Source organism: Budorcas taxicolor, chromosome 1, assembly GCF_023091745.1.
Source record: "Budorcas taxicolor isolate Tak-1 chromosome 1, Takin1.1, whole genome shotgun sequence".
Classification (NCBI taxonomy): domain Eukaryota; kingdom Metazoa; phylum Chordata; class Mammalia; order Artiodactyla; family Bovidae; genus Budorcas; species Budorcas taxicolor.
Window position 1 is genome coordinate 147,868,684 of NC_068910.1, and position 72,089 is coordinate 147,940,772.

The 72,089-nt window shown below is 39.3% G+C and overlaps 1 protein-coding gene across 3 annotated transcripts; it reads right to left on the reverse strand.

Moving 5' to 3' along the window:
- Window positions 1-25,053: 25,053 nt before the first annotated feature.
- On the reverse strand, window positions 25,054-57,470 carry KLHL24 (kelch like family member 24). Of its 3 annotated transcripts, none has more exons than XM_052639094.1 (8): window positions 57,346-57,470; window positions 51,512-51,553; window positions 48,149-49,129; window positions 37,434-37,618; window positions 36,181-36,299; window positions 32,627-32,815; window positions 31,500-31,688; window positions 25,054-25,849 (listed from the first exon to the last, which is right to left on the reverse strand). In XM_052639094.1, exons 3-8 carry the CDS (start codon window positions 49,066-49,068, stop codon window positions 25,649-25,651), a joined length of 1,803 nt encoding a protein of 600 aa, XP_052495054.1. In that variant the 5' UTR covers window positions 49,069-49,129; window positions 51,512-51,553; window positions 57,346-57,470; the 3' UTR covers window positions 25,054-25,648. The 3 variants fall into 3 exon arrangements, with proteins under 3 accessions (XP_052495054.1, XP_052495047.1, XP_052495041.1); XM_052639087.1 differs by having other exon boundaries at window positions 57,269-57,403; XM_052639081.1 differs by lacking the exon at window positions 57,346-57,470 and adding an exon at window positions 56,757-56,797.
- Window positions 57,471-72,089: the final 14,619 nt, after the last annotated feature.

Genomic DNA, 72,089 nt, shown 5'->3' on the forward strand with positions numbered 1-72,089 from the left:
GCATGTCAAACCAGAGATCAAATTGCCAACATCCTCTGGATCATTGAAAAAGCAAGAGAGTTCCAGAAAAACATCTATTTCTGCTTTATTGACTATGCCAAAGCCTTTGTCTGTGTGGATCACAATAAACTGTGGAAAATTCTGAAAGAGATGGGAATACCAGACCACCTGACCCACCTCTTGAGAAACCTGTATGCAGGTCAGGAAGCAACAGTTAGAACTGGACATGGAACAACAGACTGGTTCCAAATAGGAAAAGGAGTGCATCAAGGCTGTATATTGTCACCCTGCTTATTTAACTTCTATGCAGAGTACATCATGAGAAACGCTGGGCTGGAAGAAGCACAAGCTGGAATCAAGAATGCTGGGAGAAATATCAATAACCTCAGATATGCAGATGATACCACCCTTATGGCAGAAAGTGAAGAAGAACTAAAGAGCCTCTTGATGAAAGTCAAAGAGGAGAGTGAAAATGTTGGCTTAAAGCTCAACATTCAGAAAACGAAGATCATGGCATCCAGTCCCATCACTCCATGGGAAATAGATGGGGAAACAGTGGAAACAGTGTCAGACTTTATTTTGGGGGGCTCCAAAATCACTGCAGATGGTGACTGCAGCCATGAAATTAAAAGACGCTTACTCCTTGGAAGGAAAGTTATGACCAACCTAGATAGCATATTAAAAAGCAGAGATATTACTTTGCCAACAAAGGTCCATCCTAGTCACGGCTGTGATTTTTCCAGTGGTCATGTATGGATGTGAGAGTTGGACTGTGAAGAAAGCTGAGCACCGAAGAATTGATGCTTTTGAACTGTGTGGTGCTGGAGAAGACTCTTGAGAGTCCTTGGACTGCAAGGAGATCCAGCCAGTCCATCCTAAAGGAGACCAGTCCTGGGTGTTCCTTGGAAGGACTGATGCTGAGGCTGAAGCCCCAATACTTTGGCCACCTCATGCGAAGAGTTGACTTGTTGGAAAAGCCTTTGATGCTGGGAGGGATTGTGGGCAGGAGGAGAAGGGGACGACAGAGGATGAGATGGCTGGATGGCATCACTGACTCAATGGACATGAGTTTGGGTGAACTCCGGGAGTTGGTGATGGACAGGGAGGCCTGGCGTGCTGCGATTCATGGGGTCGCAAAGAGTCAGACACGACTGAGCAACTGAAGTGAACTGAGCACGTCAAATCTAGTTCTCTGACCAGAGATCAAACTCAGGCCTCCTGCACTGGGAGCATGGAGTCTTAGCCACTGGACTACCAGAGAAGTCCCTATATCAGGTTTCAGAAATCAGTCACTGTCCAGAGCGCTATCCTGTTGACCCAGATGTTAGGAGTATTATTCGGCCTTCACCTCAGCACACCCAAAGGCATATTGTGGGATGTTGTGCCTATAATCAGATCTCATCTTCTTCCAACACCAGTGAACAGGGTGTTTTAGTTGGGAAGAGAAATCTTGTATAGGTTGAGCTTGGCAGTGAGACATACCATGGCATAATAACTTTTATTCTTCAAACATTTCCAAACTCTTATACCTTGTATGGCCATTATGTTTCTCCTATTTTTACAAAATGCCTTATTCATATGTTCAGAGTAAACTCATCCAGGTTTGGTGTCCTCAGCTGAGCAGCAGATAATGTCCGGACAGTCATAAATGTGCCTAGAGAAGAATTGTGCCCATTATAAAAGGAACAAACGTCGGGGAAACTGCCAGGATTTGCTGGGCTGCTTTGTATTCTATTCATTATAAATAACACCAAGTGGAGAATTTGAATGGTCAGAGTTTGTGTGGAGAATGAGCTTGGATCTTCATGGCGCAGAATGAAGGCAGTCTGTTTTAGAGTTTTAAAAATATATACAATAATAACACTGGGAATGATAGCTGGGAGCTTTTTTGCTTTTTTTAAAAAAGCTCTTGATCCTATACTGCTTGTACAATGTTGCTGTTTATATTTTGTGTAAAAGAGTTATTTGTGCAGAAGCGTAAGTCGCAGAGAGAAGCTGTGCCTCTCCTCAGCCCCTGCCTCATCACTGGGTTTCTCTCGTTTAGGTGTGGCAGGCACAGCAGTTTGGCAGATGTACAACCACTACCAACCCTCCTCTCTTGCCTTCTTCTGTTGAAGCCGGAGTTAAACACTCAATTTCCTCCCCTCCCTTGCAGCCAGGAGTGACTGTGTGACTCAGTTCCAGACAAAAGAACTTGGCCAAGTTCAAAGAATATAAAGAGAGACTCCCGCAAAAGGGGGAGAGTTGTAGCTAGTCCTGCCTTGGACTCTCTGTCCCGTTCTTCCTGCCTTGAATTTGGATGTCACGTCTGAAGGTATGGTAGCCATTCTTCAACCTTGGAGTTAGAAGCCAACACCTTAAAAATGGCACAGAAAGAAAGCAGGAGCCTGGGTCTTCTATGATGGTAGCAGGCCTGGATTACCAACTTGCTGTATAAGAAAAATATCACTTGTTTCTTTAAACAACCTGTGGCCAGACTTTTCTGTTGTTTTAGCCAAACACATTGCTATATGATACACATTCGTATATTCCTACATGAGATTTCTTCAACGTGCTGCTTTCCTATTTTCCTCAGCTTCTTGGATAGCTTTCTCACTCTCCAGCCCCAGCTCCTCTTTCTCTGCCTATGCCTGAATGCTGAGATTTCTGTGTTTTCTGTCCTTGGTCTGTTCTCACTTCTTAAATAATTTTCTCCATGGGCACAGCTTCAACTACCTCTTATGTACCAACAAGTTCCAAATCTAGATCATGGACTTAGGCCTCCAACCTGAACCTGGACCATTATTTTCAGTGCATTTACAACCTTTCCCTTTATGACCCTGGAGCAAATTGAGCCTATTCATGATTAAATTCATCCCCCACCCCCTACCCCCCGCCATCCAAGGCTTACTTTTCTCCTTTCTCTTACTATTTTGATCATTTTCACCACCCACTCAGTTACCTGAGATACACACTTTGGAACCATCCACTCCTTGTTTACCCTCACAGGTAATATCCGATTAGTCTTTAGGTGTTACTGAATCCATCTCCTAAATTCTTCTTAGGTCAGCTCTCTCCTTCATTTCTTCCGCCATTGCCCTTGTCTAGGCACCCACCCTCTGCTCATGGACTTCCTCTCCTCCCACTTGCTTGTGCTGCCTTCCTACTCTCCCTATCTACTATGTCTCAACTGCTTGGGTCAGCTTTCTACTACACAGATCTGATCACTTCACTTTACTATTAAAAATACCTCCCAGTGACCCAGCCCCATTACCTAGAGCCAGTGGTTCTCAAATTTAATGTGCATCCACATTACCTAAAGGACTTGTTTGAAGATAGGTTGCTGGGCTCCTGCTCAAGAGTTTCTGACTCAGTAGGTTTGGGGTGGGTCCTAAAATGTGCATTCCTAACAAGTTTGGGGAAGGTGCTGATCAGGAACCACGTTCTGAGCACCACTGGCCTAGGCTAAAATTAAAACTCATTAACATCTGGTTTAAAATCATTTACAACCTACTCTCCCAGTTTCTGGCTGTTGCTTACCACATTCTCTAAGTTTGTTTGTTTTTTGACCACACTGCATTTGGGATCTTAGTTCCCTGAAGGGATACATCCCATTCTGCTTGCAGTGAAAACACAAGAGTCTTGACTACTAGACCACCAGGGAAGTCCCCATAAGTTACTTCTGAAGTCATCTTCCACTATTATGTCGAGGTCTTGATTGTTCTCGGCCTCTCGTCTAGAATGCACATCCCCTTCCCATTCCTGGCAAACTCTCTACTGTTTTCTCAAGGAAAGTCCAGCTCTGGCCTTCCAGTCTGAAGAATTAATTTACTGCTCCCTCCTCTACACTCCTTTGACACTTCATACAAAGGGTATGAAGACTTCATAGTCCTGCTACCTAACCAATGGTCCTCAACCAGTACTAGGGCCACCACGGGAGCCTGTAGAAAAGCAGAGATTCAGGCTCTATCCCAGACCCACTGAATCAGAATCTACAATTTAACAGAATCTCCAGATGACTCCCATGCAACTGAAGTATGAGAAACACTGCCCTGCAGGGCCTTGCCTGAGGTGTTCTGATAGATGCTCCAATGACAGTATTTCCTTTAATTCCTTCAGGAATCCCACAGCTCATTATTATTGTCCATGATTTATAATAGAGGAAGTGGAGGCTGGTAGTAGCAGAGCTGGGATTCAAACCCTGGGCCATCTGGCTTCAAAAATCTGCGCTGGCTCTACTTACAATACCCATTGTGCCTGTTACAGGTCTTCACATGTAGTATTGTAATTACCTATCCATAAGTCTGCCTCCCTGTCCACATAAGGAGATGCTGAGCAGGGTAAAATCCTATTGCTTCTAGACTCAGGGAAGAAAATTGCACTGGAAACAAGGAAGAACCTTTGTTCTTTCTCACTCTCAAGTACAGTTCTAATAGCAACTTGGGGTAGGATGAGGTTCTTGAAAGAAAGAATTTATATAGTTTTTAAAAAATATAGTGGCTTTATTAGATATAATTCATATATCTGTAATTAACTCATTTTAAAGTGTACAATTCAATGGTTTGTAGTATATTCACAGAATTATGCAACCACCACCCCAAAACAAACCACATGCCAATTGGCAGTCACTCTCCATTTCCTGAGACCCTCCATCTCTAGGCAACAACCAATCGACCCCTGTCTCTGTAGATTTGCCTATTCTGAATGTTTCATATGAATGGAATTTTACAATAAGTGGCCTTTTGTTATTGGCTTCTTTCACTTAGCATAATGTTTTTGAAATTCAGCCATGTTGTAGCATGAATCAGTTCTCTGTCCCTTTTTATTGACGAATAAAATTCTACTTTTTATTTATCCATTCATTGGTTGATAGACATTTGAGTTGCTTCCACCTTTGGGCTATTACAAATTATACTGTTATAAGCACTGATGTTTAAGTTTTGATGTGGATGTATGTTTTTATTTCTCTTGGGTACTCACCAGAAGCTGGGTTATATGGTAACTCTATGTTTGACTTTTTGCAGAACAACTAGACTGTTTTCCAAAGCAGCTGTACTGCTTTAAATACTCAGCAGCTGTGTATGAGAATTCCATTTTTCCTACATGCTTGTCATCATTTGTTATGTCTTTTTTTAAAAATCCAATTTATCTAAACTAAAAGCCCCCCCAAACCCAAAAGCCTGTCTTTTTTTATTCCATAATAGCTAATGATATTGAGCACCTTTGCTTATTGGCTGTTTGTATATCTTCTTTGAAGAAATATCTACTCAGATCTTTTGCCTATTTTGAAATTGGGTTTTTTACTTTATTTTATTGAGTGGTAAGTTCTTTATATGTTGTGGGTTGAATTGTGTCTCTTTCAAAGTGTATGTTGGTATCCTAGCCCTCAATACCTCCGAATATGACTTTATTTGGAGATAGGGTCTTTACATATGTAACCAAAATAAAATGGAGTTTTATGGTGGAGGTTAATCTAATACTGTGGGTATCCTTATAAAAAGGGGGAAACTTGGACACAGAGAGACATGCACACAAGTAGAACATTATGTGAAGATAAAGGCAGAGAACAGGGTGATGTAGCAGAGGGTAAGAAATGCCACAGACTGACGGAAAATACCAAGGCACTAGGTGAGTGGCACAGAATATTATCGTCTTGAGAGTCCCTAGAAGAAACCAACCCCACCAATACCTTGATCTCAGACTTCTTTCCTCTAAAACTTGAGACAATAAATTTGTGTTGTTTAAGCTTCCCAGTCTGTGATACCTTCTTATGGCAGTCTTAGGAGACTGCTACACTATACAAACACTAGATACAAGTCCCTTATCAGACAATATGATTTACAAACATTTCCTCCCATTCTGTGGATTGCCTTTTCAATTTCTTGATGGTATCCTTTGAACACAGAAGTTTTAAACTTTCATGAAGTTCAATTTAGTTTTGACTCCTTTGCAGTTGTTGGTTTTCGAGGCCAGCCTTTTAGATTTATTCTGATCCTTAGAGGGTCTTCTTAGCTGTTTTTTCCCCCTGATTCTCACTGGTAATCTAGCTGGCCTGTCATGTCATCTGTTGATATCTTGACACTACCAGCATCCTCTTAACTGTTTACCTTCATTGTTTTCTAAAGCTCCCTTAGGCTTGAACATCCCCATACTCTGTTAGAAATTAAAAACAAAACAAAACAAAAAAAAACCAGTCAGCTTTACAAGTCAGGTGCTTGGCCTGATTTTTTGATGTAGACGTTCTGCCATAGACATAGGGACTGGTTGGAGGAAGGATGCTTCTGCCTCTCAGCGATATTCACCTGGAAATTAGCGATATTCACGAAGACAGAGCTGTGGGGGCTGAGATATGCTGGTGGCCTCTCTCTCACACGGAGGCCTCTTTGCCTGGGAGCAGGTGAGCCCCATCTTCTTTTTAAAAAAATAATTTTATTTATTTACGGTTGCCCTGGGTCTTCAGTGCCTCACCGGCTTTTCTCTAGTTGCTGGCCAGCGGGGGCTACTCTCTAGTTGCTATGTGCCAACTTCTGATCATGGTGGCCTCTCTTGTTGTGGATCATGGGCTTTAGGGCGCATGGGCTTCAGTAGTTGCAGTACACTGACTCAGTAGTTGTGGTTTCCAGGCTTCAGAGCACAGGCTCAACTGTTGCAGCACATGGGCTTAGCTGCTCTGCGGCATGTGGGATCCTCCTGGCCCAGGGATCGAATCTGTGTCTCCTGCATTGGCAGGCGAATTCTTAGCCCAAGCCCCATCTTCTTGATCACATCCACTTGGAGTGTAGCTTCTGTAATATTGAGTTGCGGGGGAAGGGAGAGGTAGAGAATGTATAGTGGTTTAAGTGCTACAGACTCTTCTTACAAAAGAACAAAGTTTTAGCAAATTTTCTTGAATAAGCTTTTTCACTTATTATATGCCCTTAGAATATTTTCTAGAGACTTTAAATGTTTTTTAAATCATTTTCACCAGTTACAATTGTTTTGCTGAGGTGGGGGGGGGGGGGTCCATGGAATTCTTCACAACACTATTCTGAAAGTAATTTATATGCTTTTGATAAAAATGGGACCATTGCAGATGTGGAGATAGGTGTACAGGTGCAGGTTAGGGATAGTAGTAGTGGGGTAAATCAGGAACAGAAGACTGGGTAACAATCCATCAGGACTTCCACTTAGCATAGCAAGAAAGAAGAAATAAGTATGAACCAAGCCAGGGATCATTAAAAACTTTGGAGGCTTTATGGCTTCTCTAGTCCTCTATTTTTCAATTAGTCTCTTCTGCTCCCCATAGTGATTATCAGTTAAATAAATATTCATCACCTACTCTGTGCCAGGCACTTTGCCAGGTCCTAGGGATAGAGTTAGGTTAACAAGACAGACTTAGTCCTTGCCTTCAATAAGTGAAAAATAAATCCATTTGGGGAACCAGCAAAGGCATCAGAGAAGAGGTAGAATTTGATCTGGACTCAGAAGTAAGGAGAAAGTTACTACTGAACCTATATTTAGACAGAAACCCAAAACCTAATAATAAGGTCAGGGAAAGTCACTGTTATGTAAGATACCAGGAAATCATTAAAAATATTATTTAGCACATACAGATAAGATTTTTTTAGTTCTACGCAAATTCAAAATAGGCCATTTGTCATTGGCACACTACCTTCTAGCCACTTTCTCTTTTTCACTTTCCAGCGACCTCAGTCTTTCCAAAACTGCCTACTAAGGCAGCTTACCCCAGCTGATCCTTTCCTCTAAGCTGGATTTTTGGCTAGATTCTTAAACCTCACCAAACAAGAGGTGGTTCTTGATTTTAAACAGTCAATTATCTGGGAGAGGGAGGTAAAGAGTCAAGTAAACAGAAAAGTACTCTCACGGATACATGTAAAAGAAGTAATGGGGGCACGTAAGAGCTCATCTGGGATTATTACCAAACCAAATTTGGGTCTGCTTGCCTGTGTGCAGTAAAGCCACAGACTTACTGGCACTGGCTGGTGGTGCAGGAAAGTGCAGCGTTTATTACAAGGCCAAGCAAGGAGTCCAGGACACACTAGCGCTTAAAAGACCCGAATTCTATGAAGGCTTTCAGGAAAAAGGTGAGCTGTGTGATCAGCTTGTGGAGAGTCTTCTGATTGGTTGGTAGTTAGGTAAGTGAGAGTCAACATCATCAACCTGGTACCAACTGCTCTGGGATCTACGAGCTTGTGGGAAGCATACAGTTAACTTCTTCCACTTGGTGGGGGTTACAGTATCTGCAAAACAGCTCAAAGGACATGGCTTAGAATATTATCTATAGCTCTTGGGGAGGAAAGGTCCTCGACTTTGTTTATTGCCTAAACTATTGGTATTTTGTCTTGCTTGACTGTTTTCTTTTCTGTGTTTCCTCACTTGTTTGATTAAATTTATTCTTTGATTAAAGTTTCTGGAGAGGGAGGGAGTTCCTGTTCTGGGAGGGCCCCATAGGGTCCTGCTTGGTTACAGGATGGGAAGAGGGTGATCACGGAAACTCCCCTGAGGAAATGAATCCTAGTTCTTTCAGAGAATAGGGGGGAGATAGCTAGAGGCCAGGCATTCCAGGAGAAGGAGGCTAAGGCAGAGAGATGGGTAAGCCCATGAAGCATTCCTCCTCTCCCTCCACCCCACCCAAGATTTTGGGGATTCCACACTGCATTTATTTTGACAAGAAACAAAGCTTTCCTCTCCGTAAGGAATTCAAGTCTCCCTCTCTGTGTGTCTCTCTCTTCATGTGTGTCTTTGTCTTTGTTTCTCCCTTTGGCCCTTAGCAGCCAGTGAGGTGCTTGAACTGGTGTTAGCTAATTGAGTGTTTCCACTGGGGATTTCAATCGAGAAGTCTGTGAGGTAAAGATACATTTATTAGCAGGGTGGATAGTTAGGGATGTTTTATCCTGATTATTTCTGCTTAAAGAACATTTTGTGTATCTTGCTTCACTGCTCTCTAGAGCTGCCCCAGTTTATGCCTATTTTCCACGTATGACACTTGGCTGTTTCATCAACTCTGTGAGCCTCAGCTATCTTTCAATAAATCCTCTGTTCAGATAGTATTGTTTCAGTTGCATGGCAACAAGGAATTTTGATCTGAGGCAAACCACTTGGAAGGCTCTTCCATACAAGGAATGATGAAAGCTTGAAACTAAGGCATTGGTAGGGAGGATGGGAAGTTAGACAGACAGATTTAGATATAAAGAAGAAGAATTCCTGGCACAAAGTAGGTATTCAATATTTAAAGAATGGTTGAATAACAGGAAAAATTGCTTCTCGGCTCCTGGTTTTGATAATTGGTCAATTTTGTTGCTATCAAAAAGAAAAGGAAATATAAGATAACTCTTTTTGGAAAAAGACGTTTTTGAGTTTCAGGTTCTAGTAGTTCCATATTATGGACTCACACATAAATCTCTAGAAAGTATTTGGATAAAAGTATCCTGTCTGAAGATAGACTTAGGATCTATCTAATTTAGATTTAGGATCTAACTAATACAGTTGTAACTGAAACCATAGCAGTGGAAAAAATTACCCAGGATAATTACTGACAGGGTGGGAAGAAAGCCAGATGATTGAGAATTTAGGGCAGAGGTGGAGGAAGAGCCCATGAAAGAGAAGGAAAAGTATGACTACAGTCAAGACAGGAGAATGTTATCAAGAGCATCAAATTTGTTAAATAAGATAAGGAGTTAGAATTTAGCAACAAAGATGTAATTGGAGCTCTTGGCAAATGTGATTTCTGTAGTGGTGAGTATGTGAGCCAGATAGTGGTATATCAAGAAGTGAGGCAAAGGAGAGACTTTAAAACTTTAAGAGTTCTTTTAAAGACTTTAAAAAGAGGGTAGAGTCAGAACGGCTTCCCTGGTGCAGCTGGTAAAGAACCTGCCTGCCAATGCAGGAGATAAAAGAGATACCAGTTCAATCCCTGGGTTGGGAAGATACCCTGGAGAAGGAAATGACAACCTATTCTGTGTTTTTTGCCTGGGAAATCCCATGGACAGAGGAGCCTGGTGGGCTACAGCCCATGGGGTTACAAAGAGTCAGACATGACTGAGCACACACAGAGTCAGAAAGGAACTTGGGGCTACAGCAGGATTTTTAAAATGGGAAAGGCTAGAGTATGTTTAAATGCCATGGGAAAGTGTTCATAGAGAGGTTGAAAATCAGAGGAGGAGGTAGAAGGAACTCCCTAAGATGCTACATGAATGAGATTCAGAGTTCAAATGAAGGAGGGGCACCTAAATCCTGAAGAACAGAGAGGGCAGGAAATAACTATGGGAGGAGAGGTTCTACTTCATGTCCTTTGTCTTTGAAAGAAAAGCAAGATCAACTGCTGAGAACTGAAGATAGTGGCATACATCTGGAGAGTGGTGAGTGAGCTCTTATAGAGAGAGGAAAGAGAAGAGAGGAGGTCCGTACTGGAATCTGGCCAAGAAGTCTTGCCCAGTTGAAGCTGGAGATCACACAATTTTAGAGGTATAAATTAGGTGATGTTCTCCACTTGTGATCAATAGTTTGTGAGAAGGAGAGTTCAGTTCAGTTCAGTTCAGTCACTCAGTCGTGTCCGACTCTTTGTGACCGCATGAATCACAGCACACCAGGCCTCCCTGTTCATCACCATCTCCCGGAGTTCACTCAGACTCATGTCCATCGAGTCCGTGATGCCATCCAGCCATCTCATCCTCTGTCGTCCCCTTTTTCTCCTGCCCCCAATCCCTCCCAGCATCAGAGTCTTTTCCAATGAGTCAACTCTTCTCATGAGGTGGCCAGAGTACTGGAGTTTCAGCTTTAGCATCATTCCTTCCAAAGAAATCCCAGGGTTGATCTCCTTCAGAATGGCCTGGTTGGATCTCCTTGCAGTCCAAGGGACTCTCAAGAGTCTTCTCCAACACCACAGTTCAAAAGCATCAATTCTTCGGTGCTCAGCCTTCTTCACAGTCCAACTCTCACATCCATACATGACCACAGGAAAAACCATAGCCTTGACTAGACGGACCTTAGTTGGCAAAGTAATGTCTCTGCTTTTGAATATGCTATCTAGGTTGGTCATAACTTTCCTTCCAAGGAGTAAGCATCTTTTAATTTCATGGCTGCAGTCACCATCTGCAGTGATTCTGGAGCCCAAAAAAATAAAGTCTGACACTGTTTTCCCATCTATTTCCCATGAAGTGATGGGACCGGATGCCATGATATTCATTTTCTGAATGTTGAGCTTTAGGCCAACTTTTTCACTCCCCTCTTTGACTTTCATCAAGAGGCTTTTTAGCTCCTCTTCACTTTCTGCCATAAGGGTGGTGTCATCTGCATATCTGAGGTTATTGATATTTCTCCCTGCAATCTTGATTCCAGCTTGTGTTTCATCCAGTCCAGTGTTTCTCATGGTGTACTCTGCATATAAGTTAAATAAGCAGGGTGACAATATACAGCCTTGATGTACTCCTGTTCCTATTTGGAACCAGTCTGTTGTTCCATGTCCAGTTCTAACTGTTGCTTCCTGACCTGCATACAGATTTCTCAAGAGGCAGGTCAGGTGGTCTGGTATTCCCATCTCTTTCAGAATTTTCCACAGTTTATTGTGATCCACACAGTCAAAGGCTTTGGCATATCAATAAGGCAGAAATAGATGTTTTTCTGGAACTCTCTTGCTTTTTCAATGATCCAGCGGATGTTGGCAATTTGATCTCTGGTTCCTCTGCCTTTTCTAAAACCAGCTTGAACGTCAGGGAGTTCACGGTTCACATATGGAGGAGAAGGCCAATCATTGGGTTGATATATTTGGAGGTGGTAGAGTAAGTGGAATGGGGAATCAAAAGGGTGAGTAAATTTTGAGTGCTGGTAAGAGTGTGGGAATGACACTGTGATGATAGAATGCAGGCTGGGAAGGGATAATGAGTAGCACAGGGGCCTGCATGAAGAGGCTTTCAGTTCAGTTCAGTTCAGTCGCTCAGTCGTGTCCGACTCTTTGCAACCCCATGAATTGCAGCACACCAGGCCTCCCTATCCATCACCAACTCCCGGAGTTCACCCAGACTCATATCCATCGAGTCCATGATGCCATCCAGCCATCTCATCCTCTGTCGTCCCCTTCTCCTCCTGCCCCCAATCCCTCCCAGCATAGAGTCTTTTCCAATGAGTCAACTCTTCGCATGAGGTGGCCAGAGTACTGGAGTTTCAGCCTCAGCATCATTCCCTCCAAAGAAATCCCAGGGCTGATCTCCTTCAGAATGGACCGGAAATCTAGATAAGCTCATAGGAAAGTTATAGAATGTAAGAGATGGAAGGAAAGGAGGACTGTGGCAAAAGACAGACTTTATCTTATTTTATTTCTTTAAAATTAATTTTTGTTGGAATGTAATTGCTTTACAATGTTGCATTAGTTTCTCAGTTCAGTTCAGTCGCTCAATTGTGTCTGACTCTTTGCGGTCCCATGAATTGCAGCACGCCAGGCCTACCTGTCCATCACCAACTCCTGGAGTTCACCCAAATTCATGTGCATCATGTCGGTGATGCCATCCAGCCGTCTCATCCTCTGTCGACCTCTTCTCCTCCTGCCCCTAATCCCTCCCAGCATTAGGGTCTTTTCCAATGAATCAATTCTTAGCATGAGGTGGCCAAAGTATTGGAGTTTCAGCCTCAGCATTAGTTTCTACTGTATAGCAAAATGAATCAGTCATACATATACATATATCCTGCTGGCGACGGACTGAAACACCAACACTGCAGAGTGGTTTGAATCTTTATATTTTTAACACTTGCTTCTTACAGCTGCTTTATTTTATATCCCTTGCACAACAACCTACAGGGCAAGCTGCCAAGCACTATGATTCAGAGACTATACAGTGAGCACGCGCAGGGCGAGATAACCTTTACCTTGACTTTTTTACTGCAGCTAAGACTTTGTTTTGGGGAACTTCCTTATCAACTTAGAATCCGTTTTGTCCCAGGGTCTGTTCCTATTGAGGAATCAGAGAAACATCCTTGTGTGCAAGAAATGTTCTTTTCCCACGGGAACAAACAGGATTCTTAGCTGAACATCTCGTTTGCAAGAATGTTCAGCTCAGGTTGAGAGTCTCGTTTGCAAGCACTTCTCAACCTTCCTTAAACCTAGTTCCCTACACTGGGCAGAACATCTCGTTTGCAAGAATGTTCAGCCCTGGTTGAGTCTCATTTGCAAGCACTTCTCAACCTTCTTTATACCTTGTTCCCTACAATATCCCCTCACTTTTGGACTTTCTTCCCATTCAGATCACCACAGTGCATTAAGTAGAGTTCTCTGCACTATACAGTATGTGCTAATTATCCATTTTATACATAGGCTTCCCAGGTAGCACAGTGGTAAAGAATCTACCTGCCAACGCATGAGACTCAAGAGATGAGGGATTGATCCTGCTCCAGTACTCTTGCCTGGAAAAACTCCATGGACACTGAGCTGTGCTCTGCTTAGTCACTCAGTCGTGTCCAACTCTTCACCACTGCAAGGACTGTAGCCCCCCCACGCTCCTCTGTCCGTGGGGATTCTCCAGGCAACAATCCTGGAGTGGGTTGCCATGCACTCCCTCAGAGGATCTTCCCAATCCAGGGATCGAAGCCAGGTCTCCCATATTGCAGGCAGATTCTTTACCCTGTCACCAGGGAAGCCCAAGAATACTGGAATCCCTTCTTCAAGGGATCTTCCTGACCCAGGAATTAACAGGGGTCTCCTGCATTGCAGGCTGATTCTTTACCAGCTGACCTACCAGGGAAGCCTGAGCACAGCACATACATAGTATCAATAGTATACATATGTCAGTCCCAACCTCCCAACTCCTCCCACAGCCACCCTTTCCCCTTTGGTAATCATACATTTGTTCTCTATGTCTGTACCATTTTTCTAGATTCCACATATATGTGGTAATAGAGGATGAGATGGCTGGATGGCATCACTGACTCGATGGACATGAGTTTGGGTGAACTCCGGGAGTTGGTGATGGACAGGGAAGCCTGGCGTGCTGTGATTCATGGGGTCGCAAAGAGTCGGACACGACTGAGCGACTGAACTGAACTGAACTGATACAATATTTGTTTTTCTTTCTTACTTCACTCTGTATGATGCTCTCTAGGTCCATCCACGTCTCTACAAATGACCCAATTTTTTTCCTTTTTATGACTAAAGAAAAGCTTTAGAGTTTAAGGTTTCAGAGGAAGAGGGTGATGAAATGATCCAAGGAATGGCCTTGTATGTTACTTGGAGGGAATGGGAGTGAAGGTCTGCTGACTAGAGGTCAAAACAACCCGAGGCTAGAACAAAGGGATGGGTCCCATATGCTTAAATGCCCCAGGATAATAGCAGAGCAAGATTATGCATCAGAGGTCAAATGTGCTAACAATCTTGTGAATGGTAGGTATAAGGAAACCGAAAGCTGAGAAGTGGAAAATGCAATGAACTAGGCCATTAGTTGTAATGGTATTTCCCTGTCACAGCGAGCAGCCCTTCCCTGACTGCTGTTTTTCCTCACTTGACAGAAAGCTCTGGAGGCCAGGGCCTGTCTTCTTAGATTAATCCCACACTACCTTACACAGTGCTTGGCAGCAACTGGAAAGAAGAGACCATACCATCTCTGTGCAAAGTGCTGGTTTCGTATTTCCATATGCACAGTTCTCGGTCCCTGGAATCCTGTAAGTTCCTCTATCATACCATATAGAATTTGTCTGTTCACATGCCTGCTTCTCCCATCATTCTATACGCTTTGAGGACAGGGACTCTCACATTCAGTACTGCAATCCCAGAGGAAATGTTCTGCCTGACCCACATTAGCAACTCCAGTATTTGTCAAATAAATGAATGAATGCATAAATAAAAGAATCTCTCTGTTGTTGAGGACGACCATTCCTGATTAAGCACCATTGCCAAGTACTAGGCTATGGTCGCTTCTTCCCAGTTGCTGCCAAGCACAGGGTAAGATGCTGTGGGATTCATCAAGTAAGACAGGCCCTCGTCCTCCAGAAGCTTTCTGTAAAGTGAGGAAATACATAGCAATCAGGGAAGGGCGACTTGCTGAAACAGTTCATGCTTTTATATTCTAATTTAATCCTCACAACAAACCTAAGTAGGAAGAGGGGACACTGAAGCCCACAAAGTTTGAATATCTTGCCCAAAGATATCCAAGCAGTAAATGTTAAAGCTGGCATTTGAATACAGTTTTGACTTTAAAACCTGTTTTCACATTATGGTGCCACCAAACCTAATTTAAGTGTAACAACTAGTACTTTTTAGAAAACCAGGTTTAGTGAAGCACTCCACATGCGTGCATGCTGTCACCTCAGTCATATGTAACTCTTTGCAACCCCATGGTCTGTATCCCACCAGGGTCCTCTGTTCATGGGGTTCTCCAGGCAAGAATACTGGAAGTGAAGTGAAGTGAAGTGAAAGTCGTTCAGTTGTGTCCAACTCTTTGAGACCCCACGGACTAAACAGTCCATGGAATTCTCCAGGCCAGGATACTGGAATGGGATCTTCCCTTCTCCAGGGGATTTTCCCAACCCAGGGATCGAACCCAGGTCTCCCACATTGCAGGTGGATTCTTTACCAGCTGAATACCACAGGAATACCACAGGAATACTGGAGGGGGTTGCCATTTCCTCCTCCAGGGGATCTTCCTGAACCAGGGATTGAATCTGTGTCTCTTGCATGTCCTGTGTTGGCAGATGGATTCTTTACCACTGATCCATCTCATTTGGAAGCCCAAATCACTCCACAGCATTAACTTTATTTTTTTTTTCTAACTTTGATGCAATGATTCCATAGGGAATTTTTTTTTCCAAATACCATGTATGTTTGCCCTATGTCCTCTGAGAAGCACATACCAAGATGAAATCAAATGTATACAAATTTTAAAAACCTGCCCTTTGAGGGAAAACAGGGAGGAAAAAAGAGAAAAGGCTGGGAGAGCTGTTAGATTACAGAAGCAAGTGAAGAAGGAGGGAAAGAATGTTGGATAGCATCTTACCTTGCCAGGTAGTCTAAGGAAGGTTGCACAAAGAAGGGAAGTCCTGGAGCCCAAACCCGCCATCAGAAGAGATCTGTCTCCCAGAAACAGGGTGCATTTGAATCCCTATTGCAAGTCATTGGCTGAGAGCAGCTGGTAGGAGGTGTGGCCTCAGTGCAAGTGCAAGATGGATTTCAAGGCCAGCAACTGTGGCATCATTTGGTCAATTATGCTCCCTGTGATTGGAGGTCAGTCAGGCCTATTTCCATATCTGTCCCACGACGCTGGAAAGCTTCCTGGAGCATTGTCTGTTTTACCTCCTGTTTACTCACCTGCAGACACTGAATTCCTATAAAGTCTTACTCTGTTTGGTATCATCCACATCTCAGTAGAATGGAGTGTGTTAAGCAATATGACCTTCTAAAATATTTTTTCCTCCTTTATCACACAACTGTGTTTTTTCTCTAAATAAAAAGATGAGTATTCAAAGTCTTGACTCTTCAGAGTGATTGGCACTTTGGTTATATTTCATACTGTATGCATTGATTATTATGCTTATAAAACTATGACTCAAAAATCCTGTTTTAAGGTATATGCAGGCTCTTATATAAAAACCTGAATTGGTGGTTTTATTTACTAAAACATTAAGTATTAATACCTCTGTACTGAGTATGCTATTAAACCATAGAAATGAACACGATCTGTGAGTCATTATAAAGGTGACTGTGTGACAAGAAGTGGTCAATGCTATTGAAAGAAAAGTTCAATGTTATTCCCAGCTCCCCCAGAAACAAGAGGCACAGTATGTCACACAGGGTCAGAGTGGAAGCATCAGTGTCAGGCAGGAGGCAGAAAGAAATGGGGAGAAAGTGGAGATCAGTCTTTACTGGGGCTTCCATGGGAAAGTCAAGGCATGGCAGGGTAAAGAGTTTAGGATTGGCTAGTTTGAATAATTCCAGCTGGTTTGGGAACATAGTGGGTGGTTCTTAGTCATCTGGTATCTGGACTCAGGGTGATTTAGGGCACAGGAAATGTTGGCTTGATGTATGAGAGTTAAAGGAGGCAGTTGGAGGTTTGGATAGGAGATTGGTTGGTCTATGTTTGAAAACTGGGCTCACTAACAAGCTGCTTACTTGCCTCTAGGAATAAGCTCGTCCTGGGAGGAACAGTCTCTCTCGAGCCAGCAAAGTTCCCCAACGATGTCAAAATATCATACAGAAAATTAACAAGACCCCAACATAATTAGGAGGAAGGCATGCCTTTTTATTTTCTTGGTCTCTGTTAACAGTTGATACCAAACACCCTCTTCCAACATGAGAAGAATCTACACATGGACATCACCAGATGGTCAACACTGAAATCAGATTTATTATATTCTTTGCAGCCAAAGATGGAGAAGCTCTATACAGTCACCAAAACAAGACCAGGAGCTGACTGTGGCTCAGATCAGCTAAGTTGCTTCAGTCGTGTCTGATTCTGTGCGACCCCATAGACGACAGCCCATCAGGCTCCCCCGTCCCTGGGATTCTCCAGGCGAGAACACTGGAGTGCGTTGCCATTTCCTTCTCCAATGCATGAAAGTGAAAAGTGAAAGGGAAGTCGCTTAGTCGTGTCCGACTCTTAGCGACCCCAAGGACTGCAGCCTACCAGGCTCCACCATCCATGGGATTTTCCAGGCAAGAGTACTGGAGTGGGGTGCCACAAACACCTTATTGCCAAATTCAGACTTAAATTGAAGAAAGCAGGGAAAACCACTAGACCATTCAGGTATGACCTAAATCAAATCCCTTATGATTATACAGTGGAACTGAGAAATAGATAAAAGGGATTAGATCTGATAGAGAGTGCCTGAGGAACAATGGACAGAGGTTTGTGACAATGTACAGGAGACATCAATACCATCCCCAAGAAAAAGAAATGCAAAAAAGCAAAATGACTGCCTGAGGCTTTACAAATAGCTGTGAAAAGAAGAGAAGCAAAAAGCAAAGGAAAGATATACCCATTTGAATGCAGAGTTCCAAAGAATAGCAAGGAGATAAGAAAGCCTTTCTCAGTGATCAATGCAAAGAAATAGAGGAAAACAGGAAAATTAGAGGTACCAAGGGAACATTTCATGCAAAGATGGCTCAATAAAGGACAGAAATGGTAGGGACCTAACAGAAGCAGAAGATAGTAAGAAGAGGTGGCAAGAATACACAGAACTATACAAAAAAGAACTTCACAACCCAGATAATCATGATGGTGTGATCACTCACCTAGAGCCAGACATCCTGGAATGTGAAGTCAGGTGGGCCTTAGGAAGCATCACTATGAACAAAGCTAGTGGAGGTGATGGAATTCCAGTTGAGCTATTTCAAATCCTAAAGATAATGCTGTGAAAGTGCTGCACTCAATATGTCAGCAAATTTGGAAAACTAAGCAATGGCCACAGGACTGGAAAAGGTCAGGTTTCATTCCAATCCTAAAGAAAGGCAATGCCAAAGAATGCTCAAACTACTGCACAATTGCACGCATCTCACATGCTAGTAATGCTCAAAATTCTCCAAGCCAGGCTTCAGCAATATGTGAAATGTGAGCTTCCAGATGTTCAAGCTAGATTTAGAAAAGGCAAAGGAACCAGAGGTCAAATTGCCAACATCCGCTGGATCATCGAAAAAGCAGGAGAGCACCAGAAAAACATTTATTTCTGCTTTATTGACTATGCCAAAGTCTTTGTGTGGATCACAGTAAACTGGAAAATTCTGAAAGAGATGGGAATACCAGATCACCTAACTTGCCTCTTGAGAAACCTGTATGCAGGTCAGGAAGCAACAGTTAGAACTGGACATGGAGCAACAGACTGGTTCCAAATAGGAAAAGGAGTTCCTATAGACAAGGCTCTATATTGTCACCCTGCTTATTTAACTTATATGCAGAGTACATCATGAGAAACGCTGGACTGGATGAAGCACAATCTGGAATCAAGATCGCTGGGAGAAATATCGATAACCTCAGATATGCAGATGACACCATCCTTATGGCAGAAAGTGAAGAAATAAAGAACCTCTTGATGAAAGTGAAAGAGGAGAGTGAAAAACTTGGCTTAAAGCTCAACATTCAGAAAACTACATGGCATCTGGTCCCATCACTTCATGGCAAATAGATGGGGAAACAGTGGAAACAGTGTCTTTTATTTTTTTGGCTCCAAAATCACTGCAGATGGTGACTGCAGCCGTGAAATTAAAATACACTTACTCCTTGGAAGGGCTGCTAAGTCACTTCAATCGTGTCCGACTCTGTGCGACCCCATAGATGGCAGCTCACCAGCCTCCCCGTCCCTGGGATTCTCCAACCGAGATAGCATATTAAAAAGCAGACATGACATTGCCAACAAAGGTCCGTCTAGTCAAGGCATTGTTTTTTCCAGTGGTCATGTATGGATGTGAGAGTTGGACTATAAAGAAAGCTGAGGACAGAATTGATGCTTGTGAACTGTGGTGTTGGAGAAGACTCTTCAGAGTCCCTTGGACTGCAAGGAGATCCAACCAGTCCATCCTAAAGGAGATCAGTCCTGGGTGTTCACTGATGTTGAAACTGGAACTCCAATTATTTGGCCACCTGATGCAAGGAGCTGACTCATTTGAAAAGACTCTGATTCTGGGAAAGATTGAGGGCCAAAAGGAGAAGGGGATGACAGAGGATGAGATGGTTGGATGGCATCACTGACACAATGGACATGCGTTTGGCTAGACACCGAGAGTTGGTGATGGACAGGGAGGCCTGGTGTTCTGCGGTTCATGGGGCCGCAAAGAGTCAGACACGACTGAGCGACTGAACAGTTAATAAATAGCTGAGAGGCAGAGGCAGTTTTAGCCCATTACCCCCTCTCATTCTGTTAAGGGCACAGGTTATTTTTTAAAGAGAAAATTTAAATTACAAGAGGCTTCTACATTTTACCCAGTGTCCATGATTTTCCAAATACAAGCTAACAATTTTTTCAACTCCTTCCCTGACTGCATACTGCATTTTCTAAAAACAAAATGCACAGAAAAGGAACCAACATTTATATTCTCTTCTGTGCCAGAACTACTCAACATGCAGTTATCCCATAAGCCTGTAAATTGAGTATTATGACTGCATCTCCTAGAACAAGGTAAGTATGGCTCAGAGAGGTTAAACGGCTTTATGGCAGAGCACTATCCACTTTCTAGGTGTGGGTACAGAGGAAATGAGTGAAATGAAAACAGCTTTGCCATTTATCATTTAAGACACTCTTTGCCATGCTTGGCAACACAGTCGTGTCCAACTCTGCAACCCCATGGACTGTAGCCCACCAGGCTCCTCTGTCCATGGGGATTCTCCAGGCAAGAATACTGGAGTGAGTCGCCATGCCCTCACTCGGGGAAGACACACTCTTAACTTGCCTTTTTATTTTCGTGGCACAATTTAAAAACTAAGTATAGCAAGTTAAGCACTGCTTGTGCTTCTGTAATGCATCTTCTCAAGATTTTACTTTTGCTAACGTAAAGTCAGACATTGCCTCTTTAGTGAACAATGTACCCTCTCTTCAATACCTGGGATAAAATTTAAGTTCTCTACTCTTGATATTACTATAGGGGTATTTTTGAGAGCCAAATTAAAAGAACACTACAGCGCAAATGTGTTGGATATTACTATAAGGGTATTTTTGAGAGCCAAATTAAAAGAACACTACAGCGCAAATGTGTTGGATCACTTTTGTAATTAAAATTTTAAAAAATCATAAAAAAAAAAAAGCCACCATTTCCTCACACACACCAAGGTTTTCAGTTTTTTGTTTGGCTTTCTAGTTACTTTGTGGACATACCAATACATACATATGTTAACTTGTAATTTCCCCCACTCCTTTTTCAAACAACCACTTGAATATATTTAAGACACAACTAGATTTTGGTAAATAAAATTTAATACAACTGCAGTCAAGTAATAATGGTTAAAAGACATTGCTTTATTAGATACAACTTTTTAAAAATTAAAGAAAAACTATGCACAAAGTGTATTTTAGACGAGACATGAAAGTATTAGTGTGCCGCAACTGATGAATACAAAGAAACACGGAGCATTTTTTTTCACTGTGAAGACTGGAGCATCTGAAAGCAAATGACATCTGGCTGCCACAGGTCTGTACAAGTTGTAAAGCACATTATGCTTTTGTTCAACTCTATAATTGTGTTGTCTTAGATAGCTCCAGAGACTTTCAACAAGATTTAAATAAAGATACCATGGGGTGGGTATTGGGGTAGGAAAGATTAAGAACTTCTTCAAAAGAGATAAATGAAAGAGTCTGTACAGGAAAAACCAAAAAATACTACCTAAGAATGGAACAAAAATAAGTAGATTTACTTTTTTGATACTGGATGTAGATATTGATGATTGTTTACAAGGATTTTTTCTTAATATCTTAAAAAGCAGCTTGGCATCAAACAAAAAACCTCCCCAAACATAGTAAAACTCCAAACACTGAGCCATTTCCTTAACATTTTCCTTCCTGCCAAGCAACCACATAGCTGATGCTCATTAAACATTTTAAGAGCAATTTATAGGAAATAAGTATGGAACTTATCTAAGGTAAACTTTAGATTTAAAAAAAAGTTGAAACAGAACTAGAGAACTTAAGGCACATAAGCAAATAGAGACGCAGTTATTTTGAAAACATTAAAACAAATTCTTTTCTTTGGGACAATATATAAAATAAGTTACAACTACTGCTATTTAAAAAAATTTTTAATGATGATCTTTAGCACTAACTTAATATCTAAGGCAATCACACAAATGTAAAACATCCATAAAAAACATTTTTAAAAAAGTATGAAGTACGTTGACAATGTCTCTGGAATTATCAGTTCACACTTCCGGCTCAAGTGGTTTCTGATACCTAGCATTAGATGTGACAGTAAGTATAGCTAGCTAGTCAAACCTGTTGCCTTAAAGGCTAACCAAATTGCCCCATTCTGGTTTCTTGGTATGGTCAATTTATTTATATAACTAAAAGGAATAATGGGGTGAGGTGATGTAAACCTAGCTTTCAATATAATGCACAGAAATTCTAATAAAGGCCAAAATTATGTTGAGGTTAACTGGTGTCTTGAGCTTAGGAAAATAAAGGCAATCCACAGGAAGCCTTTAAGAGACATTATTTTATCACTTGGCACCACATAAATAGCAATTTCTTCTCTTTGAAAATACAGTCTGGAGTAGATGATGTCCTTTCCACATATAAATCTCAAGAAACAAAAGGCACAAACAATTCAACCCTCTCTTTTCATGTATGGGTTCTCACAGCATTTCTTTTTAAAAAGTCTATTGCCATATCCAGACAACAGGAAAAATAACACACCTGGTTTGTATACTGACAAAAGTAGTAGAATTGAACCTTTGTCTTTCCTGAGTTTCAAAAAGGGTATGACAGTAGAGATACATAAACAATTCATATTCACTAAGAGAAAATGTATCAGTCCACAAACATTTTCATCTAAATATAAAAAAGTGAATGTTTAACCACCACCACGTGTGAAGCCCCTTTACCAAACTGAATTTACTCTAGAATTATGAACTGAAAGTTACTTAGATATGGCACTTTAAACACTCCAATTAGGCAAAAATGACAAGTTAATACCCTGAGTATTTACATCATTTTTTTAAACACCTGGTTTAAATGGAGTAAATACCTATGTTTCAGTCATCTAGGGAAAAAAAAATTACTAAAGATCCAATAGGCTACCATTTCATACCTGTGCAGTAAAGTCAGTGGGAAGATTAGAGCAGAAAAGGAAGGTCTTTTTGTTGTAAAAATTAGATCACGTTATAGCTCACTCACATATAAGAACCACATGAAAAATGATTAAAGTTCATGAAAAAAAAAAAAAAAAGTACATTTCTCTTGATCCACAAAACCTACTTTTGAATTCCTTTCCCACTGAGGTATCGATGGCTATGTTTACCAAACTTGTATCTCCCTCCAATTTGTTTCCTGATCTTGTAAATTGTATGCATTATATAGATTCTGACTGTATGAGTCATCATACTAATATTCATCATATATTTTCGTATGTAAAAGAGTACGCTAGAGATGCCCAAATTAAAAAACAAAACAAAACAGAACTTCCGGAATTGAATTTAGTAAGATCAACTAATTTTTACTTTATGTTCCTCTGATCAGAAACCAAAAACTGCTAAAATTCTTGATTTTTGTATATATGTATGTAGACTGAGCATACTATCTATCTACATATATACACATGTATATACATACATACTAACCTAACCCAAAGGCTTATATGAGCATCACAAACCAAAAGAAAATGTCAGCTATGTGATGACAGTATGAATATAATCTGATACCAATTTTGTTGATAAATCCCTTTTGATATACTAATTATACCCTAAAATTCTTCATTATTTTATCTATGCTAACCTCATTATAAAAAAATCAGTAAAGGAAGTGAAAGGAAATTAAAGTATCAGTTGGGTAACTTTAAAAATTGTTACTTTAAATTCATAGGATTCAAGCTAAGTTCTTGGTGACCTACTTAACGTAGTTTTAAATTATGTAGAGAAAAAATTTAAAAATATTGGCATAAGGTCCATGTTTAAACAAATTCTGTTTTATAGGATTTCATTTCAAATTTACTGTAATAAACACATGAATATTAAAAATAAACATATAACAAAATACAAGTAAATAGTTAATACTTACAAAAGTACTAAAATACAGGTTATACTGAGAAAGGCTTTTCTGTAAGAAAGTGTCTATATTTACGGATGGGCATGACCTTACAAATACACATGAAAATAACAAGTATCATTTGTATAGTCCTCAGCATTTACCAACACTTTTCTCATACATTATCTCACACACCACAAAGAATTTCTGAACTAAATAGGTTCCATAACCTACAAAGGGTATGATGCAGAAGTAGATGCTTACTCTAAAATTAAAACAGGTATCCCAATTGTATCTACTATTGTCTTTCAACTAAAATGGTAGAAAACTGGCTTCTGAATTGCTTTGATAATTATCACAAAAAGGTACATATCATTTCAAATTATGATTTGAAAAATAAAAATTCCCTAAAATTTGTTAAGTTTTTTAGAATTTGCCTCACAATCCAGCTAGGCATTAAAGTTGATAGTGTATAGTGTATTTGAAATCTCTGTATCATTCTAAAATGGGAAAAGAAGAGTAAGTTTATCAATGTTAGGTTTTTTGATTACTACTTTGGTTTTAACAAAAATCTGGTGACACTATAATTACATATTTGCATCATTTCTCCTATGGCAAGGAATATATAATTAAGATGTGAGATGACAATAATGCCTGGGAAGTTGAAATAGAGCAGGCTACCTGGAACATCCCTAAAATACTGTAAATTGTATTTGTCTACCCAGGAATAACAACAATCACTTATGCTGTAGTTCCTCCCATCCCATTTGCCTTAGAAAAAAAAATTTCACACTCTTCTCTGAAAACTAGCAAGCTTTATAAACTGGAGTTGAAACATCTAGACAAAGGCAATTTGATGTAGACAAGTGTGAGAATGTTGATCGCTATTTCACACAATGGGTACCAAATGAAGATTTATCTTAGAAAACTGCTACTACTACTGTTAGTTTCTTCAGATAGTTAACTTTAAAATAAATATGGACCCACTGAGATAGGTGGTCCCTGCTTTATCCTTTAAGGGCAGCTTAACAGTAGAGACTCCCAGGACTTTTAGCTGTTCACAAGAAAATAGGATAACCAGGAAGAGGTCCTCACCCAAAGCACCATTCCAATGAGGTCAAACCCTACTGGGCTAGGGAGAAAATCTGTCCCTGTTTTGCACAGATAATATTGCAAAGTGGATTTCAGCTCTTCTGCCAGGTTTAAGAAAAGGCGCTTCCCTTAGAGGATTTAGAGATGATACATAAATACTTTTGAGAGCCACAGTGGGTCATTTTTCCTTCAAGGGTCTTAGATAACTTTTTCTTAGGAACTAATCTTTAATTTTAATCCCCATTTTAGGGGGACTTGCTTTTGTATCTTCTCCCCAAAATATCTTTAATATAAGAAAGCAATTCTAAGAATGAAGTCACAATAACTTAGTATTTTATGATACTCAGATCATTGTCATTACTCTTTTATCAATTACAGAAAAAAACCATAATAAAGTTAATCAATTTGGATGTATTTTTTAGTGAAAAAGATTTTTAAAACTGTTTTTCCCTCCGTAGAATGATTCTAAGCATTCTAAGCATTACATGATTTGACCTAAATGAAAACTTGTCATGCAATTTTCTACATATATATACACACACATACACACTTATATGACAAAATAAGGAATAAACAGTCTTGCAGATAAACATACATAAATGAAGAGACCATTCACAAATTCCTAAACGGTATACAGGCAAACATTATTTCCTATTTCACATAGGCTTTTTTTTTTTTTTTAAACAAATACGCACAAAGGTACACTCTCACAGCCCAAGCAAAGACCACTATTACCTTCAAAACAAATTTTTTTTTTCCCCAATTACAGAAAAGGCTTTATTACAGTTTAAAAGATTGGTATTTGGGGGAGAAAGGCACGACAATTATTATTTTTGTTTTTTTGTGCATATGGCATAAAGGAGATAAACCAAGTTCCCACTCTGGAGTTTTTAAAACCTCTCATCTTGGATTGCTGTGGCTTTCTGGGTGAGGTACGCTGGCGTCAGAGCTTGAAGCATTTCTCATTATATCTGTGAATAGTCACACATCCGTGATAGGACACTGGCCTGGGCATTGCAGCTACCCCTGTGATGATACTTGTGGCAGGATCGTAACAGAGAATAGTGTCTGTAGCTTCTCCATTTTCCCGTCTTCCACCCAGGATATATATTTTACCATTACATACAGACATACCACAGTTTTCCTGTTGAACCAAATTTTTAAAAAAAAATTAACTGTTGACCTTAAGGAATTTGACAGCAAATGGAAAAGTAAAATTAGACATGCTGGAGAAATATCAATAACCTCAGATATGCAGCTGACACCACCCTAATGGCAGAAAGTGAAGAGGAACTAAAAAGCCTCTTGATGAAAGTGAAAGAGGAGAGTGAAAAAGTTGACTTAAAGCTCAACATTCAGAAAATGAAGATCATGGCATCCGGTCCCATCACTTCATGGGAGATAGATGGGGGAACAGTGGAAACAGTGGCGGACTTTATTTTGGGGGGCTCCAAAATCACTGCAGATGGTGACTGCAGCCATGAAATTAAAACACACTTACTCCTTGGAAGGAAAGTTATGACCAACCTAGACAACGTATTCAAAAGCAGACACATTACTATGCCAACAAAGGTCTGTCTAGTCAAGGCTATGATTTTTCCAGTGGTCATGTATGGATGTGAGAGTTGGACTGTGAAGAAAGCTGAGCACTGAAGAATTGATGCTTTTGAACTGTGGTGTTGGAGAAGACTCTTCAGAGTCCCTTGGACTGCAAGGAGATCCAACCAGTCCATCCTAAAGGAGATCAGTCCTGGGTGTTCTTTGGAAGGACTGACGCTAAAGCTGAAACTTTAGTACTTTGACCACCTCATGTGAAGAGCTGACTCATTGGAAAAGACTCTAATGCTGGGAGGGATTGGGGGCAGGAGGAAAAGGGGACGACAGAAGATGAGATGGCTGGATGGCATCACCAACTCGATGGACATGAGTTTGGGTGAACTCCGGGAGTTGGTGATGGACAGGGAGGCCTGGCGTGCTGTGGTTCATGGGGTTGCAAATAGTCGGACGTGACTGAGCAACTGAACTGAACTGAACACAGTCAAAAGGGAGAAAAGAAATAAGTTCCCTTTTGCCCAACTCCTGCTCTATGTGTGAATACTAGATAAATCTGCATGGGTGAAGGGAGTGTTAAAACAGAATAAATGTCAGTAATTGGGGTCAAGATATGGGCAGCAAACTGGGGGTCGTGGCTGAGAAAAGAGTTTTAGTTAACTTAATGGTAGTTCAACAAAAATATCCTTGAAGAGTTGCTTCTCCTATTATAGTACAGTCCTTTACTATAAAAAGTGTCTATTACATGATCAAGGGATAGGAACATTATTAGTTATATGGGATTACCCTCAAGTTGAACGAATGAATGAGTTATAAGTAGATTAATAAAGCACTGTTACTAGGGTGCCTTGGTTGGGGTATAGAAACTCCCCAAATAACATTTTATAGTTAACTTTCTACACAATGATATACTTAGCTAAATTTACTCTTATCTGTCAATAATATGTATTTTGCAAGGATGCTACTGCTGCTGCTGCTAAGTCGCTTCAGTCGTGTCCGACTCTGTGTGACCCCATAGACGGCAGCCCACCAGGCTCCCCCATCCCTGGGATTCTCCAGGCAAGAACACTAGAGTGGGTTGCCATTTCCTTCTCCAATGCATGAAAGTGAAAAGTGAAAGTGAAGCTGCTCAGTCGTGTCTGACTCTTTGCGACCCCATGGACTGCAGCCTACCAGGCTCCTCCACCCAAGGGATTTTCCAGGCAAGAGTACTGGAGTGGGTTGCCATTGCCTTCTCCATTTGCAAGGATGAGTGATTCTTTAAAGAAAGAAATTACACTAAAACTGTCTATTGCATAAATCTGTTTATGCTGCAGGTCAATTATCTTCTATTTAAATTTCACATTAATTCAGACAGTTATTGTATATTATTATCTTGCTTCCAGATAACCAGCAATGGATAGGTTCTACCAATGAGTACAACAAACATTTTTACTTGATCTGCTATATATAAATTTCACTCTTGTAGAAAAAATTAAAGCTTGGTGGATTTATATAATAGAGGATAGTATTTTTGGGTCTAAAAGAATAAGTGAGTACTTAAAAATGCCTACATTAGAGTTTATATACATCCAGAATGACTTGGCCCATTATCACTGCTGCTACTGCTAAGTCACTTCAGTTTTAAATACCACAAAAAATAATATCCTTAGTTTTCAAGTACAAGCTGGCTTACACTACTGAACTTTATAGTCATTTGGATGATGATTCTTAAGCTATATAATTATAGGATATTGTATTAACATCATTTCTTGAAATAGTGCTCAGAATTAATTGAAACAAGCAATCTTCAAAACTGGTATTCACTCATATCAGGAAATGACTTGCATAGTAGTTTATTTTACTCTATGATAGTCTCAAGAATAATGGCAGCTAGTAATAAAAATAACAATAACACATGAAGTTTTAAATGTTATTTTTCATGACTTACATGAAACACAATTTTAATATTGTAAAACATATCTCTCTCCTTAATTATATTTAAATAATGCTGAATCATTAAAATGCCAACAATAAAGAAAAAGAATCAGATTTCTTTTATTATTCTAAACTTTAACGACATTTTAAATACCTAGTCCACTGAAGAAGGCTAAAAAAATACTTCATCAGTCAGTAAAAAAAATTCCACAATTAAAAAAATATGTTCCTGATGAAAATTAAAAAGCAAAATATGTTTATAATATCAAGTTGTAGGTTTTAGGAATTATGCAATGTCAAAAGGAATGAAAATATCAAGGTACAGCAGGGAAAAACGCTGGGTCCATTATGATCGCAAAAAAAGAGCTCATTTTTTCAGCTCTTTTTTGGTCATTCAATATTCTAAGCACTTAAAAACTGTAACCTTTGACTCAAATAGCTTTCTACCATGAAATTGGTAGATTTAATGAAAGTTGATTTATCTTTTCATTTGATTAGTATTAAAAGGGTAGGCAAAGACTCACAGATGGTTCGAAACTTGCCTATCAATAATACATACATAGATACATTTAGAGGTACTGGCTATAAGAATGGCCCAGGGGAGAAAAGATAATCCCAGAAGTCTCAGTGTTTTTTGTTTCAAGAGATTGACATACTAGTCTTAAGACTTCAATACAGATTTAATATATTTCTGATCTAAATGTTCCTTGAAATTTCTGAAGTCACTATCAGGCACTGTCTAATTAAGGAAAATGTGCCATATATGTCCTCTTGTTTTTCCTTAATTTTATCTCAATCATTTAGTTAAAGACATATTCTTTAGTATATTATCATAGGTGAAATAGATCGCCAGTCCAGGTTCGATGCACGAGTCAGGGTGCTCAGGGCTGGTGCACTGGGATGACCCTGAGGGATGGGATGGGGAGGGAGGTGGGAGGGGGGTTCAGGATGGGGAACACATGTACACCCATGGCTGATTCATGTGAATGTATGGCAGAAACCACCACAATATTGTAAAGTAATTAGCCTCCAATTTAAAAAAACAAACATGTTCTTTATATGCCCTGTGTTATGCTAGATGCTGGCAATTATCTTCCTAAGCTCTGCTATTGTTTTGTATAGTACAGTCAACTTCTCAGTGAATAGTAGCTCTTAGTGAAAATGCGCTATATTTAAAAATATTCACTGTAATAAACCAATTAAAAAAAAGCTTTGGTTAAAAAATTTAGAAGTAAGTGTAAACACTTGTCATATAGCTGGATGTGACCATAACAGGAGTTCTTCTGTGGCAGGGCACATTCTCACCTGTCTCTTGTAGGAGGGCAATGAACTAGAGAACTGCAGTTCATTTTATTTAAATGTGATGTAAGAGGGACAGAAGACTATGTTCCCTTTGTACCATGAAACTGAAGATCCTATTATGTCCCTTTCATCAACTGAGGCAATGTTACTCTGAATACATTACTAACTGGAGACTATATTTCAATGTCAACAGCTTCAGAAAAATAGTGTTATACCCAAACCCTAGTCATTATCCATACAGTCTATATTTCTTATATTGTATATAAAATTGTCTTAACATCAGGACCCTCTGTTACTTCACTCTGTTTACTTATTCAATAAATATTTACTAATAGAGGTTAAGTAGAGTGACAGATCAGAAAGAAAAGGCATTAATTTGGAACAGGGCAATCTCAGATTGTTATAACTATGCAGTGGTCCTTGAAAGACAAGTAGATAAGGTAGAAAAGGCATTAAAGCTAAGCGGACAGAATGAACAAAGGCAAGAACATATACCATCTGGATAGCAAATGCAAGCAACAGATACTAGTGGTAAAATGGGTTAGAAAAGCAAGACATTAGAAGCTTGAAAAGGGTTTCTCCCCCACCTTCCCTTCTCTGGAGAGGGGAGAAGGGCTAGAAATTGATTTATAATTGATTACATATACATGATAAAGCCTCCATAAAAATCCCAAAAAATAGGATGTGGAGAGCTTCTAGGTTGGTAAACACATCCATGTGCTAGGAGGATGGAGCACCACAAATCCATGAGGACAGAAAGTTCTGCGCTTGGGATCCTTCCAGACCTGACTTGTGGGTACCTCTCTATCTGGCTGTTCTTCTATGTCCTTTGTAATAACCTGTAAACATAAATGTGTGTTTTTCCTGAGAAGATTACTGAATTCATGGAGGGGACTGTGAAAACCTTGATTTATAGTTGATTGCTCAGAAGTACTGTTGACAACCTGAGACTTCTGACTGGCATCTGAAGCAGTGGCAGTCTTGTGCAACTGAGTCCTTAAAATCTGAAGCTAACTTCAGGTTGTGTCAAATCTGAATTGAACTGGAAGATGCCAGTTGGAGATGGAGAGTTGACTGGTATGGGAATAAACTCACATATCTGGTGTCAGAAGTGTTATAAATAAGGGAGAAACAGTTTTTTCTATTCCCTAGGTTGTTTGGAAACAGAAAAAGTAAGCTTGGGGAAGAAGGTGAATTCTGTTTTAAGTCTGAAGGCTTAGAACATATTAAATAGGCAGCTGGAAATTTGAGTCTGGAGCAGAGGAGAGAGAGGCTTTAATGGAGAATAAGATTTGAAGTCATCAGTACTGACCAGGAATGGAGTATAAATGGGGAAAAGCGCAGGGAAAAGAGGCTCAGGCAATACCCATATTTAAGGGTTGGGTAGAAAAAAATCAAGAGAACATGAATGAGACTCAGGAAATTATTAGTAACGACCTTTGTGGGTACAACACCTCAAAAGTGGTATGGGTGGAGCCAGATTTCCAGCATCAGGGCCATCAAATATTTTGATGGTGGAAGGAAGGAGGGTAGAATTATGGATTAAAAGGCCAAGGGAATGCCTTTTTGGGGTGGGGTAGAAGCAGAGTAAGAGTACAAATGCAGTGTGAATGAAAGAGAACCAAGTGCAGCCATTTTCTTTACAACAAAAGAACAACATGTTACCTAGTTTCTAACTGCAAAAGCAAAGAAACCAGTTTGGGAGCATTTCTTCTCTTTTGAAATGTACAAGAGAGAGGGATAAGAACTGGAGCAGGAGTCTGAAAAAGGTTAAGGGGGAAAAAAACCCAATAGACATAGTACAATACCTAATTTACCATGGGACAGTAAAAAGTTATTTCAATAATCCATTCCTTGGGAGCAGTTCAAAACAAGTACACCATATGCTATACATGGAACTTCGAAAGAACTGTGAAATAATCTAAGTGTGCATGAAATAGTGTGAAGTTACTGTATATTCATACTGGTACTGTACTCGGTCTCTCCTACACTGATTTTTCTTTTTGTCTGTTTTATGTTATTACCTGTCGGCTGAATGTATTCTGTACATGCATCCAGTAATCTTCAACTGGATCGTAACAGTATATTGCCTTGGTCAGTCCACCAGCAACATATATCAGGTTGTTTAAGGATACAGCAGTTATACACCTCTTGGCAATAGGAATAGCTGCACGAAGTAACCAAGAATTGGTTTCTGGATCATAGGATTGAACCTAATAATATACAGAAATATTTAATTAAAATTTCTCAACAAGAATGCAAACTTACTTAATAAAAAAGTTTGCCAATATACAAAAACATGATTAAAATAAAATTCCATTAATTCATAGAATTAAGGGAGGCTGGCTTGAGAATGAAATATTTGAATTATCAAGCAGAACAGAGTGACAAACAAACAGATTGTTTCTAGGATGAATGGCTAATGGCTACTGGGTTTGCTTTGTTCCCATTAAAATTAACATCTGGATTTTTAAAAATTCTGTTACATAAGATAAGTATGCCTCAATTTGAATACAATTTCTTTACATATTTAGGGAGTCTTTTCTTCAAAAGAATACAAGTGAACCTCAATTTACTACACTTTAAATTATCACAAGTTCTGAATTAATGAATTCTAAATATGTAACATTTGACATTACATTAAAATTTCAGAAAAAATTTATTGATTGACAAAATTTAGTAAACTATTGTTAAATGAATCAGGCATGAGATATTTGTCTCCAGAATAAACAGGTTATTTTCAGAGCTGTCAGTATGGCACATGTTCTATTGTCCCAGGAATTTAATGAACTGCAGCAGCTTTGAGCCATCCTATGTTTACATTAGAGAGCTTTTCTTCCCTTATCTTTGTTCTAAAGAATATTTTCAAAGTACATAGAAAATGACCCATTTGAAAGCAGTGTAACTGGTTACTGTCTCACCCTTTGCTAGTTTACTTACTAACTGTACTCTGAACAAATAATTTTCTGATTCTGTAAACCATTTCACTTTAGTAACCTGAAACTTAATGTTTTCCTCCCAAAGTATAAAGTACCAGACAATTTTTAAAAGGCCTTTCACACTAGGGGACCAAACTACCTACTTGTTAGGCCGTTTGTATTTCTCTTCTTGTGTGTATCAGTGGTTATTTCTGCAAGAAAACATGGCTTACCTTATCAGAACAAGTATTATCATCAGGTCCTCCACCAATCACAAACAATTTGCCTACACAGCTGGTCACGGCAGGAGAACTTACTGCTTCCTTAAGGGGAGCAACTTCAGTCCATCGATTTGAAAAGGAATCATAACATTCTACGCTGCTAAGTCTGTTTTGCCCATCATAGCCTCCAACAACATATACCTACATGTAAAATACATGGAAAAAATCTTAATTATCAGAAATTTGAATTTTTAACTAGTCGGCTAAAAGAATTAAGGGATCTCTTCCCTTTAAAAGTTCCTGGTAACTGTAAATGCAATATATTTAGCTCCATTTCTGGACCTTTTAAAAAATTATCATCCTCTCACTACCACCAAGGAGATATTTTAGACATTTCTTTTCATAATAGCCCCATCCAATGAAAATTTTAATACCACAGATATATTGTATGTGTTTATGTACTATATGTATATCTCTGCTTTATGCACAAAAGGACATGTATAGCTTGAAGTAAGAAGCAATCTTTATCCCATTAGCAGCAATACTACTTGCATTGAGAATTACAGGATTTAGCATAAATGCTCATATTCAAGTATGGTGAAAATATTTGAATATTATAAAGCTAGACTAAAGCTCTAAAATAGAATAAAGCTAGAAACTAAAATACTAGGTAACGATTACTAGACTGTGAGATCTTTGAAGGCAGGGCCTATTTTGTTCTTTTAGTTCCTATAAAGCCTAGAAAAGTACCTGGCACATAATGAACTCTAGACTGTATACTACAAAGAGCTTTCATATACATTTTATTTTCACAAATATGACAAAGTAGGAAAAGTGATCAACAGGCCATTTATTAAATCAGCTACATGCAGAATAATCCATTAAGCATCATGAGATACACAAGAAATCTTTAACCTACAGAAGCTCTCCAGTTTAACATCTACAATTCTTTTAATGAACAATCATCAACTTTTCTCTGCATCTATATCTAACTATTAAGTTCTACAGAGCCTTCTTTCACAGCATCTCTCACATCTGTCCCTTCCTTTTGTTTCCCGCTGCCACTATCCTTCCTCAGGGTCCGTATCATTTCATACCTCTCAATCTCCTCCTGGTCTCCATTCTTGTACTCTCTAAACCATAGATTAATCTTCCTAAAATACCTCATCAATTCCTTTTACTAGTCTAACAATGAATGCCAAATGGTCAAAGCCAAACTTTATATTTACACATTGTCACTGAAGTATGTCCACAATCTATCTTTCTGTACTCTTGCAAATTTCCTCAGCAGCCAATATTACTTCAATTTTGCATTTCTCACATTTAAAATGATCTGTTGATGGGTCTGTTCTCCCAACACCATATAGCCCAGAGAGGTTAGGTAACCTATTCAAGGTCATGCAGCTATGGAAGGGGTACAGAAACTGAGGTATATAGTACTTAAGGGCACAGCTTTGAAGTCAGGAGAGGTAGAGTCCACATTGGCTCTGCCACTGCACATAAGACCTTGCTTGGGCAGTTTACCTATACTCTCTCAAACCATGTCTTAATTTCCTCAGTCTAAAAATGTATACAATAATAGTACCTATCACATAATTTTTAGGGTTAAACTTTAATACTACACTACTTGCATAAACTAAAAATATATGCTATGAGCCTCAAGATAAAAGGCTCCTAGATTGAGAAAATCTGAGCTTTTGCCCCTGCTTTATCACTTTCTGTGCAACCCTGAGCAAATGACTCCATATCTCTGGATTCAGTTTCTTCATAAATTGAAAAAGTTACATTAAATATTTTCTAAGATTGCTTCTTGCTCTAAGATACTATATTCCAAACCATCCTAGGCTTCCTTAACAGTAAACATTTATGCTTTAAATAACTTTATAGGTTTGAATTCAGCCTTGAATGTAATTTTTGGGATAACTGTTTTCCATGAATTGAGTACTTGCTGTGGAAGGACAGAAGAAATCCTTTTATTTTCTGAATTAGTGCTTCCAAGTTTTGGGTAACTTCAAGTCAAGTATACTAATATTTATCAAGTAAATTTGTGTTAATCAATCCATAAATGATGTTTGGAACATCAATCATTTTCATACACTTTTCTATGTTCAGAATAAAGAATTATAATGTTTTTAGTCTGACTTCATCTCTTTCAACCCCTTAATTATTTTACCTGCCCCTTTTATGTTGTTCTTGATGTATAGCTCCCAAAACTCTATTAACAAACCAGTGGTTTTAGAAAATACTGTTAGTATTTTATTTTCATTATACCTACCTTAAGGTCCTCATTATTTCACTAGTTTTGTCAGTGGCAGCAGCACACCAGATCAGTACCCTTAGGAATTAACAGTAGCTTTCAAACTGTACTTTGAGAAGCTCTACAGTACAGAGTTTTAAAGAAGCTTTTGTGGGGAGATAAGAGGGAAGGAATGAGAACTGATAGGTGACTGAGTGGGAAGGGTTCCTGGCATCATCTCTGTTCCAACTAGAGCAGTTCTGCTTTCTCATTGGTGGCTCTAAAATGCCTCCACGAGAGGGCTTAAGAGGTAGCAATCATTTTAGTAGAGGGTATCAGGGGACGAGGGAGCCTGGTGGGCTGCCGTCTGTGGGGTCGCACAGAGTCGGACATGACTGAAGCGACTTAGCAGCAGCAGCAGCAACAGGGGACAAATAAAAAACATTATGTGTGATATATTCAGTTTCTTGTGATAACCTATAATGGAATATAATCAGCAAACAAAACCCCTAAACCACGAATCACTGTGCTATACACTTGAAATTAACACATACTGTAAATCAACCACACTTCAAAAAAAAAATGTGCAAGCCAAGTATGTTGCTTTTACTTAGACCGCTCAGCAATCTGAAGTGGCTTTGGAGGAGCTGATAGAGACGGAGGCAGGAAAAGAATCCAAGTGAGTCCTTGTTACACAGCTGTATTTTTATCTGCTTTGTGTAACAGCTTTTTATATTAATTTAACTTGAAAAAACTGGTTGTAGTTGCCACTAGTCTACTAGTGATTCTCAAAGTTCCTAAGGACTTTGAATGGTCCAGAATCAGATTATATGTTTTTTATATTTATTAGCTGCAGCCAGTAGTAACTTTGCTTTAAAATAAGCTGGTGAGTTTATCTTAACACTTATTTGCTTTGTCCCTACTCGTACAAATAATAAAGATAAAATAATATGACTCTAGATAAATATATCTTGGCCTGAATGCTGAAGTCAGTAAAAGGAAAAAGACTGCTTGGATTAGACACTAGCCTGTTTTTGTACTTGATGTACTTCTTTATTTTCCAGTGCTTCTCAGGCATTTAAAAGCCAATGGTGCATTAGAAAAGAAATGTGCTGCACTGCTACGAATTCCAAGTTGGGAGAACAAAATATCCATTCAAAAGTACAGTGTCAAATTGTTTATATCTTCAGTTTATGTACTGAGGTTAGAAATGAAAGGAAATACAAGCTGAGTCCAAAATACCCAGAGGGTGAGTAAAATGAAGGATTCATCTGTGGTATTTATTCTGGAAAGGTACCAGCAAATAATAACAAAAAGTGGTTTCTCTTACTTTACCAAGGAGGACAGCCATTTTGTGACGCCATCTGCCTTTATTTAGAGAAGCAACTCTGATCCAAATATTTAACTGTGAGTTATAAATCCAGACATCACGTCCATTGATTCTTCCACCTATAAATGCAAAACATTGCACAAACACTAACAAGTATATCACCAAGGGATCTATGCCAAAGGCATAAATAATGAAAACTCTGAAATATTCACCCAGTCCAAGAATTTAAGGATTCAGTTCAATAAATAAAACAAAGACCCTTAAAACTTCAAATGGCAATAGATCACAGAGCAGATTTAACCTTGTCTATTGTTATTTTGAGAAATAATCATTACATGCCCCAAATAATAAAATGTAGAATGTGAATCTTACTTTTCTAATTTTAACGTAGAATAGGAGAATTTTACAATTTTACTATTCTACATTTTATTCTGTGGTAAACTTGGACAAAAGAATTATTCTAGAAAGATTTTTAAAAATCAGCCATTTTTTAAAAAAGTATACCACTATACAAAATAATGTGCTGTTATATTATTCAATGTATAATAACAGAGTAACCTGCGAAACTGGTAAAATTGTTTAATTAACAAATTTAAAATTATAGACACTGTAGTTACACTTTGCATAAATCTGTCACATTATTGTCTGTTGACTTTAGACATAATATATCACGTATTATAATGAAAGTTCAAGTTAAGAATTTTAAGAAAAATCTTATTTCATAAACTTTGGGGAGAATTCCAGAAAACATGGGTGGATGAGAGATGCTTAACTCTGAGCACTCTTCACTTTATATACTTTACTGTGTTCCTTAAAGTAAACAAGTTTTAAAAACTGTACATATTCTCTATGCATTTGAGAGCATTTAAACATAATATGGCCTACTGTACAGTACAGGATATTATAGTCAATATCCTATGATAAATTATAATGGAAAAGAATATGAAAAATAATATATATGTATAATTGAATCACTTTGTTGTTCAGTAGAAATTAGTAACAAGAAATCAATAACATATATTTTAAAAATATGATATGGTTAAGGACATTTTCTGGTGAATCTTTTGTAAATCATTCTAAATTATCTTGTACCTGTTTTTAAGAACAATAAGTCAGTTTCAGTTTTATTTGTTGTATAATATGATCTGATTAAAGTGGGCATCTCTACTTTCAGTCTTTTGAGACACTGTCATGGTTTAAAATGGCCAAGCTGTGATTAAATTAAAAGTAGCTACGCAACAATTCTTTATTACCTGAAACAAGAATGTCATTCCTTAGAGCACAGACTGCATATTCTGATTTGGTAAATTCGGGAAGTTTAGCCAAAGACTTCCACTCTCCTGTTACAGGGTCGTAACACTCAGTGTATGGAAGATTAAATCCTCCAACTCTTTCACAGCCTCCAACGACAACTATCACCTCAGAATAGCCAGTTGACCTAAAATAATTATTATAAGAATGCATAAATAACAACACACACGCCATTGTTTAAACTCCTAAAAGCATACTGTTGTCATAAAAAAAGTGGAACATTATTATAAACTTAAGTTTATTTTCTGAGTATGTGCCAACCAATAGAGGCTATCAATTATTTACTTTGAGAACATTTATAAGGGGTTTAATAACATAATCTTTTCACAGAAAACTTCTATGGGTGCTTTCTCCATGAGTAGCAGTCCAAAGATTATACCTAATTGAACTGGAACCCTGGTAATATTAAGGATGAGTTTCAAATGGAATCTTAACAGCAATTCAGATAAGCATAACCACACAAGATAAGACAATGCACTTTTTTAAGTGTAGGAAAATGGTGCTTTTTCATCAGATTGTTAGTTCTAAAAAAACAAATTCACAGTACAATTTAAGTATCCTTTAGAGGAATACATGTATTTGTTCAGATATCATTTTGAAAAATAAATTTTTTTTTTTACCGCACTACACAGCTTTCAGAATCTTAGTTCCCTGACCAGGGATAGAATCCACGCCCTCAGCAGTCAAAGTGCAGAGTCCTAACCACTGGACTGCCAAGGATCTCCCTAAAAATATTTTTTTTAACTTAAAGTAAGGTAATCCAACTCAAAAGGCTAGGTGGTCTCCAAAGATGTTAACAGAGCTTTATTATAAAGAATGCTACAGGAAAAAGGCAAGATGAAAAACTGTACAAAAAGTCTGATCAATACTATGTAATTAATGTGTCTGGAGAGATCACAGCAAAGTGCTAATGTGTGGCTTCCTCCTTTATATCAACACAAATTTTCAAAACAGTAATGAGCACTGGCTACTTTTAGAGTGGAAAAGATAACTTTCAAGTGCCCTAAGGGAATCCTGAGGTTTCTGTTAATTACAGGCTTCTTTTACTTTGTAGTTTAAACTTAAGATAGAGACAGGAAAAACTAAAAGCTTAGCCAAGCTTTCTTTTTGTTCATAAGGCTCATGGAAATAAAAAGTCTTGTAATTACATTTTATGGCTGCTACAACATTAAATCTCACAAACAAAAATTTTAACAATCCCTCTTCTCTTACTTAAATGAGGGAAAAAAGATCAGGTTAAAACACTTATGTGTAGTTTTAGTCAGTGTGATGTTTTACAATTTCACTAGGAAAAAACAGAATTGAGCAGCGTTGGTATATCCCTTTGATAGAGCTGCTATATTCTAGCTATACTTGCAGTTATTTCAACTAACAATCATTCACCTAGTCAGTCCATGCCAGGCATACTTTTTCCATTATAAAATCAGAAATAAATATCATAGAAAAGAATTCTGTCCACAGATGCAATAAAAATTACTTTTAAGAACCCAGAAAATAATATAACCCTAATCTAGTATATAGTAAAATATTATCAGAAGGACTCAAATACTATCAATAATATTTACTATTTTCCAAATAATTCCAAAATGAAAATATTAAAAGTAAATAGTAGATAGTACCAGTTACTTAGTAGTATAACTAATGACCAGAAGATATCCTTCTTTCCATATTAGTATTATTTCCTTAAATCCTACTTAAAGTACTTCTAAGACAAACCCATGGGATAGTCCTCAAAGTCTTACCTATTGATTGAGCAAAACAAAAACTGCTAAATACTGTTACTGGGTTTGAGTCACTCATAATAGTTTCAATACAAAATTAAGGTAATTTTGATAGAATTTTGTTTTATACTTTCTTTGGGTTTCCCAGGTGGCACTAATGGCAAAGAACCCGCCTACCAATGCAGTAGATGTAAGAGACACGGGTTCAATCCCAGGGCTGGAAACATCCCCCAGAGGAGGGCATGTCAATCCACTCCAGTATTCTTGTCTGGAGAATCCCATGGACTGAGCCTGGAGGGCTACAGTCCATAGGGTCGCAAAGAGTCCAACACGACTGAAGAGACTTAGCATGCATGTTATAGCATTTTCCTTGTTTTATACTTTCCCTTTTCTTGAATTTGCTTGGTTTCCAAGACTTCTTAGCCCAATAAACATACATTGTCTGTTTTGCACCTTGGGACAAGAAGAGAAAACAGCACAAAAAGCTAATGGCTAAAACATTTAGTCTTACTAAATCAAGGATTATTTCAGTGCCTGTGTCTATTTATCTGAAAGGATCAGCAAACTAGTAGTTTTGCCTAACTGAAGGTCTCATTTGGAACCAAATGGCTTTTAACTTAATTTGAGACAAGTCTGGTGCTCTCATTAGAGACTATTAACTCAATATAATAGCTATTTTTATTTCTTGAGCTTGGAAAAATACTTATCTCAGGCAGGAAGATGATTGCCTTAAAGGAAATGAGTTGCTGCAGCTGATAATGGTGACGGGAATAAAAAAGCAGCCAAGATGATAGTATAGGATGAATAAAATTCTAGATACCCATGCAATCTATTTTTAGAGACTATGTTACTTTATTAACCTTTTAAAGTGAAAATTCTCATTTTCTGCTGTAACAAACTCACAAATATTCACAGCTTAAGTATTAGCAGTATTAAGTCTTGAGTATTGAAATTTGGGTATTAAGTCTCACCACTTGTTCCTAGGAAAGTGCGACAAGAAAATTATTTTTTTCCTACAGTGGTAAATATTTTTTCAAAAGTCATCATACTCTTTTATCACAAACTTGAGAAAAGGTTAAATTAAAAGATCATATTCCTTGATTTATGTGAAAGGAAAAGAAATATTCTAAACCATATGAACAAAATGTATAGTAATTGCCAGGTTCAGTTAAGAACCTCAGAAAGATTTGCTGGCCAAAATAACAGACCTTCTTACTGTCAATGCAAACATGCCAGGGACAGAGGAACTGCCAAATTAATTTTATCAACAAAAAGGGGTCTAAGGGTGATCCTTGGTAATAAGAAAAGTGACTGAATACATTTAGAAAACACAAAAAGAAATGTTTCCATATAGTGGGAAGCTGGAAGGAAGAAGGGAGAGATATTAGTGACACAGTCTATTCCAAGACTCAAAAATACCTGAATACCAAGTCATTGCACCAAAATAATGAATTCAAATAGAGATATGAGACTTTAAGCCCTAAAGAGACAAAATGACTCCACACAGTACTAAACTCAATGTATTAAAAGAGGGGATTGATTAGCCCTATATACAATAAGTAAATGAATGAACAAATGAATGAAAGAGTAAGTAATCACAGAGGCAAACATTTTCTGTGTCCATTCAAGTAACTTGTCTAAAGGAAAGGAGAAGCTTAGCTAAGCTAACTTGAACATTACTGGTTCTTTGGTAAGAATATTTTATGGTGGGTGAGACTTCCTCACACTATACTAGCTGGGAAGAGTCTGGTTCTAAAGGTCTACTAGGTCTCTTTGTCTAGATTCCAAACAACCTTTGAAAACGTTGGCTTCCCAACTGGTAAGTTGCCCACAGTAAGAGAATATGCTGGCTGCATTGACTTAAAATATCTTTTGACATTTCCATTTGAACCATTCCATTTTTTGGAACAGTTGACAGTTCCATTTCTTATTGCAAATAAATATATATAAACTAAAATATAAATGAATTAATCAGTCCCTCATGATTAATGTTAAGTCTGTCCCTGATAGTCTGATCTTACTGTATCCAAAAAACAAAAGTTCCTGAGCCTAGAGGAATCACTGGGTATGGTTCATCAATATAAATGTATATAAATGACCCCATAAAGAGGCTTATGACAGCCATAAACCATACGGCTTTCTAAACTTAATGAGGACAGTTTCAACTTGTGTGGTAAGGCTTTCCACCTGAAACTGGAATAGGCAAAATGGGTTCCATAAGGAAACAGTTGTACCAATTGAAAGATTCAAATATTTACTCTTAAAAACAAGCAATTATTTAAGAATTTATTATCAGGAACTACAGGTATGCTTATATAGTCACAAAGATATTTATCTCACTTACTGGTAAAAAATCAGGAAGAGTTTAAATGTGGGTGAGATGGTTATGGTACTATAGATTTCATGTCATGAAAATGTTTACCATATATTAAATGATAACAGCAGACTACGATATGAAATAGATTATAATTTTGTAAAAGAAATGATAAATTCTTAGAGAATAAAAGGGAAGAATAAAGCCGAATGCTATAGTGTTACCTCCTAGGCAGAAACATGGATGTTATTTTTTGTTGTCTCCAATGAACACAAATTACTCCATCCCTTCCTCTTGCCTCAAGTTAAGAAAGAACAAAGGAGAAAACCCACACCTTACTATTAATAGCCACTATCAGCTTGTCTGCTGTCACATATGGGACAAGAATTTCAGCTATCAATTTTCTGCTACATGATCCTACTCCAAGGCCACAGGTAACTCTCCAGAGAAGGCTGTCTGGATCAGAGATTAACTTTCCACATGAGAGGGAGACATTCAGTGTCTCTGGACTGACCTTGTAATATAGAAACCAAATCCCATGAATGGTCCTATTTAACCAGACTAGTGAGAGAGAATAATGAAAATATGCAGAGAAAAGCAGAGGCAAGAGGTAGAGACAGGGCATGGCTAGATTTCTGATGGATTTTCAGTAGCCTGTTCCAGTCTTCTTGTAAATCCTGTTGACCTTCTGCCCTTAGGTTCTACAAGATAACGCCTTCTTATACCCTTTTAAAACATCTCTCTCCCTTCTATGCCAACGGTGGTTTCAATCACTTCCAGTCAGAATTCTGATACACTAGAGTCCAATGAAGTGGAGAAAAAAACAACCTATAAATGGTTTTCAAACTTGGAAAACCTCAAACTTTCACATGAAAGAAATGCGAATCAAGATTATGGGACACATGCTCATTATTAGAGAAACGCAAATCAAAACTACAATGAGATATCACCTCACACTGACGGAATGGTTATCCTCAAAACATTTACAAACAAGAAATGCTGGAGAGGGTCTGGAGAGAAGGGAACCCTCCTACACCGTTGGCGGAAATGTAAATTTGTACAGCCACTATGGAAAACAATATGGAGGTTCCTTAAAAAACTAAAAACAGAGCTACTATATGATCTTGCAATCCCACTCCTGGGCATATATCCAGAGAAAAACATGATCTGAAGAATACATCCAACCCAATGCTCATTATATAGTAACTAATTCTTAGACAAGAGTAGTAGGAAGTATTAGAAGAAATAACAATTAACAACATTGTTAATAATCGACTATATCTCAATACAAAATATATATCCCAATACAAAATAAAGTTTAAAGTTTGAACGAAAAAAATTATGGAATACAAATTTTCACTTTTCCAGAGTAGCAAAAATTTACAAAAACTATTAAAATACTGTATAAGGAAAGGAGTGAAGAAATGGGGATTTTCATATTTTTGGAAAAGTATAAATTGGAAGTCAATTTTTATATCTTGGCAAAGTTTTAAAAATGTACCTATTTTATGACTGAGTGATTTCACTTCTACCAATTTATGCTAAATTTATCAGACATATGTATAAGAGTATTCACTGAGCACTGTTTGCAATGGAAAAAAATCTAGAAACAACTTAAATGTACATCCTTAAGAGAGGGATTAAATAATTTATGGTATCCATAAATGTGATACTATACAACTCTTAAAAAAGAGTGAATTTGAAATTTTCCATAATGAAGAGTTAAAAAAAAAAAAAAGGAACAAAGACCTGTATGTGCTGATATATAAGAAACTCCAAGATATTTTTAGGAGATAAAAATGTACTACCATCTGTATAAAAAATAGTAGGGACACGTGTACACAGAGACAGACACACACACACTTCTGTATACAAGGAATATTTTTAAAAGAGTGAAAAAACTGGGAACCCTTTGGGGATGAAAGGGTTATATATACACACACTGATATATCAAGGGTCAGGTAGAGGGAGACTTTGACATTACACAGTACTTTAATATAAAAATGCATTCAAAATAACAATGAACTAACATGTATAAAAATGGTAGACCATGAATCCAATATAGCAGATATCACTTAAGAGAAACAGAAACTCAGAACATTGAATTCTAAAATAGTATTTCTTTAAAAAAAACTTAACCTTGGTCTTCTCGTTGATTTATTCAATAAAAACTTGAACCCTGTCCTCATTATGGCAATAGGTTCCTATTTTCATTATATAGTAACTGCTTATTAGACAAGAGTAGTAGGAAGTATTAGAAGAAACAAGTACTTAATTAACCAATTCCAAACTCAAAATGATGAACTTATTAGACCATAGCTATCTCTACTGTTTAATGGAGTGTTGCAGATTTTTTCCGTAGATATGAACAGTTTATACTTAAACCACTTGATAGCAAGCATTTATGTCTCTCAAACTATATTTCCTATTCTTTAAAAGTACAGTGCAAATTTTAACTGTATTTTGATTATTCATGAAACTAGCAATAATTTTTATTAAGCATTTTTGTGTCCAACAGTAGGCTATGCCTTTTTCACACAGTAGTTCTAATCCTCACAACAGTCCTATAGGGTAGATGGTATTATGCTTATTTTACAGATGAGGAAGCTGACACATACAGAAGTTAAAGTGCTTGGCCCAATCTCACAGAATTAACTAGTTATGCAGAGGTAGGTTGTAGTTCAGGTCTCTCTGATTCTGAAGCCAGTACCCTTAACACATCATGAAGCTTGCACTAGGTGTTTACTAAAAACTTACTATACCTTAGTATAGAAATTTAAAGTTGCATAACATATATTAATAAAAACAACTATTCTTAAGCTTTTTACTTCTGTGATAGGTCTCCACTACTTTTTCTTTATGGACACAGGGTTTACAACTGGCAATACTGATTAGCAAAGCTTTTACTGTCTTCTGTTCTACGTCCTCTGTCTAGAAAACTGCCATCACACTCTTTTTTTAGTTTAAAAAATTTTTCACACTCTGTTTTTAATACAGTGTATCTTGGGGTTTTCTCTGTCATTTAAGAGACACATGGGTATATACAGGTGTCACTGTCCAGTATGGCTTGAGCTCTGGAGAATATCTGGCACACAATAAACACTAAAGAAATATTGGATGCTGTGAGAGTATAACCTAACTATACAGTGGTGGGTTTGGACTGTCATCGCTCTAATCAAGAGCTAATCTTTATATCACTAATGGTAAAACAACCAGTTATGCTGTCTTTCTCCTAATGTACATACATTACCTAGAATGAATTCTAGCAAAAAAGTATTAACTATTCACCATCGAGCTGAAGCTAACTTTCAGTTTCCAGGAAACAGCTAAATGCAGCTAAGTGATATCAAAAGGAAGTGACCAGACGAATACACATTGTGGAGTACTTTTCTGGACAACTTGCCCATGAACGAGTAAGATTCATGAAAAAGAATGAATGCTTTGGAATAAGAGACTTCATGGAAATAAACAGATGCAATGATCCTGCACTAGTCCTGGACTGGATTCAAGTTCATTAAAAAACAGCTTGGAAAAGACTGGGGGAACATGAATATGGACTGGTATTAAATATTATAAAAGAATTATTCTTAACTGTGAGATTTATTTTACCTATGTTATTGTTTTAAAGATGCATCTTCAAATATATATAAATGTATAACTATACATATTATTTTAAAAAAAAAACATTGGCTGAATGATGGAATAAATGAATGAATGAATGAATGAAAAAGCCTGGGGTAGAGATATAGTTTTCATAGTCAATAGTAAGCATGTTAATCAAAACCATGAGAATAGATGTGATCATCTAGGAAACTATCAAGGCAAGACAACGAGATGTGAACCAAGAGAATATCAACATTTCAAACAATAGACAAAGAACTATCAAACTGAAAAAGAGTACTGAAGAAGAGGACCATGAGGGAAATTGTACTCCTGAAGCTATCAGAAGAGAGTTTCAAGAAGGATTTAAGCAATTAAAAATGTCAGATCTGAAAGAGAGATCAAGGTGAATAAAGACTGACATGAGGCTAACAAAGAACAAATAGATGACCTGACTGAGAGGAGTTTCAGTAGAGTGACTGGAGAAGTCAGAATGAGCTATAGTTGAAGAAGTGGAGATGTCACTTCTCTTACAGAGAAGTTTGTAGTTTCTCAGAAAGATGAGAACCTCTATAAAGAATACATATTGTTCAGATAGGGAAATTCCTAGTAATTAGTACTAACATGTAGTAACAGATAAGTGGAGGACAGAATATAAAGGACAAGTGATAGCAGAGTTGTACAATAAAGCATTCCTTTATAGAGTTCTCACGTAATTCATAATATAAAATTTATATAAAATAAATATCTGCTATTATACTAGTCTGAAAATTCAATATAACTACAGCTTGATTTTTTTTCTACTAGTCTCCTAGAGAAAAGTGGTATCATAATCTTATATATACAGATGTGTTTCACTGTATGAAATGGATTGGTTCCCTTAAAAATAGGATGTAAAATTGTATTTTTGTAAATTGAATAAGAAAATCAGAAAATTCTCTAATTATAACCTGATTTTAATTACCTTTAGGCTGCACTCTGATTTCATTCTGGTCATATCTTTATAAGTAATTTTAATATAACCATGTTTGACCCCAAACCATTCTGTCTGCCACAGGGGATTCTGTTTGGAAAAATGTACGACTCTCCCCTTGGAGAGATACAGTTTGTCCAGAAAAGTTCTGGAACAGCCCAAAAGCTGTTTAGTTTTCCTAATTAATATATTTAAGAACTCTGGTCTTTCACATTCTTAAGCTCAGCTGAAGTCTCTTAACAGTCCTAAAAACAACTTTTAAAAAATCAGTATATTTTATAGAATAAAATTTTAGTTTTCTAAAAACTAGTTAAAAGACTTTGTTAAAAGACTAGGAGTAAAATATTTTATATTTGTTTCTTATAAAACAATTACTTTTAACTAAAGTCAGCTGACTGAAGAAAAAATGCACTCTAAACTTAATATACAAAGAAATATTACATTAATTTTTGTAATCATAGTTACTCAATGTTGTATCCCATTTGTAAAAAAGTTCAGACTGTCAAGTACTGGAAGTTTTCTTAAAGTGGGTCATACTAACACTACCCTATAGCCATAATTCTTAAAGCACTTCCTATGTACCACCTTCTATGCTGAGTATCTTAAGACTATTGCATTTAATAATTTCAACGGCAAAACCTGTGAAATAAGCACTATTTATCATGAATCTCATTTTACTTATGAGGAAACAGATCACATCTTGTTATATCCAAACTCGTGTAGATTTTAAAGACAGGTCATAATATGCTGAATTATAATTAAAAACATGAGCTCTCACAACATGCTGAATTTTAATCACATTCCAAAACACTGATAATCAAAATTAATGCTAAAAATATGGTTTAAGAGCTATGCTATAATAGATTTATAGGCAAAGTGAAGATAGTATGGGAAAATAAATACCAGTCTCATAGCAATGTGAATATGTTTAGCACTATTAAACAATAAAAAAATGGTTAGGATGGCAAATTTTATGTTATGTATTTTATATCACACACATAAAAAAGTCAGCTTTATTAGAAAAATATTTAAGATTCTTTACTATGTCTCACACAGCCAATTTTTGCTTATTCACCATAAAATGTTTAATATTATTCCTTCCATTCTTAAGGCACAGAGATTATTTTTCCATAGTTTATGAATTAAAATCTACAGGTGTTTTAAATGGGTCTTCCCTGACAGCTCAATTGGTAAACAATCCTCCTGCAATGCAGGAGACCCCGGTTTGATTCCTGGGTTGGGAAGACCCCCTGGAGAAGGGATAGGTGACCCACTCCAGTATTCTCGGGCTTCCCTTGTGGCCCAGCTGTAAAGAATCCTGCTGCAATGCAGGAGACCTGGGTTTGATCCCTGGGTTGGGAAGATCCCCTGGAGGAGGGCATGGCAACTCACTCCTGTATTCTGGCCTGGAGGATTCCATGGGCTGTATAGTACATGGGGTTGCAAAGAGTCGGACACGATTGAGTGACTTTCACTTTCAAATAGAGTTTTAAATATAGTAACTGTGGCAATGAGAAAAGATCTGAAACCTTGATTTTACATCTGAGAATCCCCTCAATGTGTATCAACTTACTTGATCTCTATATTTCATGTAGCCTGTTAGGAAAAAGGTTAGTCTGTGAATACACAAATTGTTTTTTATAAGTAGAAGCAGTCCAATAAACTCTAACACAGTCTTTAGTTACTTAACATCCAAAGATTTTTTGGGAAAACGTGGAATAAATTTGGTACCCTATAAAGGTTAAGAAAAATTAACCTTTTTAAGATAGGTTAAGAAGATATAGTCTGAAACATGCTAGCTGCAAATACCCTTTGCAATACTGTCTCATAGCTCAGAACAATAACGAAAAGTGCTACTGGTGAATCTAGTCTTCATTGGGAGAAATTCTAATGAGTCATAATCCAAAACAAATCTCAAATTACATAAATCCACAAGTAGATGATACATATAAATGACTACATAGAGATTACACTCAGGAAGCTTTAAAATATTTAAAAAAAACAAAAACTTTTGCTAATTATGTTGTAGTTAATACGCATCAGTCTTACCTGCGCGGCCTAGTCCTTGGAGACATCATTTCATTCCCAAGTATGTGGTACCGTCTTGCTTCATGCAACAATTGATAGCACTCAGGAGAATTCTGGATCAACTGGTCCACCTCAACTGTTTGAACAAAGTAGTTGGGATGCAACAGAGGGAGTCTCACATGAGTCAGGAGCTCATGTAACAGTGGTCTTCTCAGATCAACAGCGCGATAGACCCAACGCATGACGGCTTCAAAAACCATCTCCTCCTTGCCAATAACCAGTTCATCACTACAAATATAATCAATCAGTTCATCTTTGTCAAGTTCAAGAAATTCTTCATGCTGGGACACATCCTCAAAAGTCTGTAATGCAAAATTCTTGCATTTTGTAAAGAGTGTTTTGAGGGAATGGGTATCAGCAAAGCGCTGGATTCCTAAGCAATTACAAGGATCAAGTTGCTCCTCCAAGAACTTGGCACATGCATCACGGAGAACACTAATCTGAAAAAGGCTTGATGTTTCAAAGAGATACTGTACATTCTCTGTAGTGATCTTCACTTTTCCAGTATAAACATACTGTAAAAAACATTCCATAGCTTCAGCTAAAATACCATTGATCTCAACCAACATTTCTCGGCTTTCCCTGTGGTCATTACAGAACATAGCTCTGAAGTAGCTACTGCAGGCTGAGAGAACAGCTCTATGGCAAGGAAATTCTTTTCCTTCCACACAAATGATAACATCTGTGAATAAACGACTATCTCGAAATTCATTAAATATCTGGAGGATGTTTTCAGCATGGGATGATCCTGAAGAGAAGTCAAAAAACTCACGGCCTGTCAGAGATTTAGGGTCCATTTCAAAAACTTTACGCTTTGTTGCTGGTGAATCACGCACCCCGAGATCCTCTCTGTTTAGTCTTCGTCCCAATATTAGTACCATTGTTACATCAGTTGACTATATAATTGTTGAGAAATAACTGTTACAGATTTTCTTTATGTGGCTAAAAGTAAAAAAATTAAAACATTTCAATATGTAAAAAGTTTTAGTACTCCAATTACATAATTTCATTTTGATGTAAACACTACAATAAAATTACATAATCTATTTCATACAGGGTATAGAGCACTATCTCATTTTGATAAAGATTGATAAAAAGTTATACAATGAAAACATTAGGGGTAATTTGCAATAGTATTCCTTAAACCCCCTAATTGAAAGGATACTACCTACTTTGTGAATTACTAATATATTACCTTCTGTTTCCCTTTTACAAACTGGGTTTCATCTACTGAAGGTAGAGCTATGTCAGAATGCTGTACGACACAGAACTTGACTACATTCAAATCTTAATATAGATACTTATTATTTTAATATAGTGCTGCTACAGAAAAATTCAGCTATATCTATCAATGGCCTTTAAGAACAGGTATGCTATTTGACCATTAAGTTCCTTTCTAGCAATCTACTGTAAGGAAATAATCAAGATTATATGGGAAGAGTTACCTACAGATGTTCATTGCTGTATTAATAGAAAATACTTGTATCAGTGCATTAGGCATAGAAAAAAGGAGGTACATATATTTAAATGCTAAGTGAGATATGTTCTGTCTTTATTTTCCCCCAAATTCACACTACAATGATATAGTACTGTATTTTTGTATTTTTTAAAATATATGTTATTTATGCCCTGCTCCCTTTCCCTAATAAGAAACAACCTCAAGTCTCCCTCAGAAATGCTATGAATAGATAACTGATGGGCTGAGGCACTGGACTACAGCTATCAATTGGCTTAAATTTTTATTTTTAAGGCGGTTCCTTTTACTCTCTTTTCACTTCTCAGTAAGTTGCCATGTGATCCAAAATGTACTTGTATTTGGTTTCTGCCTCCATACATTTTTGTTTCCTCAAAGTTTAAATGAAAATATGTTCAGAATGCAAAACAACATGCCCCAAGTACTAAGAATTTCCCTTTTGGCTAAAACGGACAAGAAAGAAACATAAATGAAAACATGCTCTGCTTTCTGTATCCAATAATTTTACTGCATCTTGTTTGTTTGGTATCTTATAGTATGTGTATCTGATAAGTTTGGGGACAGCATATTGAGTGAGTAGTATTAATAAAAGTCTTAAAATTTTATATGAGTTAAAGGTCTTTTTATGTTACTTTCAGCTTCTTAATTCCCATGGTTATTTTCCTTGATAGATGACTGCCAAGAGGTCTTCCACTGCTTTACCAGAAAACACGAACAGCTATAAAATCACTCGTTATTAAGAGCATTCAACAGCAACAAGACATCTGTCTACTGCTTTGTATGGAAAAGAGACTATCTCATAGATCTGGGCTGTTTCCTTTCAAGCAATTTTTTCCTGGCTTTTTGGGCAGCCTCACTTTCTCTAGACTTTCTGAGAACTTTTCCATGAACTAGTCTACAACACCATAAAATATAAACTCTTTGTATGATGACAGACTAAATGATTTGCACAAGAATGTCTTAGGAATATGAGAAACATTTCAGAGCATCTTTTTGGCTTCCAGGTATAATTCAGTAGATTTTATTTTCCCATTTTACACAGAGTATTTTAACTAGTAAAGACAAGTTTAATCACATTTCAAAATACAGTATCTAGTATAGGTTTAAGATTTACCATAAGTGAAGTAATATATAAGCAAACTAAACATAAAATTAGACTGAATTCTTCTAAAAAATTAGCAGATATCAAAGCATTGTTATTCCCATCACTAAAAAGTACCAAATAAGTAGGCATCTCTGGACAAAACAAGAGGAAAATGCTTGTCCCAAAGAAATGTAATGATGGAAAATAATACCTATGTAATTTAGTGGATGCAAGGGTGACTGGACTCTCAATGACTGACTGCCAAAGTCACACGATTTGTCTAGAAAAGCTAGTATCCTTTTCTTTCTCTCCCTCATCTTCTTCAGGAGCTTTACTTCTAGAGCTACAGTCTCACTTGAAAGAAAAATTTTTAAGATAGATTCTTCTGGTTAAGGGTATTCTAGAGTTTACTTCCAACTGTAGAACTCATGAAATGTTTTAGACCTAGTTTCAAATTGTTAGGTAGATTTAAAAACTACCATTTAACCATTTAACATGGTTTTGGCCTATGTTCCAGAAAAATGAATGGCGATAACTTATTTTAGTGTCCCTAGGACTGGAGAAACTGCAGAAGGGAGACTGAGGAGATCTGTAAGGGTTAGAAAGGAGTGTGTCGATAGTTTATTTGGTAACAGAAATGATGTGATGCTGTCTTCCTATATGATCTTGTTCCCTGCTACTCAGGTAGTCCAAGTGACCTCTGGTTAAAGGAAAATGATTTATATTTTCTAATAACAATGCTCAGAGTTTATAAATATTATAATACCTTTTCAGCATTTGCTTGATCAAAGCCCCAGTTTTTCCACACCTAAAATAAATGGAGAACAGCAATATATAACTCAGATAAAAGTCAGATAGTAATTACTTCATGTATAATTGGCATTATTTACTAATACACTGAAAAAAGGTTTTAATACATTTCAATTTGTGACTAGAAGTTAACTTCTGCATAAAAAACCAATCCTGAATAACAATTCCTTAAAGCGAATTAAAAATTTTACTCTATACCTAAAATAGTTTCCTTATTTATCCAATTCCTTTCTTGACAATTTTATCCTGCAGTAAGGTTTCTTGAATGAAAGATGAGTAAACAATGGTGGAGTTGAGATGATGAAACATTCCTATGGTAACTCTGCACTGGATATTTGAAGAATGTCTGATAATAATGTTTTACTTGTATGTGCAGTCATTAAATAATTCTGAGTTGGTCTATCAGTATTACTCAAGGCAAACAGTTCAGTCATTATATTTTATGTAACTATGAAATCAGTTAAGAAAATCTCAAGTGTTTTGGGAAATTCAGGAAAAAAAACACTTCAATTTTTAATTGTTATCTAGATTATCCATACAGAATCATTATGCTTATCAAATAATTATCTTATATCTTTTAGTATATAAATGTGTATTTCTTGTTTCTTTGATCTTATGGACTCTAGTACCTGTAGAAATCAACCAATTCAGCACAACTCTGTGTGCATATATTGAAAAGAAAGAGAGAAATGCTTCTGAGAAAATACTGGAACCTTGAACTGGGCACAGAATACCAACGGTATTTAAATACAAGTACTTCTGGTTTCTGGCCTAGATATTTATAAATAGAACTCATAAATTCTTAACAAGATTAGGCAAATTCAAATGTTGATCTCAAAAACCAAGATACAAACTACTGATTTCTGCATGTATAAAAAAACACACATCTCTATACCTGGATTAAGCTTTGATTGTGAGGTGAATGTTACCTTGTTTCCTTATTTGCAGAAGTCAGTCTAACTTGTGTGTACTTTGATAAAGAATATGTCAACTTGGTCAAAATAGGGGTTTATTAAGCCTTAGCTAAATAAGTATTTTTTCCCAAGAAGACAATAAAATCCTGAGCCTACTCAAGTCAATTCAAGAAACAATTCTAGAGAGCCTACCCCTCTGCCTGGCACTGGGGTGGTGAATATCAGATTCAGATCCAATTTTAGATGCTGTGGAGTAGGCTAAGATTAGAATCTAACAAGAACTCAAAGATTGATACTAAAATAGATTTAAATTCTCAAGTGTTTCTCTTGCAGAAAACAAATTGTTTCTGCTAGAGTGCAAACTGGAATAGATTCTCTCATGCCTAATCTAGTCTAGAATTATACCTTAAGGAGCAGAAGGGCAAGGCAATTGACCTGGGCATTTTCTGGAGGGATTTTAGGTAATACTTACCAACCTAATAGTTAAGGGCAGGGGACAGACAAGGTCAGTGTACAAAGTCCAAAGGAGATATATAGCATCAGAACTGATCTTAGAATGTAGCTGTACTGCAATCAAACTTATTTTTCCTTTAGAATGAGGAACCCTATACAAAGAATGAAGTTACTATCATCCTTAAAATAGTATAGATCAGTGAGGGGCTTACAAAGACTAATAAATTCCAGATGGCAAAGGAAACCAACAGTTTTGACTAACATGTTCCAACAACCTGTGGTAATGAACTGCCACTAGCTACATGCTATGCTCCACACTACTCCCATTTTCTCAAACTGAACTCTAAGTGAAGAACAACACATCAAGACAGTAAAAAGACTAATGAATAAAAGGTTTATCTTTAAAGATATACAGTAGCTCAACAGAAGGAAAGCCAGAAAATGCTGTAACATATAAATTTGTTATTTAAAAATAACTAGAAAACCATATTTAACATTGAACTATCTGAAACCAAGCAATTTTTTCACCCCATTTTCTAAAATGCCTGAACCATTCCATTTAACGGCCACTTTAAATTTATAGTCTTAAACTTTCAACTTAAAACGTTACTCTTGGAGTAGTGGTTCCCGAAACAAATTTTACAAATGCAATATTTAAAGTCCAGTCTTCAAGGTGTTATTTTCAACATTTCTATTTTTCTTATGAAACCACCAATAAACATATTTACACACCATACAATACCAGAAACCAACAAAAGCTTTACATTTGATACCAAGTTATTATCCCTTGTTTACATGAACCTCAAATAGTCAATACATTACTTTGATTAATGAGAGAAAGAGAAATAAAAGGTATCCAATGATGAAAAATTTAGGAGTGCTTAAACAGTGTTTCAGACTAAACAATTATGGTTCTATAACTGAAAAAAGAATACTGTCTTCTCTCAAATCATAGAACAAAAAAATTGAACTTCTCCATTCACCGTTTTTCTCCCTTGTTTTAAAACTTTTGGCTATTAATATTCCCAAACCACCAAAGGAAGAAAAAAAATGGTTGATCATCAGACATCATACCTGGTATAAAGCTATCCTACCAAACCTACTTGTCATGTAAGTTTAAATGTCTTTCGTTTTATCTTGCTAGAAACATGCTTCCTTTAGGTATTTAATGCATTGTTTTATTTTAAAATCTTAAGACCTATAGATATATAACATAGTTATGTTTTCTTTTAGCAAAAGTGTTTTTGGTTCTATTAGAATTATTTAAATCTGCAAGGGCACCATCCGGTACTCTGTCACTCAAACAAGTTTGAGATCCAATCTTTTACTACATGGATGCTCTATGTACAAAAGCACTTTTATGTCAGTGATTTTTATCTACCTTGTGGTAACACAAATGATTTGCAGAAGTATGTTTTAGAAAGCACTGAGTAAAGAGCAAAGCCTAATGACTTTTAGACATCAATTTAGTAGACTTTAAGATGTGCCAAATGCTAAAAAATGGTAGCCCTTAGGTGATAAATTTAGGCAGAGTGACAAACTCTTTACTTTAAAAAAATCTAGCTTTGCTAGTGTTCTTAACAGGAGAAAAGAATAAAGGTTTCAAATTGTCAACAACTGTCAAGTGGCCATATACACTCTGTTTCAGTCAAAACAGAAATAGAATCATATAAAATATATATGCTTATATACTTCATATACTTATGATATACTAGAATATTTTATTTATTACATTTTTATACAGTTTATACCTAAATATTTATTGAAAAAGGATGTCCCAAATTCCTAGGTAAGAAAAAAGTATATACAAAAATAACTGAAGTCCCTCATTTAATAAATAGTATTTTTTGTTTTTCACAGGCTTGACCTTTGGGTTTTAAGTAAATGGCAGAAAAAACAAGGAAGCTAAAACAATGTTTTTTGAAAAGGCATTACATAGTTTTAGCAACTTGGACAAAGGCCAATAAAGCTTAAATTAAAGCTGATAGTAAGCTCCAGCTCAGAATATTATTTCTTCTTCCTGTTTAGAGACTAAGTCACAGGCTTTGTCTGGAGAAGGCTTATGAGTGGTGGTTTTATTTTTTATACAGGTTAGAGGTTTGCATCTTGTACTTATTTAGAAATGTTAAATGCCTTCAATGCACAAGCGATGAGGCAGTTCAGGATCACAGAGGCTGCTCCTTTTGGTGTAGTCATTCCAACTTGAATTTTAAAAATAAATTAAGAATGCATAACCAAGGAGAACTATTCAAATGCAATTCTTTCTTCACCCAAGGAGCTCAATCTACTTTCTACAGAAATGTACTTTCTTGGGTGAATTCCTACAGATTTATAGGAAAAAAAAAAACCTGATAAAACCCTAGTATCCTATTAAATCAGATTAGGAAAACCGCATCTTCAACACACTGTGGCTAAAACAATTGTTTTTGTAGATTTTATAACTGTCATCATATAAGAGTGAGCTATGATGTTTGTTTCCGCAAACAACTCATCTAAACAAGGATACAGAATTCACTTTCTGGAGGGGGTGGAGGGAGGATATCATCAAGCTATCTTTTCTTCAAATTTTAAACTCTCTCTTTTGTATTGGGGTACAGACGATTGACAAAAAGTTGTGGTAGTTTCAGGTGAACAAAGAAAGGACTCAGCCATACAAAGCTATCTTTTTAAAAAAACAGAATTCTAATTTCACATTTTAGGTGACAGGAGGCAGATTTTTAATCTATTTCCCGTACTTAACAAAAACCAGCCTCGCTAGTGGGCCTAAACGGTCTTAGCTGCAAATACTAAGACACGATTTTTAAAAAGCTATTCAAGAGAGCAAATGATTAATCATTAAACTCCACTAAAATTAACTGAAGAGTCAATCTGCCTTAGGGGTTGACTGTGAGGCACTCTAAAACGTGGGGTTAGGGTGTTGTGAAAGTCGTTCAGCCGTGCTGGACTCTGAGACCCCATGGACTGTAGCCTGCCAGGCCTCAGGCCTGAATACTGGAATGGGCAGCCGGTCCCTTCTCCAGGGGATCTTCCCAACCCAAGAATCGAATCCAGGTCTCCCGCGTTGCAGGCGGATTCCTTACGGTCTGAGCCACCAGGGAAGCGCCATTTACACCTAGTTTGCAGAACAGGGAAACACTAATTCGCCTGAGGGCTCTTTCCACCATCTGGGCGGACTAGGGGACCGAGTTAAAGGTTAATTATCCGGTCTTCCGCGGGCCCCAGAACTGCCTACAAGCTCAGACAGAAGCCGGGGCGGCCACCCAACGACGGCGGTGCGGCTGGTGCTCGCGCCAGTAGGCTCGGGCGCGGAAGCGCGCGCCGGCGGCGGCTCCGCTCGGGCCTCAGCTGCCGAAGAAGCCGCGCGCGCTCCCGCGTGTCCTCCAGATCACCTTCAGCGGGGCGGGGAATAACGGCCTGGGCACGTCCACCCAGCGACAAGACACCCGCCAATAAACACACGGAAGCCGCCCCGTCGTCCCGCCCTCAAGCACCCGCAGGGCCCCAATTCTCGCGGCCTTAACAGTCTGCACCGAGAGCCCAGAGCCTGGGGGCGGGGCCGTTACGAACTAAATTAAGAAACCAAAGCCTGGAGTGGTGGGAAGGAGGCGAGGTTAGGCGGGGACTCCCGTCAGCGGCTCCCCCACTCCCCCGCCTGCCTCGACTCCCGCGGGGCTGTCGTTCCAGGGCCGGGATCCCGGCGCGGGCCCCGCGGCAAGCAGTGGTAAACAAAGGCTCCCGGGCCGTGGGGGCGGGGGTAACGGTCAGGTGACGGCGCCGAGCACGTTTCGCAACCGCTTTAATAGGACTTCTCTGGCCCCCAGCCCTGGGACCCACCTTGACCCCGTCAGTCCTCCCAGTCTGGAACAAACTGTCGCCCCCACCAAACGCAAAGTCTTGATTTCAGAATCTGCATTCTCAGCGCTTCCTTCGGTTAAAGAAGAGCAGCGCTCCGTTCGAAGCCCATCCTCAACATGCGAGACCCCTCTCCCCGGGTCCTGTCCGCCAGCTGCTCCTAGTCCCGCAGGCGGCGGGGTGACTGACCCGCACCTGCTACCCCCCGCCCCAGAGGCTATGCCCCTCCCAACCCGCCCCCGGCGGGCGCGCCAGCAGCGTCGCGGTTCCGGGGCGGTAATGCCAGCCTTTCAGTGCCCTTCCTTTCAGAATGTCGTTACGGAACCGGGGCTGACGACCCCCAGGAGATTCCCAGAGAGCACCCCACCCCCGCCCTCGCCCCAGACAAGGGCCTTGCAGTCCCAGCCGCGATCTCTCCTCAGACCCTCCTTCTCTGGCTTCGAGAGGCCGGCGGCCGTTGGCTTCCCTCCTGCAGACACCCCCGTAGGCATGACCTGGGCCGTCCCTCCGACCCCGGCTCTGGCCGGTTCCTCGCCTTTCGGTCAGTCCCGGATCTGTCATCCCCGGGTACCTCTCGGCGAAGGCTGGAAGAGGCCAGCAGCAGTGGCCAAGAGCGGCGGCCCCCGCGGTCCCTTAGCAGCCGGCGGCGCAGCACTCTCTCCAACGCCGGCGTCTCCTGGAGCCACCAGCCCTTCCACAGCTCACAACAAAGGAAACACGTGACCGCCCGGGCCAAAACACTGAGCGTCAGGCACCTCTGGCCAATCCGAGGGGGCGCCCCCGTCCCGGGGCACCCTGGGAGTTGTAGTCCCCATTCCGGGGTGGCCGCTCGGCTGCTAGGATTTCCTACTATAGTTCGGGTGTCGGGTACGAGGCTTAACAAGATCCGATCCAAGGGCTGCTGATTCAGAAACAGTTTTAGGTAGATATAGGTTAGGGAAATACATACGTCTTAGGAGACTTGTGGGAAACTCAGTCAGGTGTTTATTGCCACGTCCCAAGGCAAAAGCTCATAACCAAGAATGTTCAGAACCCTAAATTTTGAGGGACTAGGCTCAGAGATCTTTTCATTTGACCCTTTGGTATACAATCGGGAAATATGAGGACCTGAGAAGTGAAAGGGACTAGAACCCCCGTAGCTAGACATAGCAGGGAAACCAGATTTCTCTTTAAATCTGTTACTGGCCCCTGTGTCATCCTGGGAGGTTGTTGTTTAGTCTTTAAGTTATGTTTGACTCTGCGACCTCATGGACAGCAGCATCCCAGGCTTTGTCCTCCACTATCTCCCCTGAGTTTTCTCAAATTCATGTCCATTGAGTTGGTGATGCTATCAAACCATCTTATCCTCTGCTGCCCTCTTCTCCTTTTGCCTTCAGTCTTTCAAGGCATAGGGTCTTTTCCAGTGAGTTTGCTCTTCCCAACAGGTGGTCAAAGTATTGGAGCTTCAGCATCAGTCCTTTCAATGAATATTCAGGATTGATTTCCTTTATGATTGGTTTGATCTCCTTGCTGTCCAAGGGACCCTTCTCCAGCACCACAATTTCAGCACCACCATCAAAAAACCTGATGCTGGGAAAGAGTGAGGGCAGGAGGAGAAGGGGGCAACAGAGGATGAGATCGTTGGATGGCATCATTGACTCAACGGACATAAGTTTGAGCAAACTCTGGGAGATAGTGAAAGACAGGGAAGCCTGGCCTGCTGCAGTCCATGGGGGTCGCAAAGAGCCAGACGCAACTGAGTGACTAAACAACAACAATAGCCTTCTTTATGCTCCAGCGTTCACGTTGTGTAGATGACTACTGAAAAAACCATAGCTTTGACTATACTGATCTTTGTTGGCAAAGATTACATTTTTATTTTAAACTCATGTGCAAATCAAAGTTATCACAAATCCCTGTTTTCTGAAGCAGGTGCTCCAGAAGACGTTATTTTCTCTTTTTGTTTCTGCAGTTTGTTTTTTTTTCCAAGTTTTTGAACATTTAACTAGTTTTTGGTTTCTGATATCAGAATTACAACTTTTCTCTCTCCCTAAGGGCTTCCCTGATGGCTCAGTTGGTAAAGAATCTGCCTGCAATTCAGGAGATCCGGTTTGATTCCTGTGTCAGGAAGATCCGCTGGAGAAGGGATAGGCTACCCACTCCAGTACTCGGGCTTCCCTTGCAGCTCAGATGGTCAAGAATCCTCCTGCAGTGCGGGAGACCTGGGTTTGATCCCTGGGTTGGGAAGATCCCCTGGAGAAGGGAACAGCTACCCACTCCAGTATTCTGGCCTGGAGAATTCCATTGACTATAGTCCTTGGGGTCGCTAAGAGATGGACAGGACAAAGCAACTTTCACTTTCTTTCTCTTCCTTCTTTAGGAATAAAGTCAAGCCTTTATGAAATAAGGGACGTGCATGTTCCAGTGATTGGAGGTGTAAATATTGGTAATATAGAAGGCTTGTGTCCAGGCCTTTTAAACATGATTTTTAGTCCTCTTTTCCATCTGTTATTAAAAATGAAATTACCTAGCATTTATTGGGTTTCCTTCTAAGCTGCATTTAGGGTTCTTCTTGATGTACCTTGAGGCCCCACTTCGCAGCCTGAACACCAGCCTCAGTGAACTTCCCATAGGACTCTTGCCCAAAGAGCTCTTGCTGTCTGTCTCCAGACCATTCCCATCTGTATCCTGCTCCCTAGGCCTCTTATACTCTCTCCTCTCTTTCACCCCCTTTACTAGGCTAGCTCCTGCTTTTCCTCCCAGGAGTTAGCGTGTGGGTTCTCTCTCTTGGAAACCCCGCGTTCCTCCTCATTGCTCTCTGGGATAAATATCTCCCCTTGTCTTCCCACAGCCGCTGGTCCTTCCTTCCTTCCCAGCAGTTATCATACTGATTGTTTGACATCACCCTAATGCAGGAGTTAGGGGCTCTCGTTCTCTGTGCACCTGAAAATCTGTGTACTGCTTATAGTCAGCCCTCCACACAGCTCTGTTATCCGTATCCCTGCTTCCATATCCACAGATTCAACCAACCCTGGATGGTGTTGTACTGCAGTATTTACCACTGCAAAAAAAAAAATATCTGCATATAAATGGATCTATGCAATTCAAACCCTTGTTGTTTAAGGGTCAACTATATTTACATGCCTTTTCCAACTGAGTACTCTCTCAAATTCCTGAAGTCAGGGATGATGGCTTATTCATTTTCTGTTGTAGTGTACCTAGTGTCAGACTTTATTTTTTGGACCAACCTAGATAGCATATTCAAAAGCAGAGACATTACTTTGCCGACTAAGGTCCGTCTAGTCAAGGTTTTTCCTGTGGTCATGTATGGATGTGAGAGTTGGACTGTGAAGAAAGCTGAGCGCCGAAGAATTGATGCTTTTGAACTGTGGTGTTGGAGAAGACTCTTGAGAGTCCCTTGGACTGCAAGGAGATCCAACCAGTCCATTCTGAAGGAGATCAACCCTGGGATTTCTTTGGAGGGAATGATGCTAAAGCTGAAACTCCAGTACTTTGGCCACCTCATGCGAAGAGTTGAGTCATTGGAAAAGACCCTGATGCTGGGAGGGATTGGGGGCAGGAGGAGAAGGGGACGACAGAGGATGAGATGTCTGGATGGCATCACTGACTTGATGGACATGAGTCTGAGTGAACTCCGGGAATTGGTGATGAACAGGGAGGCCTGGCGTGCTGCGATTCATGGGGTCGCAAAGAGTCAGACACGACTGAAATGAACTGAACTGAACTGATACCTAGTAGATGTTCAGTATGTATCTGTTAACTGGAGGATGGATCTCTACTTCTTAGGTTTAAGGGGACTTGAGAGGGGAAAAAAGTGCCTCCAGACCGCTTGGGATCCACTTGAACTGATTTGCACAGCGAGGTCCTCAGATTCTCTTGGGGCAAATGGCTGCGAGTTTATCAGTCACTGAGAGTGGAAGGGATCGAGGGGACTCACAGGACAGCAGCCTCAAGAGACAGGCCTATTGGTGGGTGGGGAGCTCCTCAGGCAACCCCCAGAATAGAGGTGGGTCGGAGATTGGTAGATGGCCCTGGGATCTATGCCTACCCTACAAATCAGTGAGGATCACCACTGGTGGCCTTGTCCTCAGGTGGGGCTGGAATAGAAGCAGAGCTGTCAAGTCTAGCGCAATCTGCTGAAACTGATTTTTACATGAGTTATTAATTTTTATTTAAAAATATTTATGGCACATGCAATCTTAAGTTCCCCAACCAGGGATTGCATCCATGCCCCCCTTCAGTGGAATCGTGAGGTGCTAATCACTGGACCACCAGGGAAGTCCCATCACACGATATATTTTATGCAGTGTTTACAATCCAGGTCAGCTTAGTCATTTGAAGGAAGCAGCTACTCAGAGTGAGGGGAATCAGACAGTTTTCAGAACTGTTTCCTCTCTTTCCAGGGATATAGCATACTGCTCTCTATTCTGTCTTCTTGCACATCCCACATGGAAGCCCATGTTTTACTCTACAGAGCGTTCATGACAGCCTTTATGATTTGAAGGTGGCCAACAATAGACTGGTTCCAAATAAGAAAAGGAGTACGTCAAGGCTGCATATTGTCACCCTGCTTATTTAACTTCTATGCAGAGTACATCATGAGAAACGCTGGGCTGGAAGAAACACAAGCTGGAATCGAGATTGCCGAGAGAAATATCAATAACCTCAGATATGCAGATGATAGCACCCTTATGGCAGAAAGTGAAGAGGAACTAAAAAGCCTCTTGATGAAAGTGAAAGAAGAGAGTGAAAAAGTTGGCTTAAAGCTCAACATTCAGAAAACGAAGATCATGGCATCTGGTCCCATCACTTCATGGGAAATAGATGGGGAAACAATGGCTGACTTTATTTTGGGGGGCTCCAAAATCACTGCAGATGGTGATTGCAGCCATGAAATTAAAAGACGCTTACTCCTTGGAAGAAAAGTTATGACCAACCTAGATAGCATATTCAAAAGCAGAGATATTACTTTGCCAACAAAGGTATGTCTAGTCAAGGTTATGGTTTTTCCTGTGGTCATGTATGGATGTGAGAGTTGGACCACAAGAAAGCTGAGGGTCGAAGAATTGATGCTTTTGACCTGTGGTGTTGGAGAGGACTCTTGAGAGTCCCTTGGACTGCAAGGAGATCCAACCAGTCCATTCTGAAGGAGATTGGTCCTGGGTATTCTTCAGAAGGAATGATGCTAAAGCTGAAACTCCAGTACTTTGGCCACCTCATGGGAAGAGTTGACTCACTGGAAAAGACCCTGATGCTGGGAGGGATTGGGGGCAGGAGGAGAAGGGGACAACAGAGGATGTGATGGTTAGATGGCATCACCAACTCAATGGACGTGAATTTGAGTGAACTCCGGGAGATGGTGATGGACAGGCAGGCCTGGTGTGCTGCAGTTCATGGGGTTGCAAAGAGTCGGACACGACTGAGTGACTGAACTGAACTAAGCTGAACTGAAGCATCCAGAGTTCCTCCATCCATTCTTTATTGCACTCCAGCCTGCTCCTCTTCCCCATGCAGATGATGGTTGGGAGATAGTAAGTCATCACTCCCTAAACATACCACGCGCTTGCAGACCACCCTGCCTCAAGACCACCCTGCCTCTGCTCCAGCTCCCTTGCACTTGAAGTCTCTCCATCTCTAATTCTAGGAGAAATATTGGTCATCCTTTAAGGTTTCACTCTGATGCCAACTGTTCTGATCCTCTCCTCTCTCCCTCACCTGTCATGAAATTGCGTGCACCTCCCACATCCTTTATAATGTGACACTAGCACTGTATTTATACCAAGCCCTTGAATGCAGCTGGATTCCTCAACCAGCTCTGTGCTTAGCACATTTGTGCCACCCCTGCAATAAAAGCCCCAGCTGCAAAGCACTGAAGAGTGAAGATTTTAGAAAGAGAGGGTTTTACAAAGAGGGTTTCACAAGAGAGAATACATGGCATCTCACACCACACAGCTCCATAACAATTCCCCGTACACATCTCTGTGGCCTCACCTGCGCGCCTCCTCAGTACCAGCTACTTCTCTTTCCCCACCTCACACCCTCTCTCTGGGCCTTTCTCCAGCCACAGTCTTGGGGTTTCTCCCTCTCCATGATCTCTACAACCTTCCTCCTAGACAATCCCCTCTAGCCCTCCGCCTCCATCTCTTTTTCAGTAATTTGCATTATTCACACTCATCACCTTTCAAACAACAGAGTTCCATTCTTCAGAAGACAGAGACTACCATAAATATCAAAGTATCTCAGCATGCCCCACCCCACCCCACCCCACAGACGCATTTAACACTTCAGCTAGTCTGTTACGCAATACCTCCTCAGAGTGCTGAGTGAAGACATGAGTGAACACAATACACTATTTGCTAATGGCACCTAAGCCTCTCCAGCCTTGAGGCCCACCCCTCTCCCTTCTCTGGTAAGAAGAGACGTGACTCATCTCTGCAGCTCCTTTGGACGCAGAGGTCTGACTGTCTCCAGCTCTATAGTTACCAGGAAGGGTTGTCCCACTCCGGCCGAGACAGCCGTAGACCCCACTAGGCCAGTTAAACCTTAGGGTCAAACATAATAGCATTAGTATTTAACCAGGTGGACATAGTTGGAAATTTTTCCATTTTGAGATCTGGGAGAAGGGGTGAGTTTTCTGTCACCTAGAAAGTCAGCTCCCTACCCCCTCTCCTGAGTTTTCCTTCTGAAACAAAAGTGTTTCTTCTGGGAGTGGGGTGGGAGGGTGACAATCCTTGCTTTCTTCTGGAAACCATCTTTCACAGGTTGAAGTTAATGGAATGCCAGAAACTGTTACCTAGGTGGCCTTGGATCCTGTTTGTGACCAAGCTTGCCACAGCAGACGCAGGTAAGGATGACTGGTTATTACCTGGGCCCTGGGCTCTGACTTCAGGAGACTGGGGCATACTTGCATCTCCTGGCACAGGATGCCGGTCCCTGTTTGTTTCCACCTCAGATGGCACCCCACTCCAGTACTCTTGCCTGGAGAATCCCATGGACAGAGGAGCCTGGTAGGTTACAGTCCGTGGGGTCGCAAAGAGTTGGACACGACTGAGCGACTTCACTTTTTTTTTTCAAGGACATCTGATTTCACCCCCTCTCTTCTTCCGATTACTTCCTCAGTTATGAGAATTAGGGTGGGCCCTCTGGTCTCTGAAGAAACGTGATGTTTTGGAAGTGACTCCTGCCCTGACTGCTCTGGGTAGGCCTAATTTGCCAAAGGACACCTCATAGCACCTTGTCACATGACTTGCTGCAAAACCATCTCAGGTATCAACAATACAGAAAGTGTCTTCTCCTGCTTCTGGTGTCTGCCAGTTTTAGACAATGGTCATAACCCCACTTCTAGCGCCGTTCAGCATCGTGTCTCAGTCATAGGTGGCTGGGAGTCCATATGGAATTCCCCCTGCTGGTCCCAGCAGACTGCCTCCATCTCCAGTTTCTTACCGCCCCGTGACATTTAAGAGGCATGTACTAACTCCAACTTGATCTTCCTCTGCTGTCTCTGGCACTGTCCTTCCAAATGCCTGCAGTTTCTGACAGTGTGTCTTGTCCATCTTTGGTTCCCTTTTGCTTGATGGGCGGCCTTCCAGAAATCTTTCAGCAGGTATAAACAGGGCTGGACCCGACCATGAATATCTGCAGCAAACGTCTCCTGTTCTTGAGAGATTCCATCCAGTTTCTTAAGAAACTGTGTTGGCTGAGGCTGACACACCTGTCTGCAACCCAAGAATTCTCAGTTTAGTAAGCGTGCCTATCACTGTGCTCATTTTAGGCTCTGTCAGAAGCATCTGTCATGAGCAATGCAACCTCCCCAAAACCTGAATGCAGATTCCAGAGCAGTTCCCACACACTGCTAGTCCAGGACCACCCTAATTTGTGCTATATTATTTTTCAGTCCCTTACCTAGCTTAGCACTTTGACAGTCATATTCTCTGTCTCCCTATAAAGGCTTGAAATCTCAGGGGCTTTAGACTTGAAGAGTCTAGGTTCAAAATTTAGCTTTGTTTCTTATCAGTATATATCCTCGAGTAAATTACTTCATCTTCCTCAGTTTTCTTATCTGTAAAAAAATGAGGATTAAAAATACCTACCTCATTGAATTGTTATGAAGACAAAATGAGAAAAAAAAAATACAGTTCCTGGAATATAATAAGTGCTGAACAGCAACCAAAATGATTACTGTTATTATTATTGTTCCTTCCCCCACCAATTCTAGCCATGTCCTCAATGCCTTGTCCTTTGCTTTAGGTAGGCAAAAGAAGGAAAGCAAGGAAGAGTGGAAGAACTTATAACCTCTATAATCTAGATTTGATAAATAAACCTGAAGAAATGAAGTGATTTAGAAAACCCAGAACCCAAAACCAGACTTTCTGGACACTCACCAGGATCTTGTCCTCTAACTTCTTTTGTCTGGGCATTTGTAATATTTAGAAAAGAAAGAGATCGCCCTTAAGATGTAGAAAAGTGGTTTGCCTCTGGTCATACAATATCCAAACTCAAAGACCACTAAGATTAAACCATGGTTACCTTTGAGTTGTAGACCAAGGCACTAGGAATAGGGGTTGAGGGAGACCTTTTTGTTTCTGTGAGTAAGATTTTTTTAAAAATTATTTTCTGCTATGCTGGGTCTTTGTTGCTGCATGGGCTTTCCTCTAGTTGCGCCGAGCAGGGGCTGGCTATTCCCTAGTTGCGGTGCGCCGGCTTTTCACTGAGGTGGCTTCTTGTTGCAGAGCGTGGAGTCTAGGGCACGCAGACTTCCGTAGTCATGGCACCTGGTCTCAGTAGTCATGGCTCCTGGGCTCTAGAGCAGAGGCTCAATAGCTGTAGCACACGAACTTCATTGCCCTGCAGCATGTGGGATCTTTCTGCATGAAGAGTCGAACAGTGTCTCCTGCATTGGCAGGTGCGTTCTGTACCACTGAGCCACCAGGGAAGCCCCTCAATAAGCTTTTGACATTAAAAGACAAGTAAACAACTATGCACATATATACATGTTTCAAATTTTTTAAAAAAAGTTTTAAAAAGCCTTTCCCTAACTGATGAGATTAAATTAAGTACCCTGCTAACTCTTGTGCAATCTCCTTTGTTTCCAGCCCCAGATCTCTCTGTAACTGGCCTAGAAAACAGTGAGGGCTCCCAGGTCACCAGCACACAGGGACAGATACTCTGACCCTGTTTATGACAGCATCGCAAACACATACTTAACATATTTTGGAAAGGCTGCCTGCTTCTATTACTGGTACATGAAAGTTTTGCTCCGGTAGCAAATCTCTAAATTTAGATGCTTTTCAGGATGAACTCTGAATGATCTTTGTCCCCAACACTAGTCAGGAATTGGAGGGCACCTTGCTTTTTATTTATTAATTTAAATACCAGAGGTGATGTTTTATAATGTGAAACATTTGAAGATTGCCATATTATTGGAAAATGTAACAAACAAACACAAAGGAGGATCTATGATTTCTCCGTTAAATTTCTCATAAAAATTTCACCTTGGGTTCCTTTTTTATTTCCCTGAGTGTGCAAATCACTATTATATTAGAGTAATACATCATAACAGTACTTTGCACACTCAAGTGAAATAAAAACAAAGCCAAGGTAAAAATTCTTATCCTGGTAACTCTATGGAGGTGATTAGAATGAATCCAGTTTAGGAATTTAGTTCTTGCATGCTTAGTTCAAGATGCTTAAATGTTGTCATTTTAATTGAAGAAAAGACAATTTGACTAATGAGAGAAATTTAAGGAATGCTGAATTTAATGGAGAATCAGCTCCTTGAGAGATTGGCCCCAGCAGAATATTTTTTTGTTTGTACAGTCAAAGGTATTTTTTGTGTGTGTACAGTACAAGGTATTTTTATATTTATTTTAAAAATTTTTACTGGGGTTTACTGTACAGTACAGTTTGATGATTTGATGTACATATATATTGTGACATGGTTACCCCAATCAAGCTAATTAACATATCTATCACCCCAGACAGTTACTGGTTTCTTCTTTTCCTTTTTTATCACAGACATTTATTCTTAAACGTATAATAGATTCTAAGACAACACTTCATTCTAGCTGTAGGTGGCAATGGAATGGGAATATATGGCAGGGAATCCAAATGTTTAAACAGGAATAGAATTAAAACTCATCATCGCCTCAGGCACAAGGAAGAACTTACTTTTTGCCAGAGTTCCAAATTCCACCTGTGATCTGGGGGCCCTTCCCTGCGGCCTTTGCTTTTAACTCTCCAAGTTTCTTCTGCTCCTCTGTTTTTGCTTGAACACCTTATCTTCCTCGTCCATCTCCTTGGCCTGCTTGGGCTGCTTCAGGGGCTTCTTACCACCTTTGCAGCTGGACATGGTGCCTGCCACCCCTTTGCCAGCTTCTTTTCCTTTTCTTAAGTGGTGAGATGGGGCTTCCTAGGTGGGAAGGGGAAGGTATATAAATGACTATTAATTCCCAGGTGGCTCAGTAGTAAAGACTCCACCTGCAAAGGCAGGAGACAGCAGGAGATGTGGGTTAGATCTCTGGATTGGGAAGATTTCCCCTGGAGAAGGAAATGGCAACCTACTCCAGTATTCTTGCCTGGAGAATCCCATGGACAGAGGAGTCTGGAGGTCTACAGTCCATGAAGTTGCAAGAGTCAGACACAACTAAACAACAACAATAGAAGCAGAGAACAGAATGGTTCTGATAGGAGCTGGGGTTGGAAGGTGGCGGAATGGAAAGATGTGGATCAAAGGAGATAAAGTTTTGGTTATGCAAGGTGAATAAGTATGAGAGGTCTAACATATGACAACATGCTAAAGTTAACAATATTTTACTGTATACCTGAAGTTTGGTAAAAATGTAGATGTTCAGTGTTCTCACCACATGTGCTTGTATGCTGCATGCTCAGTCATGTCCAACTCTTTGTAGCCCTCCAGGCTCCTCTGTCCGTGGGATTTCCCAGGCAAAAATACTGGAGTGGGTTGCCATTTCCTTCTCCAAAGGGTCTTCTCAACCTAGGGATTGAACCCACATCTCCTGTGTCTCCTGCATTGGCAGGTGGATTCTTTATGGCTAATCCACCAGGGAAGCCCTCTCTGCTTCTAGTTTCAGCATTTTTTAGATTCCACACACAAGTGATGTCATTTGGTATTTGTCATTCTGTGTTTATATTCACTTAGTGTAATGTCCTTTACATGCATCCATGTTGTTGCACGTGGCAAGATTTCCTTCCTTTTTAAGGCTGAATAATATTCCAATTCACGTATATACCCAACAGTGTTTCTTTATGGAGAGTCAAGAAGGTAACTTTGGATTCAGATAGACTGGGTTCAGATCCTAACTTTGTTACCACTGACATAGTGATAGTGAATGGTTTATTTAACTGCTCTGATATTCAGCTTCTTTGTATGAAATATAATAATACTGTCTTCCTAGAAGAATTAAATGACTGCTTTTGGTAAGCGCACATAGACCCCAACAGTTAAGTATTATTCAATCAGGACATAACGGTAGATATGATTTTGTAAAATATAATAATAATTACTATTATGACAGGACATGATGAGGCATTGACAAATCTTCACAAAGAAGATCTGTTTAACAAGAAGCAACATGAGGTAATGGAAAAAATACACAGAAAAAGGAGGAGTCCTAGGGAGCTCTGCCATAACTTAGTCACACTGGACACCTCACCTAATCTCCTGGGGTCTCAGTTTCCTCATCTGTAAAAGGAGCGCTGTGCTTTGCACCCATGAAGGTGTTTGGCTAAAGTATTTCTAGAGGCCTGTCTAGTTTTAGAAGCACAGGAAAAAATTTGTGAATTTTTTTGATTGAAAGGACTTCAGTGGAAAATTTCTTTTGTTTCAACAAGCACCCAAATCAGGACATTCCTGGGGACATATAGAACTCTTTAGGAAAGAGCTGGGTGGATATAAGAGGTCACGAATGGCCAGAAATCATGTTCCAGCTCTGAGAGTGAAAAGCCTGCTTGATAGGGTAATGGGATTTGGGGAGGACGCAGCTGCTTCCTTTGGGATCAAACTGAACTCGGGTCCTCACCTGAACCTTTAAAACAACTCTCCCACACCCTCCCCAAAGCCCTTCCCGGCTGAATACCTGGATCGGTGCCACCTGTCCCTGTAGCCCCACCATCCCTCCCTCCAAGTCACCCCACTCCTGTGCCTCACCTTAATTTGCCCTGCTCACAGCCCTTATGAGACTCACTGCTTCCCCAAATTTAACCCCAGCTCTTCCTATTTTTACTTCTCAACTCAGGAACTTCTGGGAGTATATAATCACATGCCCTAGGGAATTATGACAGTACTGGCTCTCACTCTCCCTCTTACCTTCTCCTAATTAATCTCTTGCTTTAAAAAGAAGAAATAAGTAGTTTTTAAAGTTCCTTTCCTCTAAATTTTAAAGTATTATGTGCCAGCTGTAGAAAACTTTAGAGGGATAAGGAAGAAATTGGATATCATTTATAATCTTTCAACCCAAAGAGAGCTATGTGCTAGAAATATATTTCCAATCTTTTATTTCTTTATATCTGTATTTATAGTGTATCTATACCTATTTATTGGAGAAGGAAATGGCAACCCACTCCAGTATTCTTGTCTAGAGAATTCCATGGACAGAGGATCCTGGTGGGCTATAGCCCTTGGTGTCACAAAGAGTTGGACATGAGTGACTAGCACTTTTTTACTTTCAAAGCTATTTATACATATTTTTGCATATTTAATAATATACATGAAAAATATACTCTTGTATATCACCATTTAATAAGTGGCTTTCTATTTCCTTCTCTCTGATCTGGGTTGACTTCTTGGCAGACCCAATGACACTGACCTGCAGTGTGGAACTGGCTTACATGAGCATGTTATTACTAATTATTGAGATGAGTTAGAGTCCTACATGCTAAAAAAAGATGTCACTCCCCAAACTGACGGCGATTTAGGCTCATCAACTCTGCAGACATGAATCCCAGGACAAATTTGTTGTTTTTTTAAAAAATTTCTTCAGTTCAGTCGCTCAGTCATGTCCGACTCTTTGCGACCCCATGAATCGCAGCACGCCAGGCCTCCCTGTCCATCACCAACTCCCAGAGTTTACTCAGACTCATGTCCATAGAGTCGGTGATGCCATCCAGCCATCTCATCCTCTGTCGTCTCCTACTCCTCCTGCCCCCAATCCCTCCCAGCATCAGAGTCTTATCCAGTGAGTCAACTCTTCACATGAGGTGGCCAAAGTATTGGAGTTTCAGCTTCAGCATCAGTCCTTCCAATGAACCCCCAGGTCTGATCTCCTTCAGAATGGACTGGCTGGATCTCCTTGCAGTCCAGGGGACTCTCAACAGTCTTCTCCAACACCACAGTTCAAAAGCATCAGTGTTCCCTTATTTTTTATTTTTCACTTTATTGTTGTATTCCTCCCTTTCACTTTTTATTAAAGAGAAATTGGCAACAAGATTAAATCTTTCATTCAAATATTACTCATAGTGCCATTATGCTATCAGTACAACTATTGATATTTAAACATTTTGTATACATTTCACATAGGCTCAGAATTTGATTACAGACTATTACATACATTTGGGCTTCCGTGGTAGCCCAGCTGGTAAAGAATCTGCCTGCAATGCAGGAGACCCTAGTTCTATTCCCGGGTCAGGAAGATTCCCCTGGAGAAGGGATAGGCTACCCATTTCAGTATTCTTGGACTTCCCTTGTGGCTCTGACAGTAAAGAATCTACCTGCAATCCAGGAGATTTGGGTTTGATCCCTGGGTTGGGAAGATCCCCTGGAGGAGGGCATGGCAACCCACTCTAGTATTCTTGCCTGGGAAATCTCATAGACAGAGGAACCTGGTGGGCTACAGTCCATGGAGTCACCAAGACTCAGATACTACTGAGCAACTAAGCACAGCACACATATTTTTTAATTTCAAACTATGTTAGGAATATCTTCTGTGGTGTATTAAGTCCACCCACTTAACTGTTTTCACTGACTTTACACGAATAATAAGATCAGTAATGGCCAACATTTACTGAGCCCTATTCTAGGTGTTTATTAAGTACTTTACCTGCATTGTCTTATTTAATCTCCACAGCAGCACTGTGAGGTAGCAAGTATCATTAATTAGCCGGCCCCCTTTTTACAAATGGGATAACAGATTCAGAGATATTAACTAGCTTGCCCAAAGGCTGGAGTGTAGTAGAAAGTCTGACTCTGGGTTCTGTGCTTCTTTTGAATCAATACACAGTTCTTGTTGCTTAATAATGTACCTTGGTAGGTGTGCTGTATTTTGCTCAACTACTCCTTTTGTTTTGGATACTTACGTTGCATCAGTTTTTTCCCCCAATTTTGATAGCCTTGCAATGGACCTCTTCCTGGATATAGATTTTTGCTTCTGCTGCATGACTTCCTCATGGTTAGTTCACAGAAATGGAAAGGGAAAATAATTTTATTCAAAGATTTTATTCAAAGGGAGCTTATTGGAGGAGCTGTCAGGGGGAAAACAGAATTTATTCAGCTCTTTTGCCACAGGCTCTGTGCCTGAGCCCCGCTCTATGGAGTTGGGGGAGGTAGGGCAGTAGTGAAATTGGAGCGTTGCAGAATCTGGTCCCTTTCAGGCTGTGTTTAGGGCCCCTCTTGTTATGGAACACTGGACTTCCTGTTACTGTTATGTTTATTAAGGACATTTAAACTTATTTTGTTAGCCCCACTTAAAGAAAAAGACCATTTTTTTTCTCTTTGTATCCCAGAGCTTAACATAGTGCTCATTCAATAGTGTTTAATAAATGCATGTTGAGTAAATAAGTGAAGGATAAAGACCTCTCTTAACTTCGAACCCTCGGTTTCAATGGAACTAACTGTGATAGTTAATTAATATCTAGTGAGGATGTGTATCAAGCATCGGGATGGGTTAAGTCTCTTTATTTCGATCCTTTTGGAAGCTTTGCCGACACTGGAAGCTTCTGTCCTTCATGTGAATAGGTGTGCTCATTTGCTTCAGTCGTATCCGACTGTTTGTGACCACCATGAACTGTAGCCTACCAGGCTTCTCTGTCCACAGGGATTCTCCAGGCAAGAATAATGGTGTGTGTTGCCATTTCCTTCTCCATCTGTCCTTCCCAGGGTTAGCAAATCCCTACCAATAGCAAAAAATTTCCTGGAGGCACAAACCAACCAACTCAAGATTATATCCCAACCATCTGCTTTATTAGGTGCTCACAGGACTCAGCTTTGGGCCACTGTTCCCTTGTCCTAATTCCCCCAGGGCTGTGTACCTGACAACTAAGGACAGCCCCAGTGCCCCAGAGTTGACTGAAATCATTCAAACT

Bases quoted from the DNA above. Each gene is read 5' to 3' on its own strand.
- KLHL24 (XM_052639094.1), bottom strand. From the start codon at position 49,068: ATGGTACTAATATTGGGACGAAGACTAAACAGAGAGGATCTCGGGGTG. The intron at 37,619-48,148 runs GTAAGACTGATG...TAATTATTTTAG, and splicing joins CCAAGGACTAGGCCGCGCAG to GTCAACTGGCTATTCTGAGG. The intron at 32,816-36,180 runs GTAAGAGAAACC...TTTTACATGTAG, and splicing joins TGGCTGTCCTCCTTGGTAAA to GTATATGTTGTTGGAGGCTA.